Here is a 63368-nt window from a genome sequence, read left to right as displayed (position 1 = left end):
TTTTTTGCTGCTAGAAGGCCACAATACAAGTCAATCTGTTACAACTATGGTTGGGTGATATACCAAAACTATGTTTTTTTGCGATATATTTATGTTTTTTTCATTTTTGCATAAAGGAAACTATCACTGGGAACAATCCAAGATTCCACATCTTTTAACATGAAATTATAATTTAATTATTGAGATATGTTCACATTGTTTTCTCAAATCTCCCTTTATTCATATGTGGTTGTAGAACCATCAATAATAGGCTTTTCAAATGTTTAACAATATGGAGCAACAAGCTGACTCACTACCATTTATATACAGAGAACCATATTAAATAAACTTTAAAAGATTTTCAAACAGTTGAGGCGGATCTTGGATTGTCACTGAGTGTCAACAAGAGAATAACCGGGGATGTAGCTTAAGTTCCTTTTCTAAAATTAAATATAATTAACAAATTTGTTCGTATTGCAAGGCCTTGAAATTCAATGGTGAAACAATGGGAATGTGTTGCGCCTCAGGAAAAGTTAAACTTCCTCTATTGGCTGTACCACCAAAGCCATTGAAGACTTTGCTTACTGGAACTACGTCAGAATCTAAGCGTTTTTTTTATCACAAATCAGAAAATATAACTCATGTTTCCAAATGACGTCGTTTGGTGCCCAAATCGAAAATACAGATCAATTTATGCCTACTGTCAAAGTAAAAGGGCAAATTTATCTTAGAGCAGGGCCCCTTCTACCATTCTCAGGCGAGAATCATAATTTTTTACAATTGTACTTCACCAGCGATAGAAATTCTGAATTGAATACACGTTGCGAAATTTCTCCCAACGTTGAAAGGACAATCGTTTCCCAATTGCAACATCTTTTCCACGAAAATAATTATTTAGTGCATCTGTTCAAAACAGCTATCGATTTGATGCCTACTGATACGCATAAAATTGTTATTTCCGCTGACAAAATGCCTCCTGGCCAACATATGCGTAGATACAATTCTCCAACTATCAACGAAATGGCAGTCGTTATGGTCGGTGATCAGTTTTTACCTCGAGATAATATTCTTCATAAGCGAAACGCTCAGTTGGTAAGAATCGCTGAAACTCATCGATGCTACGATGCCCTACAATATCCTATTATTTTTTGAGATGGAGCCGACGGCTATCACTTTAATATTAAATTGATGAATCGAGCCACTAACAAAGAAATGAATAAGAAATGCAGTGCAATAGACTAATGATTCGGCAGGATGAAGACAATTATATTTTAAAATGCCGTCAATTGCTTCAACAATACGTCGTTGATATGTATGCAAAAATTGAATCTGAACGTTTGCTATTTATCCGGCTGAATCAGACCAAGCTTCGCTCTGAACAATACATTCATTTGCGAGATGCAGTCGTAAATGACGGTAATACCATAAACGTTTATAGATTGATAACGTTTATAACCATAAACGTATATAAGCGTTATAATTGTTTTAAACCATTTAAAAGTGTTCTTAAGCGTTCAAAAATGATATAAACTTTTATGCGTTATCTGAATAATCAAAAGCATTTTATAAGCCTTGATAAGTGATCTAAAGTGTTTATTAGAGATCTAAAACCTTTACAGTTGATCAAAAGTGCTTATAATCGTTTTAAGGCATTTATAAATCTTCAAAAGCGCTTACAAGTAATCGGAAAAAATTTAAGTGGATTTGGCGTTTATAAGTAGTCTAAAGCGTTTAGAACTGATTTCGGGATTGTTTTAAAAAGTTTGTAAGTTTTTTGTATGAGTTTGTAACCAAAGAAGTGATGTAAAGTGTTTAAAAGAGACTTAAAGTGTTTGAAACAGATCTAACGAGTTTAAAAGTGATATAAAGCGTTTTTAAGGGATGTAAAGTGTTCGTAAGTCCTCAAAAGGATTTATAAATGACGTAGAGCATTTAAATCTTGTTTTAAAGAGATTGTAAGCTATCTAGAGCATTTATAAAGATTGTATAGGTGTAAGTCTTTATAAGGGTTCTAGATCATTTAGAGGATATCCAAAACGTTTTTAAGTGATCAAAAATTTTTACATGAGATCTATAAAATCTATAAGTTGTCTATAGCGTTTATAGTACTATGAAAAAACATATCAGTATGAAAAACATATCGAGAGGTAGATCCAAAAAACGGAAATTTACAGGCGTTTAGAAAGAAAATCACATTGATCTGTAAATGGAACTTTCTGAGGTAAGGAGGAACAAAAGGGACACTTAAATCTATGGTTGGAATAAGTTCCTTTTTTTTTACTTTTGGAACAATTTTGTCCAATTGTCAATTTTACTTCGTTTTTCAAAATGGATACATAATTAAATTTGAATATAATTTAAAGAGAGTGCCTAATATCACAAAAAGCATTCCTTCCACAAAATAGTTTATAGTATTTCTGTGTTGATGGTATACCTGTACATAACCTGTATGAGTCTAAACAATTACAGCAAAAGCCGTGAAAAAAACTTTCTTAGGTAAGGATGAAAAAAATGGACAATTAAATCTATGGCTGGAAAAAGGTCTACTGAAACAACTTTGTGGGTTGTTAGCAAAGATATCACTTGCAGCAAAGACGTGGAAAGTGGAATAGCTAGCCTCAAGGTTCTTTTTCCAGTGTTTAAAAAGTTCAGATGAATATTTTAAAAATATGATGATAAAATGATGATTAATTACTGGTTTAAAATTAATATAAAGAAGACTACGCTGCCTAGACTAAGAGAATATAAAGATGAAAACTATGTATTAGGTAACAAAAATCAAACATGTGGATAGCTTGAGTTCCCTGGGTGGTATTGCTGTCAAAGATGTTGCATGCGGTGAAGACAAGGAAAGTCGAATAGCTAGCCTCACGGTGCTTTATCTACTGTTTAAAAAAAGTTCGGATGAAAATATAAAAAATCTGACGATAAAATGATGATTAACTACGGCGCAAAATTAATTACAGTGCCCCCTCCCTACTCAAACATTAACATAAAAAGCCCCAGATTCCACAACCGTATTCATTAGCGTTCATTTAAAGCACAATTAGTGTTCATTAGCGATCTGAAGCGGCTACAGATGATCAAAGATGCTTATAATCGTTCTAAAGCACTTATAAGTAATCTAAAGTGTTCATTAGCGTTCTAAAATGGTCACAATTGATCAAAAGGGCTTATAATCGTAATAAAGCATTTGCGTTAACAAGTGATCAAAATTGTTTAAAGAGACTTTTGGTGTTAGTAAGTAATCTAAGGTGTGTATAAGTGATCTTACTCTTTAGATGCATGTTAGTGTTTTAAAGAATTTATAAGCAATCTAGAGCGTTTATATGATTTTTAAGCGTGTATTAGTGTTCAAACCCTTTATAAGCATTCTAAACCCTTTATAGGCTGTCCCAAACGTTTCAAGTGATCAAAATTTTCTTTAAGGAGTTGTAGGTGATCCAAAGTGTTCATTAGTGACCAAAAATGTTTACAATTGATTAAAAGTGTTATAAGCGTTTAAAAGAGTGCTTGTAAGTAATCCAATGCACTTACAAGTGATATAAAGTATTAATATAAACGCTCTAGACCACTTATACACGGTTTAGATCAGTTTTAAGTGTCATGAAAAGGATCAAACCTTTGGGGACCCCATATTAAATGTTCCCCTCAGAATTCACTTGTAAATATTTTATGCGGTTTAAAAGTGCTGTAGCATAGTTATAAACAATTTAGAATGGTTATAAATGCTTTAGCTTTAATCAACAAGCCTTAGCTTTAATTAATGCCTTATAAATGTCCTGTGTAAATATTTCAGATTGATTATAACCGCTAAATATTACTTATAAGCCCTTTAGTTCACCTATAAACACTTTAGATCATTTATGAATGCTTTCGATCACTTTAAACGCTTTAGATCATTAACAAATACCATAGATGAGTTAAAAATGCTTTAGATCATTTATAAACGCCTTAAATAACTCATACATTCTTTAGATAACTTGTAAACTCTTTTGATAAATCGTAAATGCTTTAGATCATTTATACACACTTAGATCCTTTATACTACTGATAGGCTTCCTGAAAACCGTCGCTTTCAACTCTTTACCTAGTTTAAAATTTGCCCTGAAAAATTCACTCACTGGAAATTTTCATCCCCTTGGAAAATCATCGCTGTGGAAAATCCCACCACCAGGAAATTTGCCCCCCCTCCAAAAAAAAAAAAAATGCAGGCATACTTCCCAGTAATAAAGAATATACGTAAACAGTGGGAAAATTTTGTAACTTAAATCTTTTCTCAGGGACTGTGGAGGGGGGCAAGATATCTCTAAAGGCATAGTTATTCGGTCTTTCAATTTTGCTGAACAACATGGCTATTTCAAAATTCGGTCAGGCGATTTTGAGAAAAAAGGGCTGTGGGAGGGGGTTTAGATGTGCTCCAATTTTTGCCTCACACTAGCCTCAAGAGAAGATTCTCTGGTTGGGACCCCTACTCTTGAATATGCCAATTGATGCTCGCTTTAAGTTTTGACTTTTAGAATTAGAAATAACAAAAAACTACGGGTTTTTACACAATAAATTGTTTATGAATTCACGATTTGACTAATTAGTTCTTATACGAGACTTTTATCTCTTCAGGGTTTAGATCTTGTGACAGTAGACAAAAATTTTCTTGAATTTGATGATTGTTGGTGCCCCAAAGATATAGGTGGCTTTCGTTTTCTCCATTCCGATACAGAAAAGTTTTCACCAGATAAACATGGAAAGGTAAAAGGTGCCAAGGGTTTCACACGAATCACTTTTTCCTACAACATTTGATTTATTTGTTTATTTTGCTACATTATAAACAAAAAACTGTTTTAGTTTTCTTTCTTTATTCAAAATGAAAACGTTTGTATAGAGTAATGTTAGACATATTAAATTATCAGTGACGTCAATTTTGGGAGGTGGGGTTTGCCTGCGTCCCTTAGATTTGAAAAACATGTTTGTAAAAAGTATCTTATTAAAATATCTTTTTAGGGATATTTTCAACGAAAAAAATAGAAAAAAACGACAAACTTATCCCCTCCCAGATGGTGCTCTACAGCCACTGGTGGATTCGGGTGGGGGCGCGCCCACCCTTACGTAGTGATGGATTTGGGGCTGGGACTGCTTGTTCGGGTTGGCGGTGGTATGAAAGGTATTTTTTTTTTGTAATTGGTTTTCAACAGTTCAGTTATTTATAAGTTTTTAATTGTTAATACTATTTCATTTTGCAGACAAGTCTGAAACAAAGTTTCAGTTACTTTGTGTGGTCTCTATCAGATTTTAATGATGACGTATACTTTTTAATTAAATTTAATTAAATATTGATTTTTCAAAGGAATCTGTCCGTATTACCACAAAAGGCAACTGGGAGGCAAAAATCTTCATTTCTTAACAACAAAGAGGGGAAATTTAAAATCCTAACTTCTTTAGGCTATCGAAACGGTATTTCCGGATTGTTGTGTCCCAATGAGGTGGAACAAATTTAATCTTTAAACAACTTTTACTGTTCAAAATATTTTTTTTGAGCCTTTCTTTGGCACAGTGGAGAAGAAGTTGATATCTTTACCTTTTTTGCCTGTCATAAAATTTGGGTTTGCTTTTTTTGCGAAGCGGGGTGGTTTTTAAAACATTGTTGTTTTTTAGGGGATTTGTGTAATAGAAAATAAATGATTTGTCTAATAGAAAGTAAATGTGTGACTTCGACTTTTTTGACTTGACTTTGACTTTTTTAACATAATGAACAAAAATATAATTCACTATGCTAGGGAAAAACTTAGATTTTGCTTACGCGTAGCACTTAACTATATAAACATTCCTAAAGACATCCTAAATTAAAAAAAATAATAATAACTACATAAATGTTTCTAGAAACATCCCGGACTCATTAGAATAACAATAAAAAAAAAGAAAGAAAAGACAATCACCTGCTCTCAAAAACCCCCAGGGTAGAAACCACCATCAAAATACAGCTCTATCCACCCCAACCCCTTCAACCCGCTCCTCCCTCCAGACCTATAACCCATTCGCAGCCCCCCACCCCAAGAATAAGAAAAACTAAAACAAAAATAATTCCCCAAGAAATACTACTTTAACTTTTTTTTTTAATTGTAAGAGGTGCAATAAGATCAAAAGGGAGCGGAACAAAATAAAAAAAAATTCTGATTTTGATTTCTTTTTCAAAATAATTTTCCTCGCGCTCCTTATCAAGCTTACTTTAAATTATAATTCTGTAACTCATGAGTGGCAATAAAGAGTCAAGTTTATAGCAGAGTGGGATAATGGAATTTTTTTAGATGGTGCAAAATGAAGGCTTTGAATATACTGGGATGGAGGAGGAGCGTGCTTAGCTGTTTTGGTTTCAGGTGGCTTTGTACTGCAGTGAGTTGTTAGCAGTATTAGTAGTATTTATTTCAAATATCGAAATGTATTTTTTATCACTGCTAGAACTTTAATAAGCATAACCTTATTAAATATTTGAGTATATGCTCGTAAACATTTTTTTCGAGCAATTGAACGTTTGTCGATAATTTAAAAAATGAATTTATGTAAAAATATTCGTAAAACGTTCCCTAATCTGTTAAAGGATCACTAAGGGTTTTCTAAATTTCGGGAAAGAGGTCCTTGGGAATATACATATTTCAATGAGTAATTAAATGGTGAATATATTTTCGTTCATATTTTATTTTATAACACTCTAAACGCTTTTTTGGTAATTACGGAAATATTTTAGTGTATACACAAGGTATACATAGAGTAATGTGCGTCAAATCAACCAAGTTTTTTGGCAAATGGTAAAGGGCAAAATGGTTCGATAATCTGCCAAACGATTACTAATAGCCACAGCAAAGGTATACATAGAGTCATGTTCGTCACATTAACCAAGTTTTTTGGAAAATGGTAAATTGCAAAATGGTTCAATGATCTGCCAAACGATCACTAATAGTCACGTCAAAGGTATACATAGATTAATGTTCGTCACATCAACCAAGTTTTTTGGCAAATGGTAAATTACAAAATGGTTCAATAGTCTGCCAAACGATCACTAATAGCCAGAGGAAAGGTATACATAGAGTAATGTGCGTCACATACGCTAAGTTTTTTGGCAAATGGTAAATGGCAAAATGGTTCAGTAATTCGCCAAACGATCACTAATAGCCACAGCAAAGGTATACATAGAGTATACCTTTGGTTGATGTGCGTCACACCAACCAAGTTTTTTGGCAAATGGTTAATGGCAAATTGGTTCAATAATCTTCCAAACGATCACTAATAGCCTCAGCGAAGGCATACATAGAGTAATGTGCGTCACATTAACCAAGTTTTTTGGCAAATGGTAAATTACAAAATGCTTCAATGATCTGCCAAATGGTCACCAATAGCCACAGCAAAGGTATACTTAAAGTAATGTCCGTCACATTAACAAAGTTTTTTGGCAAATAGTAAATTGCAAAATGGTTCAATGATCTGCCAAATGATCACCAATAGCCACAGCAAAGGTATACATAGAGTAATGTTCGTCACATTAACCAAGATGATAAATGGCAAAATGGTTCAGTAATCTGCCAAACGATCACTAATAGCCACAGCAAAGGTATACGTAGAGTAATGTGCGTCACATCAACCAATTTTTTTGGCAAATGGTAAATAGCAAAATGGTTCAATAATCATCCAAACGATCACTAATAGCCTCAGCAAAGGTATACATAGAGTAATGTGCGTCACATCAACCAAGTTTTTTGGCAAATGATAAATTGCCAAATGGTTCAGCAATCTACCAAACGATCACTAATAGCCACAGCAAAGGTATATGTAGAGTAATGTGCGTCACATCAACCAAGTTTTTTGGCAAATGGTAAATGGCAAAATGGTTCAATAATCTTCCAAACGATCACTAATAGCCTCAGCAAAGGTATACATAGAGTAATGTGCGTCACATCAACCAAGTTTTTTGGTAAATGATAAATTGCCAAATGGTTCAGTAATCTACCAAACGATCACTAATAGCCACAGCAAAGGTATATGTAGAGTAATGTGCGTCACATCAACCAAGTTTTTTGGCAAACGGTAAATTGCAAAATGGTTCAATAATCTGCCAAACGATCACTAATAGCCGCCTCAAAGGTATACATAGAGTAACTTGCGTTTCTACCTTCTCCATTAAAGAGTGTCATATCTCATGTTGTGAATTTCAACTTGACTCAGAGAGTGACAACACTGTTCTTGATCTGTAATGAAACTGTTTTTCTATGTCCACTCGGAGATGATCAGCTTAGCATGAGCGAGATAAACGGTATCTATGCAGGTATATTTTTATTAAACATTTAGTATTTTGTGGTGATTAGACTAGGTATTTGATATAATTGGTCCTGGATGGCATGCTTTCCATAATTCTCTGTTGCAGTTTCCGTAATTTTGTTACTAAAACACTATATTTTCATCATATTTTAGCAGGCACGTACGCAGGATTTTTTTATGGGGGGCCAAAACCTTCGAAACAGCAGATGTAAAGTAGTACTTTTTTATTTAGTAATGTAAAAAGTACGAATATCGGAAAATGCAGATTAACTTTAATCTGTAGTATTGTAGAAGATGGGGGGATGAAGACTGAAGCATCAAAAGTACGTTTTATGCTCAGGTTATGTTCATAGCGATTTTGAACCAGATTAATCTATTATGTCCCACTGAAAGGGAAACTTTAGGGTTAACAGTGCAATATGGCTGCTGCTGGGGTAGTTCTTCTATTGCAAAAACGTAATTGGATTGATAATTGAGCAGTGACTTGACCGGATAATTGCATGCTGTAAAATCCCCCAAAAAAGGCTTAACAGCTGCCACTTAACATATGGGCTGCAGTGGCAGCTAGCAACCTATTAGGAACATTTCTTTCAAAATCTTTCTGGAATAACCAGGATCCAGGACCAATTCCGTATGTAATTTCAGTTTTAAAGCAGTGGATTAGAAATATTTGTCTAGTAAGATACCTTTTCTTATGTTACTAAGTTTATAATTCGTTTTGGCCAATATGGTTTCAAATTTCAATTTACCATTTTTGCTCTTGACATTTCCAAAGTAGTGTTTACTAAGCTTCAATTTTTTTTTAACTATAATAAAGAACGAATATAGACTTTTAAGAAAGACACTTAGATAAAGCTATAGGAAGGGTTTATATAGTTCACTATAAATTGTGACTATGTAGGTTTCATCCGACATATCCGAAGCCTAAAAAAAATATTAAGGCAAATGGAAACAAAAAATTCTAGATAGTAAAACCCCAAGCCCTCCCCCACGCGTAAGTTGTTATGCGCCATTGCAGTTGTGTCCCTGTGTCCCACCTGTGAATATTGAAAGATATATATATATATATATATATATATATATATATATATATATATATATATATATATATATATATATATATATATATATATATATATATATATATATATATATGTTTTTAACTACGTAAAACTTCCGAATATACAACATTCTTCGATGTCCCATTGTCTTTGGTTGTCCAAGGGAAAAACACTACATATTCATATCTATTCCTGATTATTCTAATGATTGCCCTTGAGCTTTGTTAATGGTGATTGTTAATAGAATATTCCCTGTGTCCCCGTCGTCATTTATATATCCCCCTGTACCCCCGTCATCCCCCTTGTAGTTGTGTCCCTGTGTCTCGGTCGTCATTTATATTCCCAGTATCCCGGTCGTCATTTGTGTCCCAGTGTCCCAGTCTGTAATTTCTCTTTGAGCGTCCCAGTCGTCATTTATATTCCCTGTGTACCGGTGTCCCGGTCGTCATTTGTGTCCCGGTGTCCCGGTCTGTAATTTATCTTAGAGTGTACCGGTCGTCATTTATATTTCCCGGTCGTAATTTGTGTCCCAGTCTGTAATTTCTCTTTGAGTGTCCCAGTCGTCATTTACATTCCCTTTGTCCCGGTTTTTAGTTTTCTTTTTATCCTTTATTTTTCAGTTTTTTTCCTTTTTTTTAGTTTTTTTTCTTTTTAATTTTTTTTTTTTTTTTAGTTTTTTATATTAGTTTTTAGTTGTTTTTTTCTTTCAGTTTTTTTGTAGTTTTTAGCTTTTCTTTAGTTTCTTTTATAGTTTTTTTCTTTTTTAGTTTTTAGTTTTTTACCTTTTTTTATTTTTTTAGTATTTTAGCTTTTCAGTTTTTTTTAGTATTTTCTTTTTACTTTTGTTTTATAGTTTTTACCTTTTTTAGTTTTTTTCCTTCTTTTGTATTAATGACAAAGCCAAGTTTCGAACCTGGAACCTGGAACATAACGCTTTACCAACTCAGCTACTTCGGCTTTAATATATTCGTTTTTGAATTGGTATATGACGAAATAATTCAGAAGTTATACAATGACGTCACTCGACAGACAGACAGACAGAAGGACATCTTATCTATTCTATATATATATAAATAAGTTGTCTGTGTGTTATGTTTGTTACACTTTGTCTGTTACGCCAGATTATATCTTCTATATCTTCTATATATATAAAAACTAGCTGTTGGGGTGGCGCTTCGCGCCACCCCAACACCTAGTTGGAGGGGGCGCTTCGCGCCCCCCCCCCCAAGCCTCCCCGCGCGCGTAAGTCGTTACGCGCCATAATAGTTACGCGCCATTGTAGTTGTGACCCTATGTCCCACCTGTGAATATAGATATATATATATATATATATATATATATATATATATATATATATATATATATATATATATGGTTTTAACTACGTAAAACTTGCGAATATACAACATTCTTTGCTGTCACATTGTCTTTGCATATAAATAGATTGTCAGGTTTACCGACTCTTGAACATGCAACATATAATGGTCCATGGGAAAAAAATCTGTATTCAGATCTATACCTCATGATTCTAATGATTGCCCTTGAGCTTTGTTGATGGTGATTGCTAATCGATCATTCCCTGTCCCGGTGTCCCGGTCGTCATTTATATCCCCCTGTTTCCCCCGGTGTCCCCGTTGTAGTTGTGTCCCTGTGTCCCGGTCGTCATTTATATTCCCTGTGTCCCGGTCGTCATTTGTATCCCGGTGTCCCGGTCTGTATATACATTCGTTTTTTAGTTTTGTTTTTCTCCTTTATTTTTTTCCTTTTTTTTCTTTTTTAGTTTATTTAGATTTTTAGATTTTGTAGTTTTTTTATTAGTTTTTAGTTTTTTTTTCTTTTTAGTTTTTTTGTAGTTTTTACCTTCTTTTTAGTTTTGTTAGTTTTTTTTTACTTATGTCCTGGTCGTCATTTATACTCCCTGTGTCCCGGTGCTTTGTTGATTGCTAATCGAACATTCCTTTTGTCCTGGTCGCTTTCTCTTTGAGTGTCGTCATTTATTTTTTTCTTTTTTAGTTCTTTTAGTTTTTACCTTTTTTAGTTTTTTTTAGTTTTTTAGATGAAAATTTTTTTAGTTTTTTCCTTTTTTTCTTTTTAGTTTTTTATTGGTTTTTACCTTTATTTTAGCTTATTTTTCAGTTTTTTCCTTTTTTTTAGTTTTTTTTTATTTTTTATTTTTTTTAGTTTTTTACCTTTTTTTAGTTTTTTTATTTTTTTTTAGTTTTTTAGCTTTTTTACTTTTTTATTAGTTTTTAGTTTTTTTTGTAGTTTTTGCCTTTTTTTAGTTTTTTCAGTTTTTTTTTAGTTTTTTATTGGTTTTTACCTTTATTTTAGCTTATTTTTCAGTTTTTTCCTTCTTTTTAGTTTTTTTTATTTTTTAGTTTTTTTAGTTTTTTACCTTTTTTTTAGTTTTTTTAGTTTTTTTAGTTTTTTAGCTTTTTTATTTTTTTTATTAGTTTTTAGTTTTTATATATATGGTTTTAACTACGTAAAACTTGCGAATATACAACATTCTTTGCTGTCCCATTGTCTTTGCATATAAATAGATTGTCAGGTTTACCGACTCTTGAACATGCAACATATAATGGTCCATGGGAAAACAATCTGTATTCAGATCTATACCTCATGATTCTAATGATTGCCCTTGAGCTTTGTTGATGGTGATTGCTAATCGACCATTCCCTGTCCCGGTGTCCCGGTCGTCATTTATATCCCCCTGTTTCCCCCGGTGTCCCCGTTGTAGTTGTGTCCCTGTGTCCCGGTCGTCATTTATATTCCCTGTGTCCCGGTCGTCATTTGTATCCCGGTGTCCCGGTCTGTATATACATTCGTTTTTTAGTTTTGTTTTTCTCCTTTATTTTTTTCCTTTTTTTTTCTTTTTTAGTTTATTTAGATTTTTAGATTTTTTAGTTTTTTTATTAGTTTTTAGTTTTTTTTTCTTTTTAGTTTTTTTGTAGTTTTTACCTTCTTTTTAGTTTTGTTAGTTTTTTTTTTTACTTATGTCCTGGTCGTCATTTATACTCCCTGTGTCCCGGTGCTTTGTTGATTGCTAATCGAACATTCCTTTTGTCCTGGTCGCTTTCTCTTTGAGTGTCGTCATTTATTTTTTTCTTTTTTAGTTCTTTTAGTTTTTACCTTTTTTAGTTTTTTTTAGTTTTTTAGATGAAATTTTTTTTTAGTTTTTTCCTTTTTTTCTTTTTAGTTTTTATTGGTTTTTACCTTTATTTTAGCTTATTTTTCAGTTTTTTCCTTTTTTTTATTTTTTTTTTATTTTTTTTTATTTTTTTACCTTTTTTTAGTTTTTTTGTTTTTTTTAGTTTTTTAGCTTTTTTACTTTTTTTTATTAGTTTTTAGTTTTTTTTGTAGTTTTTGCCTTTTTTTAGTTTTTTCAGTTTTTTTTTTAGTTTTTTATTGGTTTTTACCTTTATTTTAGCTTATTTTTCAGTTTTTTCCTTTTTTTTTAGTTTTTTTTATTTTTTAGTTTTTTTAATTTTTTACCTTTTTTTATTTTTTTTAGTTTTTTTAGTTTTTTAGCTTTTTTATTTTTTTTATTAGTTTTTAGTTTTTTTTGTAGTTTTTGCCTTTTTTTAGTTTTTTTAGTTTTTTAGCTTTTTTATTAGTTTTTAGTTTTTTTTGTAGTTTTTGCCTTTTTTTAGTTTTTTTCTTTTTAGTTTTTTTGTAGTTTTTACCTTCTTTTTAGTTTTGTTAGTTTTTTTTTTACTTATGTCCTGGTCGTCATTTATACTCCCTGTGTCCCGGTGCTTTGTTGATTGCTAATCGAACATTCCTTTTGTCCTGGTCGCTTTCTCTTTGAGTGTCGTCATTTATTTTTTTCTTTTTTAGTTCTTTTAGTTTTTACCTTTTTTAGTTTTTTTTAGTTTTTTAGATGAAAATTTTTTTTAGTTTTTTCCTTTTTTTCTTTTTAGTTTTTTATTGGTTTTTACCTTTATTTTAGCTTATTTTTCAGTTTTTTCCTTTTTTTTATTTTTTTTTTATTTTTTATTTTTTTTAGTTTTTTACCTTTTTTTAGTTTTTTTAGTTTTCTTAGTTTTTTAGCTTTTTTACTTTTTTTATTAGTTTTTAGTTTTTTTTGTAGTTTTTGCCTTTTTTTAGTTTTTTCAGTTTTTTTTTTAGTTTTTTATTGGTTTTTACCTTTATTTTAGCTTATTTTTCAGTTTTTACCTTTTTTTTAGTTTTTTTTAGTTTTTAGTTTTTTTAGTTTTTTACCTTTTTTTAGTTTTTTTAGTTTTTTAGCTTTTTTATTTTTTTATTAGTTTTTAGTTTTTTTGTTGTTTTTGCCTTTTTTTAGTTTTTTTAGTTTTTTAGCTTTTTTATTAGTTTTTAGTTTTTTTTGTAGTTTTTGCCTTTTTTTAGTTTTTTTAGTTTTTTAGCTTTTTTATTTTTTTTATTAGTTTTTAGTTTTTTTTGTAGTTTTTGCCTTTTTTTAGTTTTTTCAGTTTTGACGTCACCTGATCCCGTTTTTTCAGGTGACGTCACCTGATCCATCCACAGATCCACACACAGACAACTTATTTTTATATATATAGATAAGTTGTCTGTGGATCTGTGGATCTGTGGATCAGGTGATGTCGGGTTTGTCCGCATATGACGTCTGAATTATTTCACACTAATACAAAATAAGAAAAAAAAACTAAAAAAGGTAAAAACTACAAAAAAAACTAAAAAGAAAAAAAAAACTAAAAAAGCTAAAAAACTAAAAAAAATAAAAAAAGGTAAAAAACTAAAAACTAAAAAAAACTGAAAAAACTAAAAAAAGGCAAAAACTACAAAAAAAACTAAAAACTAATAAAAAAACTAAAAAATCTAAAAAACTAAAAAAACTAAAAAAAGGTAAAAAACTAAAAAAAACTAAAAACTAAAAAAGAAAAAAACTAAAAAAAGGAAAAGACTGAAAAATAAAAGAGAAAAAGAAAACTAAAAAAATATGAATAAAAATACAAAAAAATAAAAAAGATAAAAACTACAAAAAAACTAAAAAGAAAAAACGAAAAAAAACTAAAAAAGCTAAAAAAAAAGGTAAAAACCAATAAAAAAACAAAAAAGAAAAAAAGGAAAAAAAAACAAAAAATTTTTTTCATCATATAATATGACGTCATCATATACCAATTCAAAAACGAATGTATTCAAGCCGATGTACTGAGTTGATAAGGCGTTATGTTCCAGGTTCTAGGTTTAAGAGGTTCCAGGTTCGAACTTTGGCTTTAGCATTAATATAAAAGAAGCAAAAATCTAAAGAAGGTAAAAACTACAAAAAAAAAGAAAACAAAATAAAAAAAATCTAAAAAAGCTTAAAAACTAAAAAAAAACTAAAAAAAGATAAAAAAACTAAAAAAAAAACTAAAAAAAGGAAAAAAACATAAAATAAACTAAAAACTAATAAAAAAAAAATAAAAAAAGCTAAAAAACTAAAAAAACTAAAAAAAACTAAAAAAGGTAAAAACTAAAAGAACTAAAAAAGAAAAAAAAAACTAAAAAAAGGAAAAAACTGAAAAATAAAGGAGAAAAAGAAAACTAAAAAAATATAAATAAAAATAAAAAAACTAAAAAGATAAAAACTTCAAAAAAAACTAAAAAGAAAAAAGAAAAAAACTAAAAAACCTAAAAAAAGGTAAAAACCAATAAAAAAAAACTAAAAACAAAAAAAAGGGAAAAAATAAAAAATTTATTTCATCATAAGTTTTCAACTGACGAAATTACAGACCGGGACATCGGGACACAAATGACGACCGGGACACCGGCACATAGGGAATATGAATGACGACACTCAAAGAGAAAGCGACCGGGACAAAAGGAATGTTCGATTAGCAATCAACAAAGCACCGGGACACAAATGACGACCGGGACACAGGGAGTATAAATGACGACCAGGATATAAGTAAAAAAAACTAAAAAAACTAAAAAAAAGGTAAAAACTACAAAAAAACTAAAAAGAAAAAAAAAAACTAATAAAAAAACTAAAAAATCTAAAAATCTAAATAAACTAAAAAAGAAAAAAAATAAAAAAGGAAAAAAATAAAGGAGAAAAACAAAACTAAAAAACGAATGTATATACAGACCGGGACACCGGGATACAAATGACGACCGGGACACAGGGAATATAAATGACGACCGGGACACAGGGACACAACTACAACGGGGACGCCGGGGGGCACAGGGGGATATAAATGACGACCAAGACACCGGGACACATGGAATATAAATGACGCCCGGGACACTCAAAGAGAAATCACAGACTGGGACACCGGGACACAAATGACGACCGGGACACAGGGACAAAACTACAAAGGGGATGCCGGGGGGCACAAGGGGATATATAAATGACGATGGCGACACAGGGAATGGTAGATTAGCAATCACCATCAACAAAGCTCAAGGGCAATCATTAGAATCATGAGGTATAGATCTGAATACGGATTGTTTTCCCATGGACCATTATATGTTGCATTTTCAAGAGTCGGTAAACAATCTATTTATATGCACAGACAATGGGACAGCAAAGAATGTTGTATATTCGCAAGTTTTACGTAGTTAAAAACATATATATATATATATATCTATATTCACAGGTGGGACATAGGGACACAACTACAATGGCGCGTAACTAATATGGCGCGTAACGACTTACGCGCGCGGGGGGGCTTGGGGGGGGCGCGAAGCGCCCCCACCAACTAGGTGTTGGGGTGGCGCGAAGCGCCACCCCAACAGCTAGTATATATATATATAAATAAGTTGTATGTATTTTTGTGTTGAGGGTTTAAATATAAAAACTGGGAATTGCATAAATATTTCGAAAAATTTTGACAATAGATTAATGTAATTTGAAAACCTTAAAAAAGATACTTAAATTTGAGGTTTATTATAAATTGTTGAACTTTAGCAAGCTTGGCACGTGGAGATTTCTCCAACTGTCAATGACATGGAATGTTACCAAAAAGCAAAACCAGGCTTGCGATTCAAAGAAAAAGGGCCAGATTAGGAATGTGCAATTTACGTCAGCGAAGGCGTGTCGAGATACTACCAGAGCAACGCGAAACCAGACTTGCTGCTGAAAGAAAAAGTAAAAAAAGAAGTCGTGTCGAGGAATCACAAGAGCAACGTGAAAACAGACTTGTGGCTTCAAGAGATAATGCTAGATTATGAATGTGCAATTTATGTCAACGAAGGCGTTTCGAGGAACTACCAGAGCAACGCGAAACCAGACTTGCTGCTAAAAGATATAGTGAAAGAAGAAGGCGTGTCGAGGAATCACAAGAACAGCAAGAAAACAGGCTTGCAGCTGATAAAGAAAGTAAGAAAAAAAAGCGAGCCGAGGAATCACACGAGCAACCTGAAAATTATCGCCTGGCATTCAGGTACAGCCCAGTCGACGATTATAGTAGATATGTTCAAATCGGGACTATGTCTTAAATTTGTTCGTATTGCAAGGCCTTGAAATTCAATGGTGAAACAATGGGAATGTGTTGCGCCTCAGGAAAAGTTAAACTTCCTCTATTGGCTGCACCACCAAAGCCATTAAAGACTTTGCTTACTGGAACTACGTCAGAATCTAAGCGTTTTTTTTATCACAGATCATAAAATATAACTCATGTTTCCAAATGACGTCGTTTGGTGCCCAAATCGAAAATACAGATCAATTTATGCCTACTTTCAAAGTAAAAGGGCAAATTTATCATAGAGCAGGGTCCCTTCTACCATTCTCAGGGGAGAATCATAATTTTTTACAATTGTACTTCACCAGCGATAGAAATTCTGAATTGAATACACGTTGCGAAATTTCTCCCAACGTTGAAAGTACAATCGTTTCCCAATTGCAACATCTTTTCCATGAAAATAATTATTTAGTGCATCTGTTCAAAACAGCTATCGATTTGATGCCTACTGATACGCATAAAATTTTTATTTCCGCTGACAAAATGCCTCCTGGCCAACATATGCGTAGATACAATTCTCCAACTATCAACGAAATGGCAGTCGTTATGGTCGGTGAACAGTTTTTACCTCGAGATATTATTCTTCATAAGCGAAACGCTCAGTTGGTAAGAATCGCTGAAACTCATCGATGCTACGATGCCCTACAATATCCTATTATTTTTTTAGATGGAGCCGACGGCTATCACTTTAATATTAAATTGATGAATCGAGCCACTAACAAAGAAATGAATAAGAAATGCAGTGCAATGCTTTATTATTCCTATAGACTAATGATTCGGCAGGATGAAGACAATTATATTTTAAAATGCCGTCAATTGCTTCAACAATACGTCGTTGATATGTATGCAAAAATTGAATCTGAACGTTTGCTATTTATCCGGCTGAATCAGACCAAGCTTCGCTCTGAACAATACATTCATTTGCGAGATGCAGTCGTAAATGACGGTAATACCATAAACGTTGGAAGATTAACGATTTTACCTTCGTCATATGCTGGCAATCCCCTTCATATGCATGAATATGCTGAAGATGCTATTGCGTTTGTTCGTCTCCATGGTCGTCCAGATTCATTTATTACATTTACATGTAATTAATCTTGGGACGAGATACAACAGCTTTTACTTCAAGGAAAATCGGTGGTTCATAGACATGAGTTTACGGCCGATGTCTTCTGCCAAAATTTAAAATCACTGATAAACTAAATAGTAAAACTTGAAGTGTTTTGGTCAGTGCGATACTGGATGTACTCAGTGGAATGGCAAAACGAGGTTTGCCACACGCACATATACTAATCTGGCTACATAATAAAATTAGTTCTAACAAAATTGATGATGTGATTTCCACTGAAATACCTGATGAAAATGTTGATAAGGGATTATATGATATGCAGTGACATGGCAGTTTTTGGCTTGCAGTCCGAAATCAAAGATATCGACGAAATCGTAGAATATTAGGCTGGAAGATACATAAGCAGTAATGAAGCTGTTTGGCAAATTCTTTCATTTCAGATACATGAGCGTAGTCAAGCTATTGTTCACTTAACGGTACATTTACAAAATGGTCAACGTGTTTATTTTTCGGAATAAAACTTGCAACAAAGAGCCCTGAATCCCCCGGATACAAAGTTAACTGCTTTCTTTTCGCTATTCAAAAATGATTCTTTTGCAAAAAAACTGCTGTATACTGAAGTGCCTTCGTATTACACGTGGAATACTAAAAATAAAGTATTTGAACTTCGAAAACACGATAAGTCAGTCGACGGCCAACCTACCATCTTCAAAGATACCACGATAGGAAGACTCTACACCGTTCACCCCAATCTACATGAATGCTTCTTTCTACGCCTACTTTTGGTGAATGTACCCGGTCCGACGTCCTTTGAGTGTTTGAGAACTGTAAACGGTACTATACATGACACTTACCGTAGTGCATGCCAACTCTGAATTTCTTGGAGAATGAATAACACTGGGATAACTGCATCAATGACGCGTGCGAAACGTCAACTCCAAGTCAAATTCGTGTAATGTGCGTCAAATCAACCAAGTTTTTTGGCAAATGGTAAAGGGCAAAATGGTTCGATAATCTGCCAAACGATTACTAATAGCCACAGCAAAGGTATACATAGAGTCATGTTCGTCACATTAACCAAGTTTTTTGGAAAATGGTAAATTGCAAAATGGTTCAATGATCTGCCAAACGATCACTAATAGTCACGTCAAAGGTATACATAGATTAATGTTCGTCACATCAACCAAGTTTTTTGGCAAATGGTAAATTACAAAATGGTTCAATAGTCTGCCAAACGATCACTAATAGCCAGAGGAAAGGTATACATAGAGTAATGTGCGTCACATACGCTAAGTTTTTTGGCAAATGGTAAATGGCAAAATGGTTCAGTAATTCGCCAAACGATCACTAATAGCCACAGCAAAGGTATACATAGAGTATACCTTTGGTTGATGTGCGTCACACCAACCAAGTTTTTTGGCAAATGGTTAATGGCAAATTGGTTCAATAATCTTCCAAACGATCACTAATAGCCTCAGCGAAGGCATACATAGAGTAATGTGCGTCACATTAACCAAGTTTTTTGGCAAATGGTAAATTACAAAATGCTTCAATGATCTGCCAAATGGTCACCAATAGCCACAGCAAAGGTATACTTAAAGTAATGTCCGTCACATTAACAAAGTTTTTTGGCAAATAGTAAATTGCAAAATGGTTCAATGATCTGCCAAATGATCACCAATAGCCACAGCAAAGGTATACATAGAGTAATGTTCGTCACATTAACCAAGATGATAAATGGCAAAATGGTTCAGTAATCTGCCAAACGATCACTAATAGCCACAGCAAAGGTATACGTAGAGTAATGTGCGTCACATCAACCAATTTTTTTGGCAAATGGTAAATAGCAAAATGGTTCAATAATCATCCCAACGATCACTAATAGCCTCAGCAAAGGTATACATAGAGTAATGTGCGTCACATCAACCAAGTTTTTTGGCAAATGATAAATTGCCAAATGGTTCAGCAATCTACCAAACGATCACTAATAGCCACAGCAAAGGTATATGTAGAGTAATGTGCGTCACATCAACCAAGTTTTTTGGCAAATGGTAAATGGCAAAATGGTTCAATAATCTTCCAAACGATCACTAATAGCCTCAGCAAAGGTATACATAGAGTAATGTGCGTCACATCAACCAAGTTTTTTGGTAAATGATAAATTGCCAAATGGTTCAGTAATCTACCAAACGATCACTAATAGCCACAGCAAAGGTATATGTAGAGTAATGTGCGTCACATCAACCAAGTTTTTTGGCAAACGGTAAATTGCAAAATGGTTCAATAATCTGCCAAACGATCACTAATAGCCGCCTCAAAGGTATACATAGAGTAACTTGCGTTTCTACCTTCTCCATTAAAGAGTGTCATATCTCATGTTGTGAATTTCAACTTGACTCAGAGAGTGACAACACTGTTCTTGATCTGTAATGAAACTGTTTTTCTATGTCCACTCGGAGATGATCAGCTTAGCATGAGCGAGATAAACGGTATCTATGCAGGTATATTTTTATTAAACATTTAGTATTTTGTGGTGATTAGACTAGGTATTTGATATAATTGGTCCTGGATGGCATGCTTTCCATAATTCTCTGTTGCAGTTTCCGTAATTTTGTTACTAAAACACTATATTTTCATCATATTTTAGCAGGCACGTACGCAGGATTTTTTTATGGGGGGCCAAAACCTTCGAAACAGCAGATGTAAAGTAGTACTTTTTTATTTAGTAATGTAAAAAGTACGAATATCGGAAAATGCAGATTAACTTTAATCTGTAGTATTGTAGAAGATGGGGGGATGAAGACTGAAGCATCAAAAGTACGTTTTATGCTCAGGTTATGTTCATAGCGATTTTGAACCAGATTAATCTATTATGTCCCACTGAAAGGGAAACTTTAGGGTTAACAGTGCAATATGGCTTCTGCTGGGGTAGTTCTTCTATTGCAAAAACGTAATTGGATTAATAATTGAGCAGTGACTTGACCGGATAATTGCATGCTGTAAAATCCCCCAAAAAAGGCTTCACAGCTGCCACTTAACATATGGGCTGCAGTGGCAGCTAGCAACCTATTTGGAACATTTCTTTCAAAATCTTTCTGGAATAACCAGGATCCAGGACCAATTCCGTATGTAATTTCAGTTTTAAAGCAGTGGATTAGAAATATTTGTCTAGTAAGATACCTTTTCTTATGTTACTAAGTTTATAATTCGTTTTGGCCAATATGGTTTCAAATTTCAATTTACCATTTTTGCTCTTGACATTTCCAAAGTAGTGTTTACTAAGCTTCAATTTTTTTTTAACTATAATAAAGAACGAATATAGACTTTTAAGAAAGACACTTAGATAAAGCTATAGGAAGGGTTTATATAGTTCACTATAAATTGTGACTATGTAGGTTTCATCCGACATATCCGAAGCCTAAAAAAAATATTAAGGCAAATGGAAACAAAAAATTCTAGATAGTAAAACCCCAAGCCCTCCCCCACGCGTAAGTTGTTATGCGCCATTGCAGTTGTGTCCCTGTGTCCCACCTGTGAATATTGAAAGATATATATATATATATATATATATATATATATATATATATATATATATATATATATATATATATATATATATATATATATATATATGTTTTTAACTACGTAAAACTTCCGAATATACAACATTCTTCGATGTCCCATTGTCTTTGGTTGTCCAAGGGAAAAACACTACATATTCATATCTATTCCTGATTATTCTAATGATTGCCCTTGAGCTTTGTTAATGGTGATTGTTAATAGAATATTCCCTGTGTCCCCGTCGTCATTTATATATCCCCCTGTACCCCCGTCATCCCCCTTGTAGTTGTGTCCCTGTGTCTCGGTCGTCATTTATATTCCCAGTATCCCGGTCGTCATTTGTGTCCCAGTGTCCCAGTCTGTAATTTCTCTTTGAGCGTCCCAGTCGTCATTTATATTCCCTGTGTACCGGTGTCCCGGTCGTCATTTGTGTCCCGGTGTCCCGGTCTGTAATTTATCTTAGAGTGTACCGGTCGTCATTTATATTTCCCGGTCGTAATTTGTGTCCCAGTCTGTAATTTCTCTTTGAGTGTCCCAGTCGTCATTTACATTCCCTTTGTCCCGGTTTTTAGTTTTCTTTTTATCCTTTATTTTTCAGTTTTTTTCCTTTTTTTTAGTTTTTTTTCTTTTTAATTTTTTTTTTTTTTTTAGTTTTTTATATTAGTTTTTAGTTGTTTTTTTCTTTCAGTTTTTTTGTAGTTTTTAGCTTTTCTTTAGTTTCTTTTATAGTTTTTTTCTTTTTTAGTTTTTAGTTTTTTACCTTTTTTTATTTTTTTAGTATTTTAGCTTTTCAGTTTTTTTTAGTATTTTCTTTTTACTTTTGTTTTATAGTTTTTACCTTTTTTAGTTTTTTTCCTTCTTTTGTATTAATGACAAAGCCAAGTTTCGAACCTGGAACCTGGAACATAACGCTTTACCAACTCAGCTACTTCGGCTTTAATATATTCGTTTTTGAATTGGTATATGACGAAATAATTCAGAAGTTATACAATGACGTCACTCGACAGACAGACAGACAGAAGGACATCTTATCTATTCTATATATATATAAATAAGTTGTCTGTGTGTTATGTTTGTTACACTTTGTCTGTTACGCCAGATTATATCTTCTATATCTTCTATATATATAAAAACTAGCTGTTGGGGTGGCGCTTCGCGCCACCCCAACACCTAGTTGGAGGGGGCGCTTCGCGCCCCCCCCCCCAAGCCTCCCCGCGCGCGTAAGTCGTTACGCGCCATAATAGTTACGCGCCATTGTAGTTGTGACCCTATGTCCCACCTGTGAATATAGATATATATATATATATATATATATATATATATATATATATATATATATATATATATATATATATATATATGGTTTTAACTACGTAAAACTTGCGAATATACAACATTCTTTGCTGTCACATTGTCTTTGCATATAAATAGATTGTCAGGTTTACCGACTCTTGAACATGCAACATATAATGGTCCATGGGAAAAAAATCTGTATTCAGATCTATACCTCATGATTCTAATGATTGCCCTTGAGCTTTGTTGATGGTGATTGCTAATCGATCATTCCCTGTCCCGGTGTCCCGGTCGTCATTTATATCCCCCTGTTTCCCCCGGTGTCCCCGTTGTAGTTGTGTCCCTGTGTCCCGGTCGTCATTTATATTCCCTGTGTCCCGGTCGTCATTTGTATCCCGGTGTCCCGGTCTGTATATACATTCGTTTTTTAGTTTTGTTTTTCTCCTTTATTTTTTTCCTTTTTTTTCTTTTTTAGTTTATTTAGATTTTTAGATTTTGTAGTTTTTTTATTAGTTTTTAGTTTTTTTTTCTTTTTAGTTTTTTTGTAGTTTTTACCTTCTTTTTAGTTTTGTTAGTTTTTTTTTACTTATGTCCTGGTCGTCATTTATACTCCCTGTGTCCCGGTGCTTTGTTGATTGCTAATCGAACATTCCTTTTGTCCTGGTCGCTTTCTCTTTGAGTGTCGTCATTTATTTTTTTCTTTTTTAGTTCTTTTAGTTTTTACCTTTTTTAGTTTTTTTTAGTTTTTTAGATGAAAATTTTTTTAGTTTTTTCCTTTTTTTCTTTTTAGTTTTTTATTGGTTTTTACCTTTATTTTAGCTTATTTTTCAGTTTTTTCCTTTTTTTTAGTTTTTTTTTATTTTTTATTTTTTTTAGTTTTTTACCTTTTTTTAGTTTTTTTATTTTTTTTTAGTTTTTTAGCTTTTTTACTTTTTTATTAGTTTTTAGTTTTTTTGTAGTTTTTGCCTTTTTTTAGTTTTTTCAGTTTTTTTTTAGTTTTTTATTGGTTTTTACCTTTATTTTAGCTTATTTTTCAGTTTTTTCCTTCTTTTTAGTTTTTTTTATTTTTTAGTTTTTTTAGTTTTTTACCTTTTTTTTAGTTTTTTTAGTTTTTTTAGTTTTTTAGCTTTTTTATTTTTTTTATTAGTTTTTAGTTTTTATATATATGGTTTTAACTACGTAAAACTTGCGAATATACAACATTCTTTGCTGTCCCATTGTCTTTGCATATAAATAGATTGTCAGGTTTACCGACTCTTGAACATGCAACATATAATGGTCCATGGGAAAACAATCTGTATTCAGATCTATACCTCATGATTCTAATGATTGCCCTTGAGCTTTGTTGATGGTGATTGCTAATCGACCATTCCCTGTCCCGGTGTCCCGGTCGTCATTTATATCCCCCTGTTTCCCCCGGTGTCCCCGTTGTAGTTGTGTCCCTGTGTCCCGGTCGTCATTTATATTCCCTGTGTCCCGGTCGTCATTTGTATCCCGGTGTCCCGGTCTGTATATACATTCGTTTTTTAGTTTTGTTTTTCTCCTTTATTTTTTTCCTTTTTTTTTCTTTTTTAGTTTATTTAGATTTTTAGATTTTTTAGTTTTTTTATTAGTTTTTAGTTTTTTTTTCTTTTTAGTTTTTTTGTAGTTTTTACCTTCTTTTTAGTTTTGTTAGTTTTTTTTTTTACTTATGTCCTGGTCGTCATTTATACTCCCTGTGTCCCGGTGCTTTGTTGATTGCTAATCGAACATTCCTTTTGTCCTGGTCGCTTTCTCTTTGAGTGTCGTCATTTATTTTTTTCTTTTTTAGTTCTTTTAGTTTTTACCTTTTTTAGTTTTTTTTAGTTTTTTAGATGAAATTTTTTTTTAGTTTTTTCCTTTTTTTCTTTTTAGTTTTTATTGGTTTTTACCTTTATTTTAGCTTATTTTTCAGTTTTTTCCTTTTTTTTATTTTTTTTTTATTTTTTTTTATTTTTTTACCTTTTTTTAGTTTTTTTGTTTTTTTTAGTTTTTTAGCTTTTTTACTTTTTTTTATTAGTTTTTAGTTTTTTTTGTAGTTTTTGCCTTTTTTTAGTTTTTTCAGTTTTTTTTTTAGTTTTTTATTGGTTTTTACCTTTATTTTAGCTTATTTTTCAGTTTTTTCCTTTTTTTTTAGTTTTTTTTATTTTTTAGTTTTTTTAATTTTTTACCTTTTTTTATTTTTTTTAGTTTTTTTAGTTTTTTAGCTTTTTTATTTTTTTTATTAGTTTTTAGTTTTTTTTGTAGTTTTTGCCTTTTTTTAGTTTTTTTAGTTTTTTAGCTTTTTTATTAGTTTTTAGTTTTTTTTGTAGTTTTTGCCTTTTTTTAGTTTTTTTCTTTTTAGTTTTTTTGTAGTTTTTACCTTCTTTTTAGTTTTGTTAGTTTTTTTTTTACTTATGTCCTGGTCGTCATTTATACTCCCTGTGTCCCGGTGCTTTGTTGATTGCTAATCGAACATTCCTTTTGTCCTGGTCGCTTTCTCTTTGAGTGTCGTCATTTATTTTTTTCTTTTTTAGTTCTTTTAGTTTTTACCTTTTTTAGTTTTTTTTAGTTTTTTAGATGAAAATTTTTTTTAGTTTTTTCCTTTTTTTCTTTTTAGTTTTTTATTGGTTTTTACCTTTATTTTAGCTTATTTTTCAGTTTTTTCCTTTTTTTTATTTTTTTTTTTTTTATTTTTTATTTTTCTTAGTTTTTTAGCTTTTTTACTTTTTTTATTAGTTTTTAGTTTTTTTTGTAGTTTTTGCCTTTTTTTAGTTTTTTCAGTTTTTTTTTTAGTTTTTTATTGGTTTTTACCTTTATTTTAGCTTATTTTTCAGTTTTTACCTTTTTTTTAGTTTTTTTTAGTTTTTAGTTTTTTTAGTTTTTTACCTTTTTTTAGTTTTTTTAGTTTTTTAGCTTTTTTATTTTTTTATTAGTTTTTAGTTTTTTTGTTGTTTTTGCCTTTTTTTAGTTTTTTTAGTTTTTTAGCTTTTTTATTAGTTTTTAGTTTTTTTTGTAGTTTTTGCCTTTTTTTAGTTTTTTTAGTTTTTTAGCTTTTTTATTTTTTTTATTAGTTTTTAGTTTTTTTTGTAGTTTTTGCCTTTTTTTAGTTTTTTCAGTTTTGACGTCACCTGATCCCGTTTTTTCAGGTGACGTCACCTGATCCATCCACAGATCCACACACAGACAACTTATTTTTATATATATAGATAAGTTGTCTGTGGATCTGTGGATCTGTGGATCAGGTGATGTCGGGTTTGTCCGCATATGACGTCTGAATTATTTCACACTAATACAAAATAAGAAAAAAAAACTAAAAAAGGTAAAAACTACAAAAAAAACTAAAAAGAAAAAAAAAACTAAAAAAGCTAAAAAACTAAAAAAAATAAAAAAAGGTAAAAAACTAAAAACTAAAAAAAACTGAAAAAACTAAAAAAAGGCAAAAACTACAAAAAAAACTAAAAACTAATAAAAAAACTAAAAAATCTAAAAAACTAAAAAAACTAAAAAAAGGTAAAAAACTAAAAAAAACTAAAAACTAAAAAAGAAAAAAACTAAAAAAAGGAAAAGACTGAAAAATAAAAGAGAAAAAGAAAACTAAAAAAATATGAATAAAAATACAAAAAAATAAAAAAGATAAAAACTACAAAAAAACTAAAAAGAAAAAACGAAAAAAAACTAAAAAAGCTAAAAAAAAAGGTAAAAACCAATAAAAAAACAAAAAAGAAAAAAAGGAAAAAAAAACAAAAAATTTTTTTCATCATATAATATGACGTCATCATATACCAATTCAAAAACGAATGTATTCAAGCCGATGTACTGAGTTGATAAGGCGTTATGTTCCAGGTTCTAGGTTTAAGAGGTTCCAGGTTCGAACTTTGGCTTTAGCATTAATATAAAAGAAGCAAAAATCTAAAGAAGGTAAAAACTACAAAAAAAAAGAAAACAAAATAAAAAAAATCTAAAAAAGCTTAAAAACTAAAAAAAAACTAAAAAAAGATAAAAAAACTAAAAAAAAAAACTAAAAAAAGGAAAAAAACATAAAATAAACTAAAAACTAATAAAAAAAAAATAAAAAAAGCTAAAAAACTAAAAAAACTAAAAAAAACTAAAAAAGGTAAAAACTAAAAGAACTAAAAAAGAAAAAAAAAACTAAAAAAAGGAAAAAACTGAAAAATAAAGGAGAAAAAGAAAACTAAAAAAATATAAATAAAAATAAAAAAACTAAAAAGATAAAAACTTCAAAAAAAACTAAAAAGAAAAAAGAAAAAAACTAAAAAACCTAAAAAAAGGTAAAAACCAATAAAAAAAAACTAAAAACAAAAAAAAGGGAAAAAATAAAAAATTTATTTCATCATAAGTTTTCAACTGACGAAATTACAGACCGGGACATCGGGACACAAATGACGACCGGGACACCGGCACATAGGGAATATGAATGACGACACTCAAAGAGAAAGCGACCGGGACAAAAGGAATGTTCGATTAGCAATCAACAAAGCACCGGGACACAAATGACGACCGGGACACAGGGAGTATAAATGACGACCAGGATATAAGTAAAAAAAACTAAAAAAACTAAAAAAAAGGTAAAAACTACAAAAAAACTAAAAAGAAAAAAAAAAACTAATAAAAAAACTAAAAAATCTAAAAATCTAAATAAACTAAAAAAGAAAAAAAATAAAAAAGGAAAAAAATAAAGGAGAAAAACAAAACTAAAAAACGAATGTATATACAGACCGGGACACCGGGATACAAATGACGACCGGGACACAGGGAATATAAATGACGACCGGGACACAGGGACACAACTACAACGGGGACGCCGGGGGGCACAGGGGGATATAAATGACGACCAAGACACCGGGACACATGGAATATAAATGACGCCCGGGACACTCAAAGAGAAATCACAGACTGGGACACCGGGACACAAATGACGACCGGGACACAGGGACAAAACTACAAAGGGGATGCCGGGGGGCACAAGGGGATATATAAATGACGATGGCGACACAGGGAATGGTAGATTAGCAATCACCATCAACAAAGCTCAAGGGCAATCATTAGAATCATGAGGTATAGATCTGAATACGGATTGTTTTCCCATGGACCATTATATGTTGCATTTTCAAGAGTCGGTAAACAATCTATTTATATGCACAGACAATGGGACAGCAAAGAATGTTGTATATTCGCAAGTTTTACGTAGTTAAAAACACATATATATATATATATATCTATATTCACAGGTGGGACATAGGGACACAACTACAATGGCGCGTAACTAATATGGCGCGTAACGACTTACGCGCGCGGGGGGGCTTGGGGGGGGGCGCGAAGCGCCCCCACCAACTAGGTGTTGGGGTGGCGCGAAGCGCCACCCCAACAGCTAGTATATATATATATAAATAAGTTGTATGTATTTTTGTGTTGAGGGTTTAACCAACTAGGTGTTGTGTATAAATAAGGTGTATAAATAAGTTGTATGTATTTTTGTGTTGAGGGTTTAACCAACTAGGTTTAACCAACTAGGTGTTGGGGTGGCGCGAAGCGCCACCCCAACAGCTAGTATATATATATATAAATAAGTTGTATGTATTTTTGTGTTGAGGGTTTAAATATAAAAACTGGGAATTGCATAAATATTTCGAAAAATTTTGACAATAGATTAATGTAATTTGAAAACCTTAAAAAAGATACTTAAATTTGAGGTTTATTATAAATTGTTGAACTTTAGCAAGCTTGGCACGTGGAGATTTCTCCAACTGTCAATGACATGGAATGTTACCAAAAAGCAAAACCAGGCTTGCGATTCAAAGAAAAAGGGCCAGATTAGGAATGTGCAATTTACGTCAGCGAAGGCGTGTCGAGATACTACCAGAGCAACGCGAAACCAGACTTGCTGCTGAAAGAAAAAGTAAAAAAAGAAGTCGTGTCGAGGAATCACAAGAGCAACGTGAAAACAGATTTGCGGCTTCAAGGGATAATGCTAGATTATGAATGTGCAATTTATGTCAACGAAGGCGTTTCGAGGAACTACCAGAGCAACGCGAAACCAGACTTGCTGCTAAAAGATATAGTGAAAGAAGAAGGCGTGTCGAGGAATCACAAGAACAGCAAGAAAACAGGCTTGCAGCTGATAAAGAAAGTAAGAAAAAAAAGCGAGCCGAGGGATCACACGAGCAACCTGAAAATTATCGCCTGGCATTCAGGTACAGCCCAGTCGACGATTATAGTAGATATGTTCAAATCGGGACTATGTCTTAAATTTGTTCGTATTGCAAGGCCTTGAAATTCAATGGTGAAACAATGGGAATGTGTTGCGCCTCAGGAAAAGTTAAACTTCCTCTATTGGCTGCACCACCAAAGCCATTAAAGACTTTGCTTACTGGAACTACGTCAGAATCTAAGCGTTTTTTTTATCACAGATCATAAAATATAACTCATGTTTCCAAATGACGTCGTTTGGTACCCAAATCGAAAATACAGATCAATTTATGCCTACTTTCAAAGTAAAAGGGCAAATTTATCATAGAGCAGGGTCCCTTCTACCATTCTCAGGGGAGAATCATAATTTTTTACAATTGTACTTCACCAGCGATAGAAATTCTGAATTGAATACACGTTGCGAAATTTCTCCCAACGTTGAAAGTACAATCGTTTCCCAATTGCAACATCTTTTCCATGAAAATAATTATTTAGTGCATCTGTTCAAAACAGCTATCGATTTGATGCCTACTGATACGCATAAAATTTTTATTTCCGCTGACAAAATGCCTCCTGGCCAACATATGCGTAGATACAATTCTCCAACTATCAACGAAATGGCAGTCGTTATGGTCGGTGAACAGTTTTTACCTCGAGATATTATTCTTCATAAGCGAAACGCTCAGTTGGTAAGAATCGCTGAAACTCATCGATGCTACGATGCCCTACAATATCCTATTATTTTTTTAGATGGAGCCGACGGCTATCACTTTAATATTAAATTGATGAATCGAGCCACTAACAAAGAAATGAATAAGAAATGCAGTGCAATGCTTTATTATTCCTATAGACTAATGATTCGGCAGGATGAAGACAATTATATTTTAAAATGACGTCAATTGCTTCAACAATACGTCGTTGATATGTATGCAAAAATTGAATCTGAACGTTTGCTATTTATCCGGCTGAATCAGACCAAGCTTCGCTCTGAACAATACATTCATTTGCGAGATGCAGTCGTAAATGACGGTAATACCATAAACGTTGGAAGATTAACGATTTTACCTTCGTCATATGCTGGCAATCCCCTTCATATGCATGAATATGCTGAAGATGCTATTGCGTTTGTTCGTCTCCATGGTCGTCCAGATTCATTTATTACATTTACATGTAATTAATCTTGGGACGAGATACAACAGCTTTTACTTCAAGGAAAATCGGTGGTTCATAGACATGAGTTTACGGCCGATGTCTTCTGCCAAAATTTAAAATCACTGATAAACTAAATAGTAAAACTTGAAGTGTTTTGGTCAGTGCGATACTGGATGTACTCAGTGGAATGGCAAAACGAGGTTTGCCACACGCACATATACTAATCTGGCTACATAATAAAATTAGTTCTAACAAAATTGATGATGTGATTTCCACTGAAATACCTGATGAAAATGTTGATAAGGGATTATATGATATGCAGTGACATGGCAGTTTTTGGCTTGCAGTCCGAAATCAAAGATATCGACGAAATCGTACAATATTAGGCTGGAAGATACATAAGCAGTAATGAAGCTGTTTGGCAAATTCTTTCATTTCAGATACATGAGCGTAGTCAAGCTATTGTTCACTTAACGGTACATTTACAAAATGGTCAACGTGTTTATTTTTCGGAATAAAACTTGCAACAAAGAGCCCTGAATCCCCCGGATACAAAGTTAACTGCTTTCTTTTCGCTATTCAAAAATGATTCTTTTGCAAAAAAACTGCTGTATACTGAAGTGCCTTCGTATTACACGTGGAATACTAAAAATAAAGTATTTGAACTTCGAAAACACGATAAGTCAGTCGACGGCCAACCTACCATCTTCAAAGATACCACGATAGGAAGACTCTACACCGTTCACCCCAATCTACATGAATGCTTCTTTCTACGCCTACTTTTGGTGAATGTACCCGGTCCGACGTCCTTTGAGTGTTTGAGAACTGTAAACGGTACTATACATGACACTTACCGTAGTGCATGCCAACTCTGAATTTCTTGGAGAATGAATAACAGTGGGATAACTGCATCAATGACGCGTGCGAAACGTCAACTCCAAGTCAAATTCGTGTAATGTGCGTCAAATCAACCAAGTTTTTTGGCAAATGGTAAAGGGCAAAATGGTTCGATAATCTGCCAAACGATTACTAATAGCCACAGCAAAGGTATACATAGAGTCATGTTCGTCACATTAACCAAGTTTTTTGGAAAATGGTAAATTGCAAAATGGTTCAATGATCTGCCAAACGATCACTAATAGTCACGTCAAAGGTATACATAGATTAATGTTCGTCACATCAACCAAGTTTTTTGGCAAATGGTAAATTACAAAATGGTTCAATAGTCTGCCAAACGATCACTAATAGCCAGAGGAAAGGTATACATAGAGTAATGTGCGTCACATACGCTAAGTTTTTTGGCAAATGGTAAATGGCAAAATGGTTCAGTAATTCGCCAAACGATCACTAATAGCCACAGCAAAGGTATACATAGAGTATACCTTTGGTTGATGTGCGTCACACCAACCAAGTTTTTTGGCAAATGGTTAATGGCAAATTGGTTCAATAATCTTCCAAACGATCACTAATAGCCTCAGCGAAGGCATACATAGAGTAATGTGCGTCACATTAACCAAGTTTTTTGGCAAATGGTAAATTACAAAATGCTTCAATGATCTGCCAAATGGTCACCAATAGCCACAGCAAAGGTATACTTAAAGTAATGTCCGTCACATTAACAAAGTTTTTTGGCAAATAGTAAATTGCAAAATGGTTCAATGATCTGCCAAATGATCACCAATAGCCACAGCAAAGGTATACATAGAGTAATGTTCGTCACATTAACCAAGATGATAAATGGCAAAATGGTTCAGTAATCTGCCAAACGATCACTAATAGCCACAGCAAAGGTATACGTAGAGTAATGTGCGTCACATCAACCAATTTTTTTGGAAAATGGTAAATAGCAAAATGGTTCAATAATCATCCAAACGATCACTAATAGCCTCAGCAAAGGTATACATAGAGTAATGTGCGTCACATCAACCAAGTTTTTTGGCAAATGATAAATTGCCAAATGGTTCAGCAATCTACCAAACGATCACTAATAGCCACAGCAAAGGTATATGTAGAGTAATGTGCGTCACATCAACCAAGTTTTTTGGCAAATGGTAAATGGCAAAATGGTTCAATAATCTTCCAAACGATCACTAATAGCCTCAGCAAAGGTATACATAGAGTAATGTGCGTCACATCAACCAAGTTTTTTGGTAAATGATAAATTGCCAAATGGTTCAGTAATCTACCAAACGATCACTAATAGCCACAGCAAAGGTATATGTAGAGTAATGTGCGTCACATCAACCAAGTTTTTTGGCAAACGGTAAATTGCAAAATGGTTCAATAATCTGCCAAACGATCACTAATAGCCGCCTCAAAGGTATACATAGAGTAACTTGCGTTTCTACCTTCTCCATTAAAGAGTGTCATATCTCATGTTGTGAATTTCAACTTGACTCAGAGAGTGACAACACTGTTCTTGATCTGTAATGAAACTGTTTTTCTATGTCCACTCGGAGATGATCATCTTAGCATGAGCGAGATAAACGGTATCTATGCAGGTATATTTTTATTAAACATTTAGTATTTTGTGGTGATTAGACTAGGTATTTGATATAATTGGTCCTGGATGGCATGCTTTCCATAATTCTCTGTTGCAGTTTCCGTAATTTTGTTACTAAAACACTATATTTTCATCATATTTTAGCAGGCACGTACGCAGGATTTTTTTATGGGGGGCCAAAACCTTCGAAACAGCAGATGTAAAGTAGTACTTTTTTATTTAGTAATGTAAAAAGTACGAATATCGGAAAATGCAGATTAACTTTAATCTGTAGTATTGTAGAAGATGGGGGGATGAAGACTGAAGCATCAAAAGTACGTTTTATGCTCAGGTTATGTTCATAGCGATTTTGAACCAGATTAATCTATTATGTCCCACTGAAAGGGAAACTTTAGGGTTAACAGTGCAATATGGCTTCTGCTGGGGTAGTTCTTCTATTGCAAAAACGTAATTGGATTGATAATTGAGCAGTGACTTGACCGGATAATTGCATGCTGTAAAATCCCCCAAAAAAGGCTTCACAGCTGCCACTTAACATATGGGCTGCAGTGGCAGCTAGCAACCTATTTGGAACATTTCTTTCAAAATCTTTCTGGAATAACCAGGATCCAGGACCAATTCCGTATGTAATTTCAGTTTTAAAGCAGTGGATTAGAAATATTTGTCTAGTAAGATACCTTTTCTTATGTTACTAAGTTTATAATTCGTTTTGGCCAATATGGTTTCAAATTTCAATTTACCATTTTTGCTCTTGACATTTCCAAAGTAGTGTTTACTAAGCTTCAATTTTTTTTTAACTATAATAAAGAACGAATATAGACTTTTAAGAAAGACACTTAGATAAAGCTATAGGAAGGGTTTATATAGTTCACTATAAATTGTGACTATGTAGGTTTCATCCGACATATCCGAAGCCTAAAAAAAATATTAAGGCAAATGGAAACAAAAAATTCTAGATAGTAAAACCCCAAGCCCTCCCCCACGCGTAAGTTGTTATGCGCCATTGCAGTTGTGTCCCTGTGTCCCACCTGTGAATATTGAAAGATATATATATATATATATATATATATATATATATATATATATATATATATATATATATATATATATATATATATATATATATATATATATATATGTTTTTAACTACGTAAAACTTCCGAATATACAACATTCTTCGATGTCCCATTGTCTTTGGTTGTCCAAGGGAAAAACACTACATATTCATATCTATTCCTGATTATTCTAATGATTGCCCTTGAGCTTTGTTAATGGTGATTGTTAATAGAATATTCCCTGTGTCCCCGTCGTCATTTATATATCCCCCTGTACCCCCGTCATCCCCCTTGTAGTTGTGTCCCTGTGTCTCGGTCGTCATTTATATTCCCAGTATCCCGGTCGTCATTTGTGTCCCAGTGTCCCAGTCTGTAATTTCTCTTTGAGCGTCCCAGTCGTCATTTATATTCCCTGTGTACCGGTGTCCCGGTCGTCATTTGTGTCCCGGTGTCCCGGTCTGTAATTTATCTTAGAGTGTACCGGTCGTCATTTATATTTCCCGGTCGTAATTTGTGTCCCAGTCTGTAATTTCTCTTTGAGTGTCCCAGTCGTCATTTACATTCCCTTTGTCCCGGTTTTTAGTTTTCTTTTTATCCTTTATTTTTCAGTTTTTTTCCTTTTTTTTAGTTTTTTTTCTTTTTAATTTTTTTTTTTTTTTAGTTTTTTATATTAGTTTTTAGTTGTTTTTTTCTTTCAGTTTTTTTGTAGTTTTTAGCTTTTCTTTAGTTTCTTTTATAGTTTTTTTCTTTTTTAGTTTTTAGTTTTTTACCTTTTTTTATTTTTTTAGTATTTTAGCTTTTCAGTTTTTTTTAGTATTTTCTTTTTACTTTTGTTTTATAGTTTTTACCTTTTTTAGTTTTTTTCCTTCTTTTGTATTAATGACAAAGCCAAGTTTCGAACCTGGAACCTGGAACATAACGCTTTACCAACTCAGCTACTTCGGCTTTAATATATTCGTTTTTGAATTGGTATATGACGAAATAATTCAGAAGTTATACAATGACGTCACTCGACAGACAGACAGACAGAAGGACATCTTATCTATTCTATATATATATAAATAAGTTGTCTGTGTGTTATGTTTGTTACACTTTGTCTGTTACGCCAGATTATATCTTCTATATCTTCTATATATATAAAAACTAGCTGTTGGGGTGGCGCTTCGCGCCACCCCAACACCTAGTTGGAGGGGGCGCTTCGCGCCCCCCCCCCCCCAAGCCTCCCCGCGCGCGTAAGTCGTTACGCGCCATAATAGTTACGCGCCATTGTAGTTGTGACCCTATGTCCCACCTGTGAATATAGATATATATATATATATATATATATATATATATATATATATATATATATATATATATGGTTTTAACTACGTAAAACTTGCGAATATACAACATTCTTTGCTGTCACATTGTCTTTGCATATAAATAGATTGTCAGGTTTACCGACTCTTGAACATGCAACATATAATGGTCCATGGGAAAAAAATCTGTATTCAGATCTATACCTCATGATTCTAATGATTGCCCTTGAGCTTTGTTGATGGTGATTGCTAATCGATCATTCCCTGTCCCGGTGTCCCGGTCGTCATTTATATCCCCCTGTTTCCCCCGGTGTCCCCGTTGTAGTTGTGTCCCTGTGTCCCGGTCGTCATTTATATTCCCTGTGTCCCGGTCGTCATTTGTATCCCGGTGTCCCGGTCTGTATATACATTCGTTTTTTAGTTTTGTTTTTCTCCTTTATTTTTTTCCTTTTTTTTCTTTTTTAGTTTATTTAGATTTTTAGATTTTGTAGTTTTTTTATTAGTTTTTAGTTTTTTTTTCTTTTTAGTTTTTTTGTAGTTTTTACCTTCTTTTTAGTTTTGTTAGTTTTTTTTTACTTATGTCCTGGTCGTCATTTATACTCCCTGTGTCCCGGTGCTTTGTTGATTGCTAATCGAACATTCCTTTTGTCCTGGTCGCTTTCTCTTTGAGTGTCGTCATTTATTTTTTTCTTTTTTAGTTCTTTTAGTTTTTACCTTTTTTAGTTTTTTTTAGTTTTTTAGATGAAAATTTTTTTAGTTTTTTCCTTTTTTTCTTTTTAGTTTTTTATTGGTTTTTACCTTTATTTTAGCTTATTTTTCAGTTTTTTCCTTTTTTTTAGTTTTTTTTTATTTTTTATTTTTTTTAGTTTTTTACCTTTTTTTAGTTTTTTTATTTTTTTTTAGTTTTTTAGCTTTTTTACTTTTTTATTAGTTTTTAGTTTTTTTTGTAGTTTTTGCCTTTTTTTAGTTTTTTCAGTTTTTTTTTAGTTTTTTATTGGTTTTTACCTTTATTTTAGCTTATTTTTCAGTTTTTTCCTTCTTTTTAGTTTTTTTTATTTTTTAGTTTTTTTAGTTTTTTACCTTTTTTTTAGTTTTTTTAGTTTTTTTAGTTTTTTAGCTTTTTTATTTTTTTTATTAGTTTTTAGTTTTTATATATATGGTTTTAACTACGTAAAACTTGCGAATATACAACATTCTTTGCTGTCCCATTGTCTTTGCATATAAATAGATTGTCAGGTTTACCGACTCTTGAACATGCAACATATAATGGTCCATGGGAAAACAATCTGTATTCAGATCTATACCTCATGATTCTAATGATTGCCCTTGAGCTTTGTTGATGGTGATTGCTAATCGACCATTCCCTGTCCCGGTGTCCCGGTCGTCATTTATATCCCCCTGTTTCCCCCGGTGTCCCCGTTGTAGTTGTGTCCCTGTGTCCCGGTCGTCATTTATATTCCCTGTGTCCCGGTCGTCATTTGTATCCCGGTGTCCCGGTCTGTATATACATTCGTTTTTTAGTTTTGTTTTTCTCCTTTATTTTTTTCCTTTTTTTTTCTTTTTTAGTTTATTTAGATTTTTAGATTTTTTAGTTTTTTTATTAGTTTTTAGTTTTTTTTTCTTTTTAGTTTTTTTGTAGTTTTTACCTTCTTTTTAGTTTTGTTAGTTTTTTTTTTTACTTATGTCCTGGTCGTCATTTATACTCCCTGTGTCCCGGTGCTTTGTTGATTGCTAATCGAACATTCCTTTTGTCCTGGTCGCTTTCTCTTTGAGTGTCGTCATTTATTTTTTTCTTTTTTAGTTCTTTTAGTTTTTACCTTTTTTAGTTTTTTTTAGTTTTTTAGATGAAATTTTTTTTTAGTTTTTTCCTTTTTTTCTTTTTAGTTTTTATTGGTTTTTACCTTTATTTTAGCTTATTTTTCAGTTTTTTCCTTTTTTTTATTTTTTTTTTATTTTTTTTTATTTTTTTACCTTTTTTTAGTTTTTTTGTTTTTTTTAGTTTTTTAGCTTTTTTACTTTTTTTTATTAGTTTTTAGTTTTTTTTGTAGTTTTTGCCTTTTTTTAGTTTTTTCAGTTTTTTTTTTAGTTTTTTATTGGTTTTTACCTTTATTTTAGCTTATTTTTCAGTTTTTTCCTTTTTTTTTAGTTTTTTTTATTTTTTAGTTTTTTTAATTTTTTACCTTTTTTTATTTTTTTTAGTTTTTTTAGTTTTTTAGCTTTTTTATTTTTTTTATTAGTTTTTAGTTTTTTTTGTAGTTTTTGCCTTTTTTTAGTTTTTTTAGTTTTTTAGCTTTTTTATTAGTTTTTAGTTTTTTTTGTAGTTTTTGCCTTTTTTTAGTTTTTTTCTTTTTAGTTTTTTTGTAGTTTTTACCTTCTTTTTAGTTTTGTTAGTTTTTTTTTTACTTATGTCCTGGTCGTCATTTATACTCCCTGTGTCCCGGTGCTTTGTTGATTGCTAATCGAACATTCCTTTTGTCCTGGTCGCTTTCTCTTTGAGTGTCGTCATTTATTTTTTTCTTTTTTAGTTCTTTTAGTTTTTACCTTTTTTAGTTTTTTTTAGTTTTTTAGATGAAAATTTTTTTTAGTTTTTTCCTTTTTTTCTTTTTAGTTTTTTATTGGTTTTTACCTTTATTTTAGCTTATTTTTCAGTTTTTTCCTTTTTTTTATTTTTTTTTTATTTTTTATTTTTCTTAGTTTTTTAGCTTTTTTACTTTTTTTATTAGTTTTTAGTTTTTTTTGTAGTTTTTGCCTTTTTTTAGTTTTTTCAGTTTTTTTTTTAGTTTTTTATTGGTTTTTACCTTTATTTTAGCTTATTTTTCAGTTTTTACCTTTTTTTTAGTTTTTTTTAGTTTTTAGTTTTTTTAGTTTTTTACCTTTTTTTAGTTTTTTTAGTTTTTTAGCTTTTTTATTTTTTTATTAGTTTTTAGTTTTTTTGTTGTTTTTGCCTTTTTTTAGTTTTTTTAGTTTTTTAGCTTTTTTATTAGTTTTTAGTTTTTTTTGTAGTTTTTGCCTTTTTTTAGTTTTTTTAGTTTTTTAGCTTTTTTATTTTTTTTATTAGTTTTTAGTTTTTTTTGTAGTTTTTGCCTTTTTTTAGTTTTTTCAGTTTTGACGTCACCTGATCCCGTTTTTTCAGGTGACGTCACCTGATCCATCCACAGATCCACACACAGACAACTTATTTTTATATATATAGATAAGTTGTCTGTGGATCTGTGGATCTGTGGATCAGGTGATGTCGGGTTTGTCCGCATATGACGTCTGAATTATTTCACACTAATACAAAATAAGAAAAAAAAACTAAAAAAGGTAAAAACTACAAAAAAAACTAAAAAGAAAAAAAAAACTAAAAAAGCTAAAAAACTAAAAAAAATAAAAAAAGGTAAAAAACTAAAAACTAAAAAAAACTGAAAAAACTAAAAAAAGGCAAAAACTACAAAAAAAACTAAAAACTAATAAAAAAACTAAAAAATCTAAAAAACTAAAAAAACTAAAAAAAGGTAAAAAACTAAAAAAAACTAAAAACTAAAAAAGAAAAAAACTAAAAAAAGGAAAAGACTGAAAAATAAAAGAGAAAAAGAAAACTAAAAAAATATGAATAAAAATACAAAAAAATAAAAAAGATAAAAACTACAAAAAAACTAAAAAGAAAAAACGAAAAAAAACTAAAAAAGCTAAAAAAAAAGGTAAAAACCAATAAAAAAACAAAAAAGAAAAAAAGGAAAAAAAAACAAAAAATTTTTTTCATCATATAATATGACGTCATCATATACCAATTCAAAAACGAATGTATTCAAGCCGATGTACTGAGTTGATAAGGCGTTATGTTCCAGGTTCTAGGTTTAAGAGGTTCCAGGTTCGAACTTTGGCTTTAGCATTAATATAAAAGAAGCAAAAATCTAAAGAAGGTAAAAACTACAAAAAAAAAGAAAACAAAATAAAAAAAATCTAAAAAAGCTTAAAAACTAAAAAAAAACTAAAAAAAGATAAAAAAACTAAAAAAAAAAACTAAAAAAAGGAAAAAAACATAAAATAAACTAAAAACTAATAAAAAAAAAATAAAAAAAGCTAAAAAACTAAAAAAACTAAAAAAAACTAAAAAAGGTAAAAACTAAAAGAACTAAAAAAGAAAAAAAAAACTAAAAAAAGGAAAAAACTGAAAAATAAAGGAGAAAAAGAAAACTAAAAAAATATAAATAAAAATAAAAAAACTAAAAAGATAAAAACTTCAAAAAAAACTAAAAAGAAAAAAGAAAAAAACTAAAAAACCTAAAAAAAGGTAAAAACCAATAAAAAAAAACTAAAAACAAAAAAAAGGGAAAAAATAAAAAATTTATTTCATCATAAGTTTTCAACTGACGAAATTACAGACCGGGACATCGGGACACAAATGACGACCGGGACACCGGCACATAGGGAATATGAATGACGACACTCAAAGAGAAAGCGACCGGGACAAAAGGAATGTTCGATTAGCAATCAACAAAGCACCGGGACACAAATGACGACCGGGACACAGGGAGTATAAATGACGACCAGGATATAAGTAAAAAAAACTAAAAAAACTAAAAAAAAGGTAAAAACTACAAAAAAACTAAAAAGAAAAAAAAAAACTAATAAAAAAACTAAAAAATCTAAAAATCTAAATAAACTAAAAAAGAAAAAAAATAAAAAAGGAAAAAAATAAAGGAGAAAAACAAAACTAAAAAACGAATGTATATACAGACCGGGACACCGGGATACAAATGACGACCGGGACACAGGGAATATAAATGACGACCGGGACACAGGGACACAACTACAACGGGGACGCCGGGGGGCACAGGGGGATATAAATGACGACCAAGACACCGGGACACATGGAATATAAATGACGCCCGGGACACTCAAAGAGAAATCACAGACTGGGACACCGGGACACAAATGACGACCGGGACACAGGGACAAAACTACAAAGGGGATGCCGGGGGGCACAAGGGGATATATAAATGACGATGGCGACACAGGGAATGGTAGATTAGCAATCACCATCAACAAAGCTCAAGGGCAATCATTAGAATCATGAGGTATAGATCTGAATACGGATTGTTTTCCCATGGACCATTATATGTTGCATTTTCAAGAGTCGGTAAACAATCTATTTATATGCACAGACAATGGGACAGCAAAGAATGTTGTATATTCGCAAGTTTTACGTAGTTAAAAACATATATATATATATATATCTATATTCACAGGTGGGACATAGGGACACAACTACAATGGCGCGTAACTAATATGGCGCGTAACGACTTACGCGCGCGGGGGGGCTTGGGGGGGGGCGCGAAGCGCCCCCACCAACTAGGTGTTGGGGTGGCGCGAAGCGCCACCCCAACAGCTAGTATATATATATATAAATAAGTTGTATGTATTTTTGTGTTGAGGGTTTAACCAACTAGGTGTTGTGTATAAATAAGGTGTATAAATAAGTTGTATGTATTTTTGTGTTGAGGGTTTAACCAACTAGGTTTAACCAACTAGGTGTTGGGGTGGCGCGAAGCGCCACCCCAACAGCTAGTATATATATATATAAATAAGTTGTATGTATTTTTGTGTTGAGGGTTTAAATATAAAAACTGGGAATTGCATAAATATTTCGAAAAATTTTGACAATAGATTAATGTAATTTGAAAACCTTAAAAAAGATACTTAAATTTGAGGTTTATTATAAATTGTTGAACTTTAGCAAGCTTGGCACGTGGAGATTTCTCCAACTGTCAATGACATGGAATGTTACCAAAAAGCAAAACCAGGCTTGCGATTCAAAGAAAAAGGGCCAGATTAGGAATGTGCAATTTACGTCAGCGAAGGCGTGTCGAGATACTACCAGAGCAACGCGAAACCAGACTTGCTGCTGAAAGAAAAAGTAAAAAAAGAAGTCGTGTCGAGGAATCACAAGAGCAACGTGAAAACAGACTTGTGGCTTCAAGAGATAATGCTAGATTATGAATGTGCAATTTATGTCAACGAAGGCGTTTCGAGGAACTACCAGAGCAACGCGAAACCAGACTTGCTGCTAAAAGATATAGTGAAAGAAGAAGGCGTGTCGAGGAATCACAAGAACAGCAAGAAAACAGGCTTGCAGCTGATAAAGAAAGTAAGAAAAAAAAGCGAGCCGAGGGATCACACGAGCAACCTGAAAATTATCGCCTGGCATTCAGGTACAGCCCAGTCGACGATTATAGTAGATATGTTCAAATCGGGACTATGTCTTAAATTTGTTCGTATTGCAAGGCCTTGAAATTCAATGGTGAAACAATGGGAATGTGTTGCGCCTCAGGAAAAGTTAAACTTCCTCTATTGGCTGCACCACCAAAGCCATTAAAGACTTTGCTTACTGGAACTACGTCAGAATCTAAGCGTTTTTTTTATCACAGATCATAAAATATAACTCATGTTTCCAAATGACGTCGTTTGGTACCCAAATCGAAAATACAGATCAATTTATGCCTACTTTCAAAGTAAAAGGGCAAATTTATCATAGAGCAGGGTCCCTTCTACCATTCTCAGGGGAGAATCATAATTTTTTACAATTGTACTTCACCAGCGATAGAAATTCTGAATTGAATACACGTTGCGAAATTTCTCCCAACGTTGAAAGTACAATCGTTTCCCAATTGCAACATCTTTTCCATGAAAATAATTATTTAGTGCATCTGTTCAAAACAGCTATCGATTTGATGCCTACTGATACGCATAAAATTTTTATTTCCGCTGACAAAATGCCTCCTGGCCAACATATGCGTAGATACAATTCTCCAACTATCAACGAAATGGCAGTCGTTATGGTCGGTGAACAGTTTTTACCTCGAGATATTATTCTTCATAAGCGAAACGCTCAGTTGGTAAGAATCGCTGAAACTCATCGATGCTACGATGCCCTACAATATCCTATTATTTTTTTAGATGGAGCCGACGGCTATCACTTTAATATTAAATTGATGAATCGAGCCACTAACAAAGAAATGAATAAGAAATGCAGTGCAATGCTTTATTATTCCTATAGACTAATGATTCGGCAGGATGAAGACAATTATATTTTAAAATGACGTCAATTGCTTCAACAATACGTCGTTGATATGTATGCAAAAATTGAATCTGAACGTTTGCTATTTATCCGGCTGAATCAGACCAAGCTTCGCTCTGAACAATACATTCATTTGCGAGATGCAGTCGTAAATGACGGTAATACCATAAACGTTGGAAGATTAACGATTTTACCTTCGTCATATGCTGGCAATCCCCTTCATATGCATGAATATGCTGAAGATGCTATTGCGTTTGTTCGTCTCCATGGTCGTCCAGATTCATTTATTACATTTACATGTAATTAATCTTGGGACGAGATACAACAGCTTTTACTTCAAGGAAAATCGGTGGTTCATAGACATGAGTTTACGGCCGATGTCTTCTGCCAAAATTTAAAATCACTGATAAACTAAATAGTAAAACTTGAAGTGTTTTGGTCAGTGCGATACTGGATGTACTCAGTGGAATGGCAAAACGAGGTTTGCCACACGCACATATACTAATCTGGCTACATAATAAAATTAGTTCTAACAAAATTGATGATGTGATTTCCACTGAAATACCTGATGAAAATGTCGATAAGGGATTATATGATATGCAGTGACATGGCAGTTTTTGGCTTGCAGTCCGAAATCAAAGATATCGACGAAATCGTAGAATATTAGGCTGGAAGATACATAAGCAGTAATGAAGCTGTTTGGCAAATTCTTTCATTTCAGATACATGAGCGTAGTCAAGCTATTGTTCACTTAACGGTACATTTACAAAATGGTCAACGTGTTTATTTTTCGGAATAAAACTTGCAACAAAGAGCCCTGAATCCCCCGGATACAAAGTTAACTGCTTTCTTTTCGCTATTCAAAAATGATTCTTTTGCAAAAAAACTGCTGTATACTGAAGTGCCTTCGTATTACACGTGGAATACTAAAAATAAAGTATTTGAACTTCGAAAACACGATAAGTCAGTCGACGGCCAACCTACCATCTTCAAAGATACCACGATAGGAAGACTCTACACCGTTCACCCCAATCTACATGAATGCTTCTTTCTACGCCTACTTTTGGTGAATGTACCCGGTCCGACGTCCTTTGAGTGTTTGAGAACTGTAAACGGTACTATACATGACACTTACCGTAGTGCATGCCAACTCTGAATTTCTTGGAGAATGAATAACACTGGGATAACTGCATCAATGACGCGTGCGAAACGTCAACTCCAAGTCAAATTCGTGTAATGTGCGTCAAATCAACCAAGTTTTTTGGCAAATGGTAAAGGGCAAAATGGTTCGATAATCTGCCAAACGATTACTAATAGCCACAGCAAAGGTATACATAGAGTCATGTTCGTCACATTAACCAAGTTTTTTGGAAAATGGTAAATTGCAAAATGGTTCAATGATCTGCCAAACGATCACTAATAGTCACGTCAAAGGTATACATAGATTAATGTTCGTCACATCAACCAAGTTTTTTGGCAAATGGTAAATTACAAAATGGTTCAATAGTCTGCCAAACGATCACTAATAGCCAGAGGAAAGGTATACATAGAGTAATGTGCGTCACATACGCTAAGTTTTTTGGCAAATGGTAAATGGCAAAATGGTTCAGTAATTCGCCAAACGATCACTAATAGCCACAGCAAAGGTATACATAGAGTATACCTTTGGTTGATGTGCGTCACACCAACCAAGTTTTTTGGCAAATGGTTAATGGCAAATTGGTTCAATAATCTTCCAAACGATCACTAATAGCCTCAGCGAAGGCATACATAGAGTAATGTGCGTCACATTAACCAAGTTTTTTGGCAAATGGTAAATTACAAAATGCTTCAATGATCTGCCAAATGGTCACCAATAGCCACAGCAAAGGTATACTTAAAGTAATGTCCGTCACATTAACAAAGTTTTTTGGCAAATAGTAAATTGCAAAATGGTTCAATGATCTGCCAAATGATCACCAATAGCCACAGCAAAGGTATACATAGAGTAATGTTCGTCACATTAACCAAGATGATAAATGGCAAAATGGTTCAGTAATCTGCCAAACGATCACTAATAGCCACAGCAAAGGTATACGTAGAGTAATGTGCGTCACATCAACCAATTTTTTTGGCAAATGGTAAATAGCAAAATGGTTCAATAATCATCCCAACGATCACTAATAGCCTCAGCAAAGGTATACATAGAGTAATGTGCGTCACATCAACCAAGTTTTTTGGCAAATGATAAATTGCCAAATGGTTCAGCAATCTACCAAACGATCACTAATAGCCACAGCAAAGGTATATGTAGAGTAATGTGCGTCACATCAACCAAGTTTTTTGGCAAATGGTAAATGGCAAAATGGTTCAATAATCTTCCAAACGATCACTAATAGCCTCAGCAAAGGTATACATAGAGTAATGTGCGTCACATCAACCAAGTTTTTTGGTAAATGATAAATTGCCAAATGGTTCAGTAATCTACCAAACGATCACTAATAGCCACAGCAAAGGTATATGTAGAGTAATGTGCGTCACATCAACCAAGTTTTTTGGCAAACGGTAAATTGCAAAATGGTTCAATAATCTGCCAAACGATCACTAATAGCCGCCTCAAAGGTATACATAGAGTAACTTGCGTTTCTACCTTCTCCATTAAAGAGTGTCATATCTCATGTTGTGAATTTCAACTTGACTCAGAGAGTGACAACACTGTTCTTGATCTGTAATGAAACTGTTTTTCTATGTCCACTCGGAGATGATCAGCTTAGCATGAGCGAGATAAACGGTATCTATGCAGGTATATTTTTATTAAACATTTAGTATTTTGTGGTGATTAGACTAGGTATTTGATATAATTGGTCCTGGATGGCATGCTTTCCATAATTCTCTGTTGCAGTTTCCGTAATTTTGTTACTAAAACACTATATTTTCATCATATTTTAGCAGGCACGTACGCAGGATTTTTTTATGGGGGGCCAAAACCTTCGAAACAGCAGATGTAAAGTAGTACTTTTTTATTTAGTAATGTAAAAAGTACGAATATCGGAAAATGCAGATTAACTTTAATCTGTAGTATTGTAGAAGATGGGGGGATGAAGACTGAAGCATCAAAAGTACGTTTTATGCTCAGGTTATGTTCATAGCGATTTTGAACCAGATTAATCTATTATGTCCCACTGAAAGGGAAACTTTAGGGTTAACAGTGCAATATGGCTGCTGCTGGGGTAGTTCTTCTATTGCAAAAACGTAATTGGATTGATAATTGAGCAGTGACTTGACCGGATAATTGCATGCTGTAAAATCCCCCAAAAAAGGCTTCACAGCTGCCACTTAACATATGGGCTGCAGTGGCAGCTAGCAACCTATTTGGAACATTTCTTTCAAAATCTTTCTGGAATAACCAGGATCCAGGACCAATTCCGTATGTAATTTCAGTTTTAAAGCAGTGGATTAGAAATATTTGTCTAGTAAGATACCTTTTCTTATGTTACTAAGTTTATAATTCGTTTTGGCCAATATGGTTTCAAATTTCAATTTACCATTTTTGCTCTTGACATTTCCAAAGTAGTGTTTACTAAGCTTCAATTTTTTTTTAACTATAATAAAGAACGAATATAGACTTTTAAGAAAGACACTTAGATAAAGCTATAGGAAGGGTTTATATAGTTCACTATAAATTGTGACTATGTAGGTTTCATCCGACATATCCGAAGCCTAAAAAAAATATTAAGGCAAATGGAAACAAAAAATTCTAGATAGTAAAACCCCAAGCCCTCCCCCACGCGTAAGTTGTTATGCGCCATTGCAGTTGTGTCCCTGTGTCCCACCTGTGAATATTGAAAGATATATATATATATATATATATATATATATATATATATATATATATATATATATATATATATATATATATATATATATATATATATATATATATATATGTTTTTAACTACGTAAAACTTCCGAATATACAACATTCTTCGATGTCCCATTGTCTTTGGTTGTCCAAGGGAAAAACACTACATATTCATATCTATTCCTGATTATTCTAATGATTGCCCTTGAGCTTTGTTAATGGTGATTGTTAATAGAATATTCCCTGTGTCCCCGTCGTCATTTATATATCCCCCTGTACCCCCGTCATCCCCCTTGTAGTTGTGTCCCTGTGTCTCGGTCGTCATTTATATTCCCAGTATCCCGGTCGTCATTTGTGTCCCAGTGTCCCAGTCTGTAATTTCTCTTTGAGCGTCCCAGTCGTCATTTATATTCCCTGTGTACCGGTGTCCCGGTCGTCATTTGTGTCCCGGTGTCCCGGTCTGTAATTTATCTTAGAGTGTACCGGTCGTCATTTATATTTCCCGGTCGTAATTTGTGTCCCAGTCTGTAATTTCTCTTTGAGTGTCCCAGTCGTCATTTACATTCCCTTTGTCCCGGTTTTTAGTTTTCTTTTTATCCTTTATTTTTCAGTTTTTTTCCTTTTTTTTAGTTTTTTTTCTTTTTAATTTTTTTTTTTTTTTTAGTTTTTTATATTAGTTTTTAGTTGTTTTTTTCTTTCAGTTTTTTTGTAGTTTTTAGCTTTTCTTTAGTTTCTTTTATAGTTTTTTTCTTTTTTAGTTTTTAGTTTTTTACCTTTTTTTATTTTTTTAGTATTTTAGCTTTTCAGTTTTTTTTAGTATTTTCTTTTTACTTTTGTTTTATAGTTTTTACCTTTTTTAGTTTTTTTCCTTCTTTTGTATTAATGACAAAGCCAAGTTTCGAACCTGGAACCTGGAACATAACGCTTTACCAACTCAGCTACTTCGGCTTTAATATATTCGTTTTTGAATTGGTATATGACGAAATAATTCAGAAGTTATACAATGACGTCACTCGACAGACAGACAGACAGAAGGACATCTTATCTATTCTATATATATATAAATAAGTTGTCTGTGTGTTATGTTTGTTACACTTTGTCTGTTACGCCAGATTATATCTTCTATATCTTCTATATATATAAAAACTAGCTGTTGGGGTGGCGCTTCGCGCCACCCCAACACCTAGTTGGAGGGGGCGCTTCGCGCCCCCCCCCCAAGCCTCCCCGCGCGCGTAAGTCGTTACGCGCCATAATAGTTACGCGCCATTGTAGTTGTGACCCTATGTCCCACCTGTGAATATAGATATATATATATATATATATATATATATATATATATATATATATATATATATATATATGGTTTTAACTACGTAAAACTTGCGAATATACAACATTCTTTGCTGTCACATTGTCTTTGCATATAAATAGATTGTCAGGTTTACCGACTCTTGAACATGCAACATATAATGGTCCATGGGAAAAAAATCTGTATTCAGATCTATACCTCATGATTCTAATGATTGCCCTTGAGCTTTGTTGATGGTGATTGCTAATCGATCATTCCCTGTCCCGGTGTCCCGGTCGTCATTTATATCCCCCTGTTTCCCCCGGTGTCCCCGTTGTAGTTGTGTCCCTGTGTCCCGGTCGTCATTTATATTCCCTGTGTCCCGGTCGTCATTTGTATCCCGGTGTCCCGGTCTGTATATACATTCGTTTTTTAGTTTTGTTTTTCTCCTTTATTTTTTTCCTTTTTTTTCTTTTTTAGTTTATTTAGATTTTTAGATTTTGTAGTTTTTTTATTAGTTTTTAGTTTTTTTTTCTTTTTAGTTTTTTTGTAGTTTTTACCTTCTTTTTAGTTTTGTTAGTTTTTTTTTACTTATGTCCTGGTCGTCATTTATACTCCCTGTGTCCCGGTGCTTTGTTGATTGCTAATCGAACATTCCTTTTGTCCTGGTCGCTTTCTCTTTGAGTGTCGTCATTTATTTTTTTCTTTTTTAGTTCTTTTAGTTTTTACCTTTTTTAGTTTTTTTTAGTTTTTTAGATGAAAATTTTTTTAGTTTTTTCCTTTTTTTCTTTTTAGTTTTTTATTGGTTTTTACCTTTATTTTAGCTTATTTTTCAGTTTTTTCCTTTTTTTTAGTTTTTTTTTATTTTTTATTTTTTTTAGTTTTTTACCTTTTTTTAGTTTTTTTATTTTTTTTTAGTTTTTTAGCTTTTTTACTTTTTTATTAGTTTTTAGTTTTTTTTGTAGTTTTTGCCTTTTTTTAGTTTTTTCAGTTTTTTTTTAGTTTTTTATTGGTTTTTACCTTTATTTTAGCTTATTTTTCAGTTTTTTCCTTCTTTTTAGTTTTTTTTATTTTTTAGTTTTTTTAGTTTTTTACCTTTTTTTTAGTTTTTTTAGTTTTTTTAGTTTTTTAGCTTTTTTATTTTTTTTATTAGTTTTTAGTTTTTATATATATGGTTTTAACTACGTAAAACTTGCGAATATACAACATTCTTTGCTGTCCCATTGTCTTTGCATATAAATAGATTGTCAGGTTTACCGACTCTTGAACATGCAACATATAATGGTCCATGGGAAAACAATCTGTATTCAGATCTATACCTCATGATTCTAATGATTGCCCTTGAGCTTTGTTGATGGTGATTGCTAATCGACCATTCCCTGTCCCGGTGTCCCGGTCGTCATTTATATCCCCCTGTTTCCCCCGGTGTCCCCGTTGTAGTTGTGTCCCTGTGTCCCGGTCGTCATTTATATTCCCTGTGTCCCGGTCGTCATTTGTATCCCGGTGTCCCGGTCTGTATATACATTCGTTTTTTAGTTTTGTTTTTCTCCTTTATTTTTTTCCTTTTTTTTTCTTTTTTAGTTTATTTAGATTTTTAGATTTTTTAGTTTTTTTATTAGTTTTTAGTTTTTTTTTCTTTTTAGTTTTTTTGTAGTTTTTACCTTCTTTTTAGTTTTGTTAGTTTTTTTTTTTACTTATGTCCTGGTCGTCATTTATACTCCCTGTGTCCCGGTGCTTTGTTGATTGCTAATCGAACATTCCTTTTGTCCTGGTCGCTTTCTCTTTGAGTGTCGTCATTTATTTTTTTCTTTTTTAGTTCTTTTAGTTTTTACCTTTTTTAGTTTTTTTTAGTTTTTTAGATGAAATTTTTTTTTAGTTTTTTCCTTTTTTTCTTTTTAGTTTTTATTGGTTTTTACCTTTATTTTAGCTTATTTTTCAGTTTTTTCCTTTTTTTTATTTTTTTTTTATTTTTTTTTATTTTTTTACCTTTTTTTAGTTTTTTTGTTTTTTTTAGTTTTTTAGCTTTTTTACTTTTTTTTATTAGTTTTTAGTTTTTTTTGTAGTTTTTGCCTTTTTTTAGTTTTTTCAGTTTTTTTTTTAGTTTTTTATTGGTTTTTACCTTTATTTTAGCTTATTTTTCAGTTTTTTCCTTTTTTTTTAGTTTTTTTTATTTTTTAGTTTTTTTAATTTTTTACCTTTTTTTATTTTTTTTAGTTTTTTTAGTTTTTTAGCTTTTTTATTTTTTTTATTAGTTTTTAGTTTTTTTTGTAGTTTTTGCCTTTTTTTAGTTTTTTTAGTTTTTTAGCTTTTTTATTAGTTTTTAGTTTTTTTTGTAGTTTTTGCCTTTTTTTAGTTTTTTTCTTTTTAGTTTTTTTGTAGTTTTTACCTTCTTTTTAGTTTTGTTAGTTTTTTTTTTACTTATGTCCTGGTCGTCATTTATACTCCCTGTGTCCCGGTGCTTTGTTGATTGCTAATCGAACATTCCTTTTGTCCTGGTCGCTTTCTCTTTGAGTGTCGTCATTTATTTTTTTCTTTTTTAGTTCTTTTAGTTTTTACCTTTTTTAGTTTTTTTTAGTTTTTTAGATGAAAATTTTTTTTAGTTTTTTCCTTTTTTTCTTTTTAGTTTTTTATTGGTTTTTACCTTTATTTTAGCTTATTTTTCAGTTTTTTCCTTTTTTTTATTTTTTTTTTATTTTTTATTTTTTTTAGTTTTTTACCTTTTTTTAGTTTTTTTAGTTTTCTTAGTTTTTTAGCTTTTTTACTTTTTTTATTAGTTTTTAGTTTTTTTTGTAGTTTTTGCCTTTTTTTAGTTTTTTCAGTTTTTTTTTTAGTTTTTTATTGGTTTTTACCTTTATTTTAGCTTATTTTTCAGTTTTTACCTTTTTTTTAGTTTTTTTTAGTTTTTAGTTTTTTTAGTTTTTTACCTTTTTTTAGTTTTTTTAGTTTTTTAGCTTTTTTATTTTTTTATTAGTTTTTAGTTTTTTTGTTGTTTTTGCCTTTTTTTAGTTTTTTTAGTTTTTTAGCTTTTTTATTAGTTTTTAGTTTTTTTTGTAGTTTTTGCCTTTTTTTAGTTTTTTTAGTTTTTTAGCTTTTTTATTTTTTTTATTAGTTTTTAGTTTTTTTTGTAGTTTTTGCCTTTTTTTAGTTTTTTCAGTTTTGACGTCACCTGATCCCGTTTTTTCAGGTGACGTCACCTGATCCATCCACAGATCCACACACAGACAACTTATTTTTATATATATAGATAAGTTGTCTGTGGATCTGTGGATCTGTGGATCAGGTGATGTCGGGTTTGTCCGCATATGACGTCTGAATTATTTCACACTAATACAAAATAAGAAAAAAAAACTAAAAAAGGTAAAAACTACAAAAAAAACTAAAAAGAAAAAAAAAACTAAAAAAGCTAAAAAACTAAAAAAAATAAAAAAAGGTAAAAAACTAAAAACTAAAAAAAACTGAAAAAACTAAAAAAAGGCAAAAACTACAAAAAAAACTAAAAACTAATAAAAAAACTAAAAAATCTAAAAAACTAAAAAAACTAAAAAAAGGTAAAAAACTAAAAAAAACTAAAAACTAAAAAAGAAAAAAACTAAAAAAAGGAAAAGACTGAAAAATAAAAGAGAAAAAGAAAACTAAAAAAATATGAATAAAAATACAAAAAAATAAAAAAGATAAAAACTACAAAAAAACTAAAAAGAAAAAACGAAAAAAAACTAAAAAAGCTAAAAAAAAAGGTAAAAACCAATAAAAAAACAAAAAAGAAAAAAAGGAAAAAAAAACAAAAAATTTTTTTCATCATATAATATGACGTCATCATATACCAATTCAAAAACGAATGTATTCAAGCCGATGTACTGAGTTGATAAGGCGTTATGTTCCAGGTTCTAGGTTTAAGAGGTTCCAGGTTCGAACTTTGGCTTTAGCATTAATATAAAAGAAGCAAAAATCTAAAGAAGGTAAAAACTACAAAAAAAAAGAAAACAAAATAAAAAAAATCTAAAAAAGCTTAAAAACTAAAAAAAAACTAAAAAAAGATAAAAAAACTAAAAAAAAAAACTAAAAAAAGGAAAAAAACATAAAATAAACTAAAAACTAATAAAAAAAAAATAAAAAAAGCTAAAAAACTAAAAAAACTAAAAAAAACTAAAAAAGGTAAAAACTAAAAGAACTAAAAAAGAAAAAAAAAACTAAAAAAAGGAAAAAACTGAAAAATAAAGGAGAAAAAGAAAACTAAAAAAATATAAATAAAAATAAAAAAACTAAAAAGATAAAAACTTCAAAAAAAACTAAAAAGAAAAAAGAAAAAAACTAAAAAACCTAAAAAAAGGTAAAAACCAATAAAAAAAACTAAAAACAAAAAAAAGGGAAAAAATAAAAAATTTATTTCATCATAAGTTTTCAACTGACGAAATTACAGACCGGGACATCGGGACACAAATGACGACCGGGACACCGGCACATAGGGAATATGAATGACGACACTCAAAGAGAAAGCGACCGGGACAAAAGGAATGTTCGATTAGCAATCAACAAAGCACCGGGACACAAATGACGACCGGGACACAGGGAGTATAAATGACGACCAGGATATAAGTAAAAAAAACTAAAAAAACTAAAAAAAAGGTAAAAACTACAAAAAAACTAAAAAGAAAAAAAAAACTAATAAAAAAACTAAAAAATCTAAAAATCTAAATAAACTAAAAAAGAAAAAAAATAAAAAAGGAAAAAAATAAAGGAGAAAAACAAAACTAAAAAACGAATGTATATACAGACCGGGACACCGGGATACAAATGACGACCGGGACACAGGGAATATAAATGACGACCGGGACACAGGGACACAACTACAACGGGGACGCCGGGGGGCACAGGGGGATATAAATGACGACCAAGACACCGGGACACATGGAATATAAATGACGCCCGGGACACTCAAAGAGAAATCACAGACTGGGACACCGGGACACAAATGACGACCGGGACACAGGGACAAAACTACAAAGGGGATGCCGGGGGGCACAAGGGGATATATAAATGACGATGGCGACACAGGGAATGGTAGATTAGCAATCACCATCAACAAAGCTCAAGGGCAATCATTAGAATCATGAGGTATAGATCTGAATACGGATTGTTTTCCCATGGACCATTATATGTTGCATTTTCAAGAGTCGGTAAACAATCTATTTATATGCACAGACAATGGGACAGCAAAGAATGTTGTATATTCGCAAGTTTTACGTAGTTAAAAACATATATATATATATATATCTATATTCACAGGTGGGACATAGGGACACAACTACAATGGCGCGTAACTAATATGGCGCGTAACGACTTACGCGCGCGGGGGGGCTTGGGGGGGGGCGCGAAGCGCCCCCACCAACTAGGTGTTGGGGTGGCGCGAAGCGCCACCCCAACAGCTAGTATATATATATATAAATAAGTTGTATGTATTTTTGTGTTGAGGGTTTAACCAACTAGGTGTTGTGTATAAATAAGGTGTATAAATAAGTTGTATGTATTTTTGTGTTGAGGGTTTAACCAACTAGGTTTAACCAACTAGGTGTTGGGGTGGCGCGAAGCGCCACCCCAACAGCTAGTATATATATATATAAATAAGTTGTATGTATTTTTGTGTTGAGGGTTTAAATATAAAAACTGGGAATTGCATAAATATTTCGAAAAATTTTGACAATAGATTAATGTAATTTGAAAACCTTAAAAAAGATACTTAAATTTGAGGTTTATTATAAATTGTTGACCTTTAGCAAGCTTGGCACGTGGAGATTTCTCCAACTGTCAATAACATGGAATGTTACCAAAAAGCAAAACCAGGCTTGCGATTCAAAGAAAAAGGGCCAGATTAGGAATGTGCAATTTACGTCAGCGAAGGCGTGTCGAGATACTACCAGAGCAACGCGAAACCAGACTTGCTGCTGAAAGAAAAAGTAAAAAAAGAAGTCGTGTCGAGGAATCACAAGAGCAACGTGAAAACAGATTTGCGGCTTCAAGGGATAATGCTAGATTATGAATGTGCAATTTATGTCAACGAAGGCGTTTCGAGGAACTACCAGAGCAACGCGAAACCAGACTTGCTGCTAAAAGATATAGTGAAAGAAGAAGGCGTGTCGAGGAATCACAAGAACAGCAAGAAAACAGGCTTGCAGCTGATAAAGAAAGTAAGAAAAAAAAGCGAGCGGAGGAATCACACGAGCAACCTGAAAATTATCGCCTGGCATTCAGGTACAGCCCAGTCGACGATTATAGTAGATATGTTCAAATCGGGACTATGTCTTAAATTTGTTCGTATTGCAAGGCCTTGAAATTCAATGGTGAAACAATGGGAATGTGTTGCGCCTCAGGAAAAGTTAAACTTCCTCTATTGGCTGCACCACCAAAGCCATTAAAGACTTTGCTTACTGGAACTACGTCAGAATCTAAGCGTTTTTTTTATCACAGATCATAAAATATAACTCATGTTTCCAAATGACGTCGTTTGGTACCCAAATCGAAAATACAGATCAATTTATGCCTACTTTCAAAGTAAAAGGGCAAATTTATCATAGAGCAGGGTCCCTTCTACCATTCTCAGGGGAGAATCATAATTTTTTACAATTGTACTTCACCAGCGATAGAAATTCTGAATTGAATACACGTTGCGAAATTTCTCCCAACGTTGAAAGTACAATCGTTTCCCAATTGCAACATCTTTTCCATGAAAATAATTATTTAGTGCATCTGTTCAAAACAGCTATCGATTTGATGCCTACTGATACGCATAAAATTGTTATTTCCGCTGACAAAATGCCTCCTGGCCAACATATGCGTAGATACAATTCTCCAACTATCAACGAAATGGCAGTCGTTATGGTCGGTGAACAGTTTTTACCTCGAGATATTATTCTTCATAAGCGAAACGCTCAGTTGGTAAGAATCGCTGAAACTCATCGATGCTACGATGCCCTACAATATCCTATTATTTTTTTAGATGGAGCCGACGGCTATCACTTTAATATTAAATTGATGAATCGAGCCACTAACAAAGAAATGAATAAGAAATGCAGTGCAATGCTTTATTATTCCTATAGACTAATGATTCGGCAGGATGAAGACAATTATATTTTAAAATGACGTCAATTGCTTCAACAATACGTCGTTGATATGTATGCAAAAATTGAATCTGAACGTTTGCTATTTATCCGGCTGAATCAGACCAAGCTTCGCTCTGAACAATACATTCATTTGCGAGATGCAGTCGTAAATGACGGTAATACCATAAACGTTGGAAGATTAACGATTTTACCTTCGTCATATGCTGGCAATCCCCTTCATATGCATGAATATGCTGAAGATGCTATTGCGTTTGTTCGTCTCCATGGTCGTCCAGATTCATTTATTACATTTACATGTAATTAATCTTGGGACGAGATACAACAGCTTTTACTTCAAGGAAAATCGGTGGTTCATAGACATGAGTTTACGGCCGATGTCTTCTGCCAAAATTTAAAATCACTGATAAACTAAATAGTAAAACTTGAAGTGTTTTGGTCAGTGCGATACTGGATGTACTCAGTGGAATGGCAAAACGAGGTTTGCCACACGCACATATACTAATCTGGCTACATAATAAAATTAGTTCTAACAAAATTGATGATGTGATTTCCACTGAAATACCTGATGAAAATGTCGATAAGGGATTATATGATATGCAGTGACATGGCAGTTTTTGGCTTGCAGTCCGAAATCAAAGATATCGACGAAATCGTAGAATATTAGGCTGGAAGATACATAAGCAGTAATGAAGCTGTTTGGCAAATTCTTTCATTTCAGATACATGAGCGTAGTCAAGCTATTGTTCACTTAACGGTACATTTACAAAATGGTCAACGTGTTTATTTTTCGGAATAAAACTTGCAACAAAGAGCCCTGAATCCCCCGGATACAAAGTTAACTGCTTTCTTTTCGCTATTCAAAAATGATTCTTTTGCAAAAAAACTGCTGTATACTGAAGTGCCTTCGTATTACACGTGGAATACTAAAAATAAAGTATTTGAACTTCGAAAACACGATAAGTCAGTCGACGGCCAACCTACCATCTTCAAAGATACCACGATAGGAAGACTCTACACCGTTCACCCCAATCTACATGAATGCTTCTTTCTACGCCTACTTTTGGTGAATGTACCCGGTCCGACGTCCTTTGAGTGTTTGAGAACTGTAAACGGTACTATACATGACACTTACCGTAGTGCATGCCAACTCTGAATTTCTTGGAGAATGAATAACAGTGGGATAACTGCATCAATGACGCGTGCGAAACGTCAACTCCAAGTCAAATTCGTGCATTGTTTGGCATCATACTAACAACTTGCTCTCCATCAGCTCCTACAGAGCTATGGGAAAAAAATAAATCAAAAATATCCGAAGATACACTCCGTCGAAAACGGTTAGAGACGTCAGATATGACTTTTGATTTTGCATCAGAAATCTATAACTACACTTTAGTTATTATAGAAGATTTGTGCGTATGTATGGCAAACAAACCTCTTCAGGATTTGGGAATGCCTTCACCTAATCGTACCGTTGCTGTTTCGACATGTGTAGAATTGGATCGTGAACAAAGTGCAGTACGAGTGATCTATTGTCGCATGTACAAAATAACATTTCCAAGTTAACGTCGGAACAAAAAGACATTTATAATACGATAATGCATTGTGTCGATAACAACGTTGAAGAAATTTTCTTTTTGGATGCGCCAGGAAGTACTGGTAAAACATTTGTGATAAAACTGATTCTGGCATCAATTCGATAAAAAAATGATATAGCGTTGGCAATTGCGTCGTCCGGAATAGCCGCAACGTTGCTGCCTGGTGGAAGAACTGCTCATTCCGCTTTGAAATTGCCTCTGAATTTGCATTCTACAGAAACTCCCACGTGCAATATTTCCAAATCATCTGGGATGGGTAAAGTATTGCAGCAATGCGAAATTACAGACTGGGACACTGGAACACAAATAACGACCGGGAAACAAATGACGACCAGGACACTCGGGCACAGGGAATATAAATGACGACTGGGACGCTCAAAGAAAAATTACAGACTGGGAAGTCATTTATATACTAGCTGTTGGGTTGGAGCAAAGCGCCAACTGCTTCGTGTCATCCCAACAGCTAGTATATATATATATATATATATATATATATATATATATATATATATATATATATATATATATATATATATATATATATATATAAGCTAGCTATTGGGGCTTCGCGCCCCCCTCCAAGCCCCCCCGTGCGCGCAAGTTGTTACCTGCCATATTAGTTTCGCGCCATTGTAGTTTTTGCAAATGCTAATCGAATTGGGAATTGCAATCTTATAAATTAAAAAGGCAGATCCGTTGGAATCATGGGAATGCGAGGAATAAGAACAGCCTCACCCTTAAAAGGGCCTGTCAAGATTGAGGCCTATATTACGTTTTCCATTGCTTTTTTTTTACGGCAAGTCGCGTGCCATTGCAAACCTTTGGTGGGTTGATATTTCTTAACAGTGTTATTGGTACGCCTATTTTTAGTTGTAGCACGTATGGTGGAAACCATGAAAGATCCACAGAATTTAAAAATTCAGATGGATAATTAACCGCCTCATTTGGTTCCTAAACTGTGTCGACTGACTTTTAAAGGACTGCCTGATCTCGAATCTTGGTCAAAACAATATTGTTGATTTCGTGGACGTCTATATTTTTGGGTGCAAGAATCGCTCTTTCACTTAGCCATTTATTATTTTTAAAATTGTTTAGAATATTCGGAAACACTTTTTCAATCAATTAATTTTTGGACGTCATTAAATTACAAAATTCAGCAGGTAGTTATATACGTCCTGAAATTGAGTATACTGGGAGCTTTCCGTTTCCAATTGTCAGCAATTGATCTGAAAATGTTTGACCAGAGTCATCGTTTTGCAATCGGACACGCATATTTGTAGTTAATTTTAATGTTTTTACGTGTGCCCATAAATTAGAATTTTTCAGGCAAGCATTCATTTGGTCTGCAGGGGTTGATCTAGGTATTATAGGTAATGTTTGCCTGAAATCTCCCGAAAGCAATATTAATGTGCTGCCAAAGGGTTTCGAATTCCCTCGCAAATCTTTCAAACATTGATCCGGAGCCTCGAGCGATTTTTTGTGTGCCATTGTGCACTCGTCCCAAATAATAAGTTTGCATTGCTGCAATACTTTACCCATACCAGATGATTTGGAAATATTGCGCGTGGGAGTTTCTGTAGAATGCGAATTCAGAGGCAATTTCAAATTGGAATGAGCAGTTCTTCCACCAGGCAGCAACGTTGCGGCTATTCCGGACGACGCAATTGCCAACGCTATATAATTTTTTTATCGAATTGATGCCAGAATCAGTTTTATCACAAATGTTTTACCAGTACTTCCTGGCACATCCAAAAAGAAAATTTCTTCAACGTTGTTATCGACACAATGCATTATCGTATTATAAATGTCTTTTTGTTCCGACGTTAACTTGGAAATGTTATTTTGTACATACGACAATAGATCACTCGTACTGCAACTTTGTTCACGATCCAATTCTACACATGTCGAAACAGCAACGGTACGATTAGGTGAAGGCATTCCCAAATCCTGAAGAGGTTTGTTTGCCATACATACGCACAAATCTTCTATAATAACTAAAGTGTAGTTATAGATTTCTGATGCAAAATCAAAAGTCATATCTGACGTCTCTAACCGTTTTCGACGGAGTGTATCTTCGGATATTTTTGATTTATTTTTTTCCCATAGCTCTGTAGGAGCTGATGGAGAGCAAGTTGTTAGTATGATGCCAAACAATGCACGAATTTGACTTGGAGTTGACGTTTCGCACGCGTCATTGATGCAGTTATCCCAGTGTTATTCATTCTCCAAGAAATTCAGAGTTGGCATGCACTACGGTAAGTGTCATGTATAGTACCGTTTACAGTTCTCAAATACTCAAAGGACGTCGGACCGGGTACATTCACCAAAAGTAGGCGTAGAAAGAAGCATTCATGTTGATTGGGGTGAACGGTGTAGAGTCTTCCTATCGTGGTATCTTTGAAGATGGTAGGTTGGCCGTCGACTGACTTATCCTGTTTTTGACGTTCAAATACTTTATTTTTAGTATTCCACGTGTAATACGAAGGTACTTCAGTATACAGCAGTTTTTTTGCAAAAGAATCATTTTTGAATAGCGAAAGGAAAGCAGTTAACTTTGTATCCGGGGGATTCAGGGCTCTTTGTTGCAAGCTTTATTCCGAAAAATAAACACGTTGACCATTTTGTAAATGTACCGTTAAGTGAACAATAGCTTGACTACGTTCATGTATCTGAAATGAAAGAATTTGCCAAACAGCTTCATTACTGCTTATGTATCTTCCAGCCTAATATTGTACGATTTCGTCGATATCTTTGATTTCGGACTGCAAGCCAAAAACTGCCATGTCACTGCATATCATATAATCCCTTATCGACATTTTCATCAGGTATTTTAGCGGAAATCACATCATCAATTTTGTTAGAACTAATTTTATTATGTAGCCAGATTAGTATATGTGCGTGTGGCAAACCTCGTTTTGCCATTCCACTGAGTACATCCAGTATCGCACTGACCAAAACACTTCAAGTTTTACTATTTAGTTTATCAGTGATTTCAAATTTTGGCAGAAGACATGGGCCGTAAACTCATGTCTATGAACCGCCGATTTTCCTTGAAGTAAAAGCTGTTGTATCTCGTCCCAAGATTAATTACATGTAAATGTATCAAATGAATCTGGACGACCATGGAGACGAACAAACGCAATACCATCTTCAGCATATTCATGCATATGAAGGGGATTGCCAGCATATGACGAAGGTAAAATCGTTAATCTTCCAACGTTTATGGTATTATCGTCATTTACGACTGCATCTCGCAAATGAATGTATTGTTCAGAGCAAAGCTTGGTCTGATTCAGCCGGATAAATAGCAAACGTTCAGATTCAATTTTTGCATACATATCAACGACGTATTGGTGAAGCAATTGACGGCATTTTAAAATATAATTGTCTTCATCCTGCCGAATCATTAGTCTATAGGAATAATAAAGCATTGCACTGCATTTCTTATTCATTTCTTTGTTAGTGGCTCGACTCATCAATTTAATATTAAAGTGATAGCCGTCGGCTCCATCTAAAAAAATAATAGGATATTGTAGGACATCGTAGCATCGATGAGTTTCAGCGATTCTTACCAACTGAGCGTTTCGCTTATGAAGAATAATATCTCGAGGTAAAAACTGATCACCGACCTTAACGACTGCCATTTCGTTGATAGTTGGAGAATTGTATCTACGCATATGTTGGCCAGGAGGCATTTTGTCAGCGGAAATAACAATTTTATGCGTATCAGTAGGCATCAAATCGATAGCTGTTTTGAACAGATGCACTAAATAATTATTTTCGTGGAAAAGATGTTGCAATTGGGAAACGATTGTCCTTTCAACGTTGGGAGAAATTTTGCAACGTGTATTCAATTCAGAATTTCTATCGCTGGTGAAGTACAATTGTAAAAAATTATGATTCTCGCCTGAAAATGGTAGAAGGGACCCTGCTCTATGATAAATTTGCCCTTTTACTTTGAAAGTAGGCATAAATTGATCTGTATTTTTGATTTGGGCACCAAACGACGTCATTTGGAAACATGAGTTATATTTTCTGATCTGCGATAAAAAAAAACGCTTAGATTCTGACGTAGTTCCAGTAAGCAAAGTCTTCAATGGCTTTGGTGGTGCAGCCAATAGGGGAAGTTTAACTTTTCCTGAGGCGCAACACATTCCCATTGTTTCACCATTGAATTTCAAGGCCTTGCAATACGAACAAATTTAAGACATAGTCCCGATTTGAACATATCTACTATAATCATCGTCTGGGCTGTACCTGAATGCCAGGCGATAATCAGGTTGCTCGTGTGATTCCTCGGCACGCTTTCTTTTCTTACTTTCTTTATCAGCTGCAAGCCTGTTTTCTTGCTGTTCTTGTGATTCCTCGGCACGCCTTCTTTTTTCACTTTCTCTTTTAGCAGCAAGTCTGGTTTTGCGTTGCTCTGGTAGTTCCTCGAAACGCCTTCGTTGACGTAAATTGCACATTCATAATCTAGCATTATCTCTTGACGCCGCAAGTCTGTTTTCACGTTGCTCTTGTGATTCCTCGACACGCCTTCTTTTTTTTACTTTTTCTTTCAGCAGCAAGTCTGGTTTCGCGTTGCTCTGGTAGTTCCTCGACACGCCTTCGCTGACGTAAATTGCACATTCCTAATCTGGCCCTTTCTCTTTGAATCGCAAGCCTGGTTTTGCTTTTTGGTAACATTCCATAACATTGACAGTTGGAGAAATCTCCGCGTGCCAAGCTTGCTAATGTTCAACAATTTATAATAAACCTCAAATTTTAAGTATCTTTTTTAAGGTTTTCAAATTACATTAATCTATTGTCAAAATTTTCCGAAATATTTATGCAATTCCCAGTTTTTATATTTATACCCTCAACACAAAAATACATACAACTTATTTATATATATATATATATATAGAAGATATAATCTGGCATAACAGACAAAGTGTAACAGACATAAAACACAGACAACATATTTATCTATATATATAAAAATAAGTTGTCTGTCTGTCTGTGGATCAGGTGACGTCATGTTTCTGTGTTGACTGACGTCATGAAATTAGTTGTCGTCATTTTTGCTTTGACGGTGACGTCATTAACGGTATTTAAGACATTTGTTCACGGAAAAATGTTTAATTGTAAAATGACTGAAGAACCTACAATGGCAACAGCCGAGGAAGCTGCTCAAAGAGTTTATGCCAAAAAACTTGCTGCTGATAGAGAAAGTAAGAAAAGAAAGCGTTCCGAGGAATCACAAGAACAGCAAGAAAACAGGTTTGCGGCTAAAGAACGCAAAACCGCGCAGTTAGATGAAAATCCACCTGGACAGCGAGAGTCAAAACATATCAAAACTGAAAATGATAGCAAGGATGATTGGGTTTGGGATTTTGACTTGGATAAGGTCATCAATGCCTACCAGATTTAAGTTAAAAAAACAAAGGTTCGTCGATATGTACTTCATAGTGACGCTGAAAAATAAAGAAGAAAAAGAAAACTGAAAAAAGAAAAAAGGTAAAAAACTAAAAAAAAAACTAAAAAGAAAAAACACTCAAAGAGAAATTACAGACCGGGACACAAATGACGACCGAGACAGAGGGAATATAAGTGACGACCGGGAACCTCAAAGAGAAATTACAGACTGAGACACCCGGACACAAATCACGACCGGGACACAGGGAATATAAATGACGACCGAGACACAGGGACACAACTACAACGGGGACGCCGGGGGCACAGGCGGGATATATAAATGACGACCGGGACACAGGGATTGTTCGAATAGAAATTACAGTACAAACTGGTACACCGGGACACAAACGACGACCGGGACACAGGGAATATAAATGACGACCGGGACACAGGGACACATCATTAGAATAATGAGGTATAGATCTGAATACGGATTGTTTTTCCCATGAACAATTATATGTTGCATGTTCAAGAGTCAGTAAACCTGACAATCTATTTATATGCACAGACAATGGGACAGCGAAGAATGTTGTATATTCACATGTTTTACGTAGTTAAAAACATATATTTATATCTATCTCTATTCACAGGTGGGACACAGGGACACAACTACAATGGCGCGTAACTAATATGGCGCGTAACGACTTACGCGCGCGGGGGGGCTTGGGGGGAGTAGATATAATAGTAGATATAATATCTACTATTGATTCTAGCTGGTCTAGAATCAATAGTAAGTTTTTAAAATCAATTAGATGAAAAGATGAAAAGGATACAGCGAATGACGTCTTGCATATGACTCATAGAAATAGTAGATAGACTAGCTAGAATCAAACTTTCTTGTATTCTAATTGATTTTAAAAACTTACTGTTGATTCTAGACCAGCTAGAATCAATAGTAGATAGACTAGCTAGAATCAATAATTAAATCTAATTGAATGACGAATCAAACTTTCACTGCTGAATCTATTAAATCTATTTGAATCTAGAATCAAACTTTCACTGCTGAATCTATTAAATCTATTTGAATATCGGCAACCTAGAGGCCTAGAGGAAAATGTCCAGCTAGTATATATATAGAATAGATAAGTTGTCCTTCTGTCTGTCTGTCTGTCAAGTGACGTCATTATATAACGTCTGAATTATTTCATCATATACCAATTCAAAAACGAATATATTAAAGCCGAAGTAGCTGAGTTGGTAAAGTGTTATGTTCCAGGTCCGAGAGGTTATAGGTTCGAAACTTGGCTTTGGCATTAATACAAAAGAAGGAAAAAAACTAAAAAAGGTAAAAACTATAAAACAAAAGTAAAAAGAAAACACTAAAAAAAACTGAAAAGCTAAAATACTAAAAAAATAAAAAAAAAGGTAAAAAACTAAAAAAGAAAAAAAAATATAAAAAAAAACTAAGGAAAAGCTAAAAACTACAAAAAAACTGAAAGAAAAAAACAACTAAAAACTAATAAAAAAACTAAAAAAAAACTATAAACTTAAAAAGAAAAAAAACTAAAAAAAAGGAAAAAAACTGAAAAATAAAGGAGAAAAAGAAAACTAAAAACCGGGACAAAGGGAATGTAAATGACGACTGGGACACTCAAAGAGAAATTACAGACTGGGACACTGGGACACAAATTACGACCGGGAGATATAAATGACAACCGGGACACTCTAAGATAAATTACAGACCGAGACACCGGGACACAAATGACGACCGGAACACCGGTACACAGGGAATATAAATGACGACTGGGACGCTCAAAGAGAAATTACAGACTGGGACACTGGGACACAAATTACGACCGGGATACTGGGGATAGAGTGTATGGTAGCGGGATTGGTAGTTTCTCTGAAAAAATGTCGTCAATTCTCAATTATTCAAGACGTTCATAAAAATTATAAGGCTCATTCCATGTATAGCACAATGATTAAACCTTGATTGGGATTATTCAAAAATAGACCGATTGAAATAGGAAAAGATTGAATAGATTATAATTAAAGAGATGATGGATGATCTCTAAAAGATAAAAAATAAGGATGAATGGGATAAGGCTGTTATTCCCAATGGGCTGGATGATGAAG

General features: G+C 32.9%; 1 protein-coding gene and 1 long non-coding RNA gene across 2 annotated transcripts in view; both read left to right on the top strand.

Annotated features, from left to right (window-relative positions):
* The first annotated feature begins 16502 nt into the window (after positions 1-16502).
* Positions 16503-58002, top strand: LOC136042143 (inner centromere protein A-like). The gene is made up of 5 exons (XM_065727059.1): positions 16503-16714; positions 28739-28927; positions 40942-41130; positions 53183-53371; positions 57942-58002. Exons 1-5 carry the CDS (start codon positions 16503-16505, stop codon positions 58000-58002), a joined length of 840 nt encoding a protein of 279 aa, XP_065583131.1.
* Positions 58003-62261: 4259 nt separating this feature from the next.
* LOC136042139 (uncharacterized) overlaps positions 62262-63368 on the top strand; it is a 41625-nt gene continuing 40518 nt past the window's right edge. The window contains exon 1 of the long non-coding RNA XR_010621184.1: positions 62262-62657. This is a non-coding gene — a long non-coding RNA (uncharacterized LOC136042139). The remainder of the gene's footprint in view (positions 62658-63368) is intronic.

Source organism: Artemia franciscana, unplaced genomic scaffold (assembly GCF_032884065.1).
Source record: "Artemia franciscana unplaced genomic scaffold, ASM3288406v1 PGA_scaffold_683, whole genome shotgun sequence".
Taxonomy (NCBI): domain Eukaryota; kingdom Metazoa; phylum Arthropoda; class Branchiopoda; order Anostraca; family Artemiidae; genus Artemia; species Artemia franciscana.
Note: the sequence above shows the minus strand (reverse complement) of the source record. Positions and strands in the feature narration are given on the sequence as shown.

Excerpts from the sequence above, each read along its gene's own strand:
- LOC136042143 (XM_065727059.1), top strand. The coding sequence starts at position 16,503 with ATGTGCAATTTATGTCAACGAAGGCGTTTCGAGGAACTACCAGAGCAA. Across the intron at positions 16,715-28,738 it reads AATTATCGCCTGGCATTCAG|GCGTTTCGAGGAACTACCAG; the intron begins GTACAGCCCAGT and ends ATGTCAACGAAG. Across the intron at positions 28,928-40,941 it reads AATTATCGCCTGGCATTCAG|GCGTTTCGAGGAACTACCAG; the intron begins GTACAGCCCAGT and ends ATGTCAACGAAG.